Raw genomic sequence first — 72,089 nt, 5'->3', positions numbered from 1 at the left:
ATATATTTGTTTAGATTTTGCTTGTACATTCTACACATTACAATATTACAGTTATTCAAATGATGTAAATTACTTTTTGATTTAATCATCATTTAAGTAGAGTTATTATTATCATTATTATCATTATTTTGGTGATGTCGTTTTATTATACAACAGCTGGTAGGACAACTCTAGTTACACTAGTTTAGTTCATGTATTATCATAGGCATTTTGTGAAAATCAAACATCGGACTAGTCTTGATAAAGGGAAATTTATTCCTTCAAGGCATCATGTGAATGACCAAAAAAATCTCTCTTTTTCTCAAGCATAAATTAGTACCCACTTATGTTTTGATAATTAACCAACTGCTGATCAACCAACTGTAATTAGTACAGCGTTATCACTGAATAGGCAGTAGTAGTGACACAAGGAGAAGCAGTGACAAGGACAAAGGAAAGAACAAAGAAAAAAGATGAAGAAACATGCTGAGAAAATTCAACAAGGAGAGCATGTTGACATTGTTCCCTTTGGGGGCTCGGATGTCTCCAGAGTCACTTCATGTCTCTGAAATTGTGTAACCTCAGACATCACCATGAAGACCATGGTTTTGCAGCAAATAGCGGAAGACTGAGGATGTGCCAGAGATGTGTTGAGAAGCTCATTCTGGTTTTAATTAATACCAGTAAGAAGTCATGGATGATGGGTGCTCATTCAACCAGAGAGTACTAATGGTTTGCTCACACCAGCCAAGTGTTGTGATGCTTTGGTAGAATGTACTTTATATGTTTGTGTGAATATACTGTATTGATGTTTGGGTATTAGAACAAGATTGTTATTGTTGTTGGTCTTAGCATTATTACACTGCCCTTTGTCAAACACCCACTGGTTATCTTTTGATGAGTTGCATGATTGAACACTCGTAGTTCAGTAATTACTGCTGAGCCCAAACCATTTAGCAGTTGAGCTCTGCCTTTGGTCCTTGTTGGTTCCATGTGGTTTCTTAACTGACAAATGTGCTGTTTACAGCACGGTCAGCCATTCCATTAGCCTACTGTTATTGAGATTAATGTTGTTGTGATTGTTATTACCTGTTCCATTGTTATGGGCTGAGAGTGGACCAGGGTGGAGGGGCAGTCTGGAGAGGAATGCTGGAATTTATTGCAAAGCCTGCGGGAGGTGTTGTAAGATTGGGACTGTTCACTTGTTAACCCCGATGGCCGACCCTGACACCCACGCTGCATCTTCTAACATGCCAGCCACGTTTCTACATCTCTACATCAATGAAAAACCCAGCGGCAGAAGGAAAAATTCGTTAAATTGCTACTTTGTGTCCAGCTGTGCAATATTGTCTCGGCTGACTTTAGCCTAGATCAGCTTTGCTAGAGGAAAATGTTGTAATGACTGTCTGATCAGTTTTTCTTTTTCTCTCCTTCTACAGTTGGACACCCAAATTGTACTTCTAATTAGGATTTTTTCAGTGACTGATTAGAAACAAGATCATTTAATTGCCACTGTGTTAGAAGGCTACGTACTGCTTCTCTATACAGGAAAGTGATTCTTTGGATCCCTTGAAAGCAACTCTTTGAATTCTTGTATTTAAAACTTTCTTGCTGAAGCTACATATAACCAACCCAGCAGAAATCGTGGATAAACATCTATTCTCAGCCTACAGAGAGCAGTAAGGCCTGGGGGGTGAGCATGTGCCTTAATAGATGGGTGGTGATATACATAATATTTTAGTTTTGACAGCAAATCTGTTCTTAAGTTGCCGTGACAGCCACTCAAATTCATGCCAGAAAGCCATCAGAGGGAATGGATTATTCCCTACGTTCCCTGTCTACAAACCAAACTGTGCGGGGCATGACACAGTTCCTCTGGCAGTGGTTTGTGGGGTGGCATGCTGCCAAGGAACAAAGGCCCCATCTTGGCAGGGCCATGTGATGGAACAACAGAAACATCTTCATACTCAACCTTCAAACTTGTGCAGGTAAAGAAAAACAGCTGTGCACAGCCGCAGTCTCACTCTGATGTGAAAACAGCTGCTTATTGAAGCTGAAATGAATCATACCAATTAATGTCGTCATGATCCTTCCTTCCTGGCAAAGTCAGATGAATGCCACCACTGGTTCTCTCTCAGAATCTCTCACAGTACATCTCTGAATATCAGTGTATCAACATCTGCAGAGAAGACCATGTGTGATCACTGAGAGGCTCTCAGCTTCATGCACTATTGATGTTTCCCCCTAAGAGGTCTCTGCTCTTATATTACCATTCATGGAAATAAACATTCATTTCATGTTATGTTTTTCTGGGTTGTAGTCATAATTAAACATGTTCTATTATCATTGCCTGTACAAGACAGTTCAATTAACATATAAAAAGGCTTTGCACCTACGAAAAGGCTTCTATTTCAATTCAATTTAATCTTAATTTCCTGCAAAAGAAATCTAGTTGGCAGACAGGATTTTCAGCACACATGAACAGAAAAAACACAATATAAACAATAAAACAATTACCAAATGTGAATTGACAGGGCGAAACAAAAACAAACGTGCTCATCATTCATCAGTGTGAAATGCCACATACTTAAAACAAGCACAGGAATCCACATCCTTGTATATTAAAGTAAGGCAGCTTACAAGCTTCTTTAAGTCCTGTATTAACACCTAAATTGACACTCAGGGGCTGTCGGTGCAGAGAAAATAGCATTAGCTTTCCTCATCACCACCATGCTCCTTGAAGACTTACCCACAGCAGTAAACATGTCCGCTATTTTCACCAAGTTTCCCAATCTGTTTATTAGTGCCTCTAAGAGAAAGCAGCCAAAACAAAAGACACTATCGAATTCAGATAAAACTAATTTCTCGATGTCGACGAGTGCAGGAATGAAAACATTAGCCACAGATGTGATAAAATGTCTGTCTAAATATTAAAGGTTGCATATTGTAGAAAGATAAGAAAGATTTCCATGTCTTTTTTGATTATAAAGCTGGTCTAGGTGCTATGTACTGTATATATAATGTGAAAGTATCTAGACACTCAATACACAGAGAAATACACACAGACTGTATTCAGAAACCGTGCCTTTAAACGAGCCTTCATGACTTCTGTAACCTTGTAATGTAATGCTAAACTAAACTCAAGTTTATCGGTAATTTACAATTAAAATGGTTACGTAGCTACAATGTTATTGACTTACTGCTATCAGTGTTATAGTTGCTAGCTATTATAAAGCAAGTTTCATTGCTTCAAATCAAAGCATATAGTAACTAAGGCTATTGTTACTTTAACTTTAACGTTACTCTGTTACGTTACTCTCTTACAAAAATTTGAAAAAAACATCAATTAACCTTCTGAAACATACTCTTGAAGGCGCGTTTGAGGAGGTGGTTGGTTGTCTCCTGCCGGCTCCGATTTGGGGTCTGTCTCCAGCTCAAACATGTTGGGTCAGATAACATCTTCAGCGGTGGCCATCGCCATTTGCAATTACCAGTGAGTTTCACCAAGGTACAGTAGCATACAATCCGTTACCTGTGGTTGGCCTAGCTATGCGTCACTCAGAAAACAGACAACCAAACAGAAGAGAGGCTCATTAATATTAATCAGACGGACACAAAACGCCCTGTTCTTGCTAGAGCTCCAGATAGAAGCTTGAGAAAAGAGATGTAAAACTACACCGATCAACAATAACATTAAAACTGGTAACTGGTTTTAATGTTGGGGTTGACCAGTGTATATTGAGATGGTTTTTGGTACTTAAAACCACATATATATATATATTCTTATGGATATCAAAACTTCAAATAAAAACACTGGAAAAATGGAAAATATGGGACCTTTTAAAAAATGCAAGAGTGTGGAAAAAGCATAACCCAGGGGAGTGGTAGTAGATGAAACGAGCTGCTATGAGAGGGCACCACTGACCCAGATAAAGTGGAACCTGTCTGTAAGGAAGTTCAGTGATAATGGTCATGTCTAATTTGACATGTCTGATTTATTATTGTAAGTAACATGTGACACAGGCATCTGATTTCTTATATACTGTAACTTAAAACACTTTATGTATCCCTCAGAATTTTCTTAGCTCTGCATAAAGTCGAAGGCTGCATGGAGGTGTATAATGGCTAATGTTTTCCAGCGAGTCTAATTTGTTCACTTTTTATCTCCATCTTTATGCCTCCCTAACCTCCCTATATAACCTCCCAGCCCCTTTCTTCCTACTTTTTGCTGTTTTTGCATTTAATGGAGATGCAGCTTTTGATAGGCAGGACTCTGCAGCACTTCATAAGTTCGCCGGTCATAAAATGTTACTGAAGTTCATCTACAGGTCAGTGAAAGCAGCAATATTACTGAATCAAAGTTGTTCACAACTGTATTTTGGTCTAAAAGTTTCGATCGAGAATACACTCAACTTGTCTCTGCTATACTTATTGTACAGCACTATTGTTGTAACAGCTTTTTAAGGAAACGTAAAATATCATAAGTTCATAAGAAAAGTGCAGTTACATATTTGGTCTGGTTAAGTTTCAACTTTTTTTTATATCTGTGTTGCCCTATAAGAAATGTGATGAATCGGAAATGTATATTTTTTTGAGAAAATACCTTGTAAAGTTTGCAGTGACTACAAAAAAGAGCTAAAAACCAAGCCAAGCCGCAGTAGGTTCACACATGCTTGGTAGGCTCCACTATATTTACTGGAAAACTTTGTAGATTCTGATTAATACAAAATATAGTCAACAAAAAAAATGACGCATCATCATAGGTTAAGATACAGTAAGACAAGATAAAACTTTGATCCCACTTTCAACACCTGTGAAATTAAAGATTAAAGTGATGTACATATTTATATTTAATAATGAGCGGGCTTGCTTTTACTTTTGACACTTTAAGAACGTATGCAAGAACACATTTGCCATGCCCCCCCCCATGGTTTCCGAAATATTGCAATAAAAAATAATTTGTATTTTTAATATGCAATCAAAATAATTAATATATCTACTTCCTGGGGGCATCAAAGAGATAAATTCACTCTGTGCAGCTTCAAGAAGGCTAATCCCTGAGTGCAGCCATATCAGCCAATCAATTTAGATGTTCCGTTGACAGAAGGTGTGTCTAGCTTCACAGAGCTTGATTCACTTTCTCGATCTATTGTATGTAGATGTTCAGAATTCCTAAAGCTAACTACTGCATTGTGCGTGTTAGTGTATTAAATTTACATGACTTGTACACGACATGTTCCAGCATCTATTATGGGTGATTGGTGGCTTAGTAGTGATGAATAAATAATGACAATTCAGCGGTTTGTACAGTGTAGGGTAATTTTACGCATTGTCAGCGCCTGTTTTTCAAAATGATGGAAATGCTTGTCACACATGCCTCATGTTGTTTTGAATTGGTCTCATTTTTTACAGAGGTCACAAGTTTGGTACAATTACCACAGTGGCATAGTGGTGTCTCGGTAGGTGGGTATCCTGTAGCTTCAATAGTGAGACCCCCCCCACCACCACCCCTGATGGCCCCTCACTGGCCACCCTTAAGCTACATGACTCTTGCGATTAATTTGAAAGTAATGTAAGTAGCTATATTCACTCAGGTACTGTAAAGTAAAGGTGTTTGTAGTTTATTTCAGTATTTCCAAATTTAGCCAACTCGAGACTTTGGCTTCATCATGATCCAGAGTGAAAATATTATAATTTGCACTCCACTATTTGATATTTTATTTATTATTTGATAGGTAGTTTTTACAAACAAAAGAAATGATGAGTTGACAAAATATGATGTGATCTTATAGATTACACTGTTCAACGGTATATAAAATAATTAAAACTAGCTCCACCTCAACCACCTACATTTATACAATGCTGCCTCCACATTAATGCATCAGCAGTATTAACCTAATAACATGACATATAATAGTAGGGAACTCACAGGGCCATCCCTAAATTAGGGGATATTTTAAGTAGATTTGGCTGACAATTTCAATGTTTAACACTTACATATAATGGAGTGTATTTGTATTGCAGTGTTGCTGCCTGGCGTATGCCTTTTCTCTTGTGGTGCTGTGGCTGCCAGAGAAATGTCTCTTTCTGGAGATGCGTCTCCCTGTAGCTCGCGACAACTGTCGTGTGATTGGTTTTACCTGCTGACAAAATTTATAAGTGCCTTGACATGTTCGATTTCATAAGAAAGGGACATTAACTCACTGAATTTGCGCTTTTCCCCAGACCTGGTGCAGTTTTGTTGGGGTACTCATGTTCAGGGAACAGTCAGGGAACATGAAAGACTGTAAAATGACTACCCTGTCTAGGTAGTATTTGGCAAATCCCCCTGCCCAGAGGTGGGTATATGCTGTATACCTGCGCATACACAGTCGATTCTCCTTCTTTTTGTGATTCAATTTAACACTTTGTCTTAAATTCACGTGCATCTAATGTCGATATTTTAAATATCTCACCATTTTATTTAATTGAAAAACTACTTGCAGACTCATCATTTATTATCACATATTAATTATCATAGTGGGTAAAACTATTACAAATAGGTACTAATATTAGCTAAAGCCAGCCTATTTCTTAGGATGTTAAAGTATAGACCTTTAGCCAAATAGGTCTTACATTATGTTTGTATTCCATGTGCAATTTTAGTATGGTTGTATAAACAGTATGTTGTGATTACATTTATTTTTTTTCACTTTAACTATTGTACCTTTCTACATTTGTAATTGTATATATTAAATTTTCTTTTGCGTTGCCTGGGAAACACCATACAGTATGTACCAGTGTTGGTTTCTTTTTCTTTGTTTTTAATTTTTTCTAATATTTCCACTTGTTTCACCTTTGACAAGTTCACACTGAGAGATGTGGGTAACACCTCAGTGTTACCCACATCTCTCGGTTTGTCTTTGCAGCGCAAACCCAAAGTGCGCCAATAAAACATAAACTGTTATTCTCGCCAGTGGATGACGTTATACCCCCAAATTTAGAGAACTGGTAGTAACAACAATGAGCGCAGTACTGTATGCTGCCAAGCCTGGAGCTTAAAGAACTCGCAAGTCTCTCGGTCAAAGCTGTATATCACACTCGGAAGCACTGTACACCTTCAGGTGCATTTCACCTTCCTGATGACTCTCCACTTATCTTCTTTTACTCTAACTTCTCTTCGTTTACAGTGTCCTTCCAGAAGAGCACGTTCAACCCTAAGTATGAAAAGAGTGAGAAAGTGCAAAGTAGCACAAGTCTTTAATTATTAGACAATTTCTTTCTGTGTGCACTCCCTGCTCAGTGGGGATCAAAGAAGCCAGTCAGCTACAGAACAGCACAACATTCAGAGTTCTGGTAAAAAGCTTTAAGCCTCACGACCTCTTTATATGAGTTTTTTTTAAAAACTGATTTGCATATGTTGATGCCAACATATGGCTTCTTAAAGAATCCCCAAATTTGGTGCAACAGCCCTTATCAACCCAACAGCAGTTAGAAACACATAGGAGAAATCTTGGCACCACAGTGCATAGACACCGGATTGAAGGAATGTGTGTCAAAAATCACACCCCCTCTTCTCAGAGTCACAACTCAGGCAAACTAGAACACACGTCATAGTCATACTACTGGAATCAGTAATCTCCAGTGATCCCTGTTTCTCCAAAGCCTATTGAGGATAAACATCTGTTATCCTCTTAGAAATCATTTAAAAAAGATGCTACTTATGACTTCCAGTGAAGCCTCATAATCATCAAACGTAGACTTTGTTGTAATTCTAGATGATATAGTATGATTCATCGTTAGGGTAAAAAATGGTAGTCTGATATTGCCTACAATACCCACGCGCTGTATTTGCCAGTAATCAAGCCTGACTTCTGTAATGTATGCCCAGTTATTGTCAACAGTACCCAAGAGGTTTATTGAAGTACACTGGGTTAATGAGGACATCCTGTCAATGACTCACTCAAGCTTTGATGCTGTGCTGGTTTAATGTAGTTCAACACAGAAAAAAAATAAGTTGAATGGACCACAATTACAGCTGACGACAATGAAAAAACAAAAGCACATTCAGGAGCTGGGAGGAGTAACACATTAACTAAGCAATTAAATTAGGTAATCTAGAAGCACATACTGTAGGTCTATTGTACATATAAGAGATATTGCATGATATTATTTTGAATGGTTCCTGCCCTAAAAAATCTCTGGGAAACGAGTTTATTTTTCATAATAAAGAACATAAAAAATGTTGTTCTTATCAGTCTTGTCAAGAACGACAGAGGGATGAAACAATCCATGCATTCTAGCTTCTTTTGTTTTACACTCTCAATACATTTCTGTAACCGTACAGAGTAATACAATGTCCTATTAGAATGGTTCTTATTACCCTGGAACACTGAAGGCCCATCCACACAGAAAGCATTTTTTGAAGCGTTTTTTATGCCCCTCACTCGCCCGACACACAAAAAAGATACGCTTCCATTTTATCAAAAGCAGCAATCCACGCTGACTCCACGACCCTCCTTTTTTTTTATGCTGCGAGTCTATTTTCTTTTTCCCCTCTGGCATGTTGAGCAAAATCTTAACAGTCAAGTCACACAAATCTCCTGTTGTTTACACTGTATGTTGTGAACGTGTTAACAGTATCTACACTTTATAATGATTGATCACGGCCTCAAGTGAGGCTATAAGCTTTCGGAACACGCTATAGGTTTCCCCACCTGCTATGAAGGGCAGGGAAAATAAAATAATTGAATTAGTAAATAAAAGCCATGCACTTTTCTTCCTGTATACTTCTCATGAAGCCTAATTATAAAATATTTATGTCATGTAAATTTGTGACATTAGTCCATCTGGTGAACATAGTTTTGTCCTCACAGCTTCTCAGGATTTGTCCTGGTGAAAGGACAGCTCCTGAGGACAGTGGCTGCAGAACGGAGGTCAGATTCAGTGTGGAATGGACGGATTGGACGCTTCAGTATTCACCGTGAAGTATTCACTGTCCCAGATCCTGTATTCTGTAGGAGCAACTGATGACATTTTTGAGTAGCCCAGCCTATAGTATTCTGAAAATAATAATACATGGCATGCGAAATTATGCCATAAGCCTGTAAAGAATGGAGTGAAAAACAAGCATAAACAGCCTAGGGTTCAAAAGGTGAATAACAAGTCAGACTCTTTTTCTGTCATCATTGATAGGTGAAATTTGATTCAGGGCCAAATACAGCCATACTCTGTAAAATGTGGCAATATGCAGACCATATGGAGAAGTTGCGATGTCTGTTTTGTAAAGTCTAGTAAGTGTACAGTTGGTCTAGCAACTTTACAGTTGAGATGCAATGGAATATTGCTTTAAAAACAAATGTCAACATTTAATTGTATAGGAGCAGTCTTTTTCTTCATTCAGCTATAAAGGAGCTCTAGACCTGGTTGACCTACAGAGTCTTGCTCCAGGATACTTTAGCAGGACATGTGTGTAACAGTTAGTAAATAGGGTGGTGAAATAAGTAATGTAACTATTTACCTGTGGATGGAAATATTTTCTGCAGTGGTAATATATGTACTGGCCTCATATCTCCGCTGACCTTCAACTGTCATTTTTCCAAACACAAACCCCCACTCCTACACACCTCTCTTCCCCCAATAACATTCCAAATGACCTTAATTAATGGCATCTCACCTCCTCTGGATTTTCTATCAGTCTGTCTGAAAACCCCCTGGAGTTCTCCTGTACCCAGAGACATTAAATATTCATATTGCCATCATTTTAATATTTAAGTCAATCAAATGGACTGCACCAGATAAAACTAACAGCAATTATCTATGCAATGATAGGGAGATTTATTTACTGTGATGAGTGACAATTGGTGAAACATGAGGCTGAATGTATGCCGCTCTCTCTCTTCTAGGCCTATTTTTCTTTTTTCTTTTTTTTTGACAACAGTTCGTCTTTCAAGGCTTCCTTTAATTTGAAAGCAATCGCTGGCACAACTTATGAGAGTTTTGAAAACGAGATAACCACTTTTAACAAAAAGTAAGATAGACCCTTTCACACTGTAATTTTAATATGAAAATTATGACCTGCTGGGCCATCCAGTAGATAATTGTGGATAAAATGGCTAAAAGAGCTAAAGTTTCAGCATTGTTTGATGATAGTGAGCCTCACATGTTTGATTCCACTATTGTTCAGGCTACGTGGATACAGACTGCACTACATCAGCCTAAACCAAGGCTGTAATATGGCATTATCACTGAATTTCTTCTAATTTTTTTCAGTATAATGATGAATTATTTTAGTTATCAGTATCAGATGTGTCTCAATATCTGTACTGATGGACAAAAGTCTTCATCACTTCCTTACGCTTATATTAACAATATACACAACATATCATCTTGGATTAAATAAGGAACCTATTAGATGGTTCTTCATTTCTAGATAAACGTTAAGCAGCAGTAAATATTTTTGGCCACATGGGGGCATCAGAACAGGCTGTAAACATGATACTGATATGTTATCATCTCACAAAGTTGATAGAACGTAAGTGTTTGAAAACAGTTGCCCACATCTAGCAGTTACGGACTAATGTTATCTTTCATTTGGAGTCATGTCTCTGGACAGCTAATAAATGTAAATCCAATATTCACGGTCCTTTTAGCTCCATTTTGGTCTCTACCGTCTCCCGATGAAAATCTCATGCTCTTCATCTGTTAAATGTTCCGCTATATACACCAGCCAGTTGCTGGACAGGTATTGTACAGTAAGTTTATCAAAACTGGCTGAAAACCACCATATGCTGCTGGTGGAAACAGCATGTATGAGAGCAGTGAGCAGTGGTGAAGCAGAAAAATCTTGGCCCTGTACATATGCGGCCTCAATGAGTCCCCTTTCCCTTTTAATATATCCATTGGTAAGCATATGACATATGTAGTGGTTAATAAGGTAATAAGTACAGTTTTTCAGGCCTTCATTTTTCGGACAATGGTGGAAATCCATCCCACTCTGTCAACTACACTGAGAAAGGGTTACAGTATTACTGAATTTCAGATTAGAAAAGTCAACCAAGTAAGATTTGACTGGAATCATGTTTTATTTGCATAATTAAGTACTGGCCTAGGCTGTTCCAACACAAAAGTAACCAAGACACCTTAGAAACCTAAAGGTACAAACCCCATATTTACAAAAAAGGTTTTCAAACTGATGGTAATGCTGCCACATTTATCAGCAAGCTGTCTATTGTAATATAAGCAAGTAAGCCAGGGTACATACCATATTAAACTATTCCAACACGGCTAGCAAGTTGTGCTCACCAAATTCTTTTGTCAACAGCTGCTTTCCCTACTGTCTTTTCTTCTCTCTTTTCGTAGCATGATTTTACTTATTTTGTAATGGCATTGACAATGACATTGTAATGACTGGTTCAAAATACATCTCAATTCCTCAGCATCAGGATCAGCCCATTTATCACTTTTGGAAACAAAGTATTTTTTCCTGGAGTGGACTAAACCATGTGCACCTTTTTTTTTTTTTTTTTTAAATATTGTTTTAATTAAAAGTGTCTGTCATACTATTTATTCAGCCCACGCAAACAGTTTACCTATAATGCTATTAACGTAAAATTTAAAATTGCAGATGAGGATCTCTAAGATCTTCATCTTAGAGACCCGCTCTAAGCCGGTTTAAGTTCTATTTATCAGATCGATTTCAGTTTGGGTATGTTAATGATAAATCCTCCATATACTCAAAAGTTAGTCACGAGTTCCACAAGGTTCTGTGCTTGGACCAGTTCTCTTCACCTTATATATGCTTCCTTTAGGAAATATTATTAGGAAACACTCCACAAACTTCCATTGTTATGAAGATGATACCCAATTGTTTTTGTCAATGAAGCCTGGTGAAACCAATCAGTTACCTAAATTTCAAGCATGCCTTATGGACATAAACAGCTGGATGACCAGCAACTTTCTGCTGTTACACTCAGACAAAACTGAAGTTATTGTGCTTTGCCCCCAACACCTCAGAAAAACATTATCTAATGATATAGTTACTCTAGATGGCATTGCCTTGGCCTCCAGCACTACTGTTAGGAATACGTGAGTTATCTTTGATTAGGATTTGTCCACATAAAACAAACTTCAAGGACTGCCTGTTTTCACCTATGTAACATCAGGCACATCCTGTCTCAGAAAGATGCAGGGAAACTAGTCCTTGCTTTTGTTATGTCCAGGCTGGACTATTGCAACTCCTTAATATCAGGCTGTCCCAACAAATCTTTAAATACCCTCCAGCTGATCCAGAATTCTGCAGCGCAAGTACTGACAGGAACTAGAAAAAGAGATCATATTTCTCCTGGCTCCCTGTAAAATTCAGAATAGAATTTAAAATCCTCCTCCTCACCTACAAAGCCCCTTAATGGTAAGGCACCATCATATTTTAAAGAGCTCATAGAACCCTATTACCCTACTAGGACACTGTGCTCCCAGAAGGAAGGCTTGCTTGTGGTTCCTAGAGTCTCCAAAAGTAGAATGGGAGGCAGAGCGTTCAGTTATCATGCTCCTCTACTGTGGAAACATCTTCCAGTTTTGGTCCAGGAGTCAGACACCCTCTCCATGTTTAGGAGTAAGCTTAAAAACCTTCATTTTTGATAATTCTTACAGTTAGGGCTGGCTTAGGCTTGGCTTGAACAACCCCCTAGTTATGCTGCTATAGGCCTAGACTGCCTGGGGACTTCCCATTATGTACCAAGCTCCTCTCCCCTCCTCTTCCTCTCCATCTGCACACATTCATATCGCATCAGTGCTCGTTACTAACTTGACACATCTCCCGTAGTTTTGTGCTTTCTTGTCTCTCTCCTCTCTCCTCCATTCGCTTTCTGCAGGTATGCCTTCCCCTGGTGCCTCTAGAGTCTGGATCTGTGACTGCAAACCACCTACTGCCCCAATGATCCTGCTCAGCACCCACTGCTTCAATTATTATGATTACCATTACTATTATTATATTTAGTTTTATTAGTATTATTATTCACCCAATTATTATTATTATTATTAGTTTAATTATTAGTCTCATTATTATTATACATCTTTATGTTATACCTGTACTGTGCTATGCCCCCCCTCCCCTTTCTCTCTCAACCCAGCTGGTCCAGGCAGACGGCAGCCCACCATGAGCTGGGTTCTATTCAAGGTTTCTACCTGTTAAAAGGGAGTTTTTCCTTGCTGTTGTCACCAAGTGCTTGCTCATTTGGGAATGTTGGGTCTCTGTAAATATAACTATAAAGAGTCCAGTCTAGACTGCTCTGCATGAAAAGTGCCCTGAGATAACCTCTGTCATGATTCGGTGCTATATAAATAAAATCGAATTGAATTGAATGAAAACTAACTTTTTACTCCACACTCACTACTACACCCCTGCTGGTGAGTGAACCAAACAGAGAAGTTGCAGTCCAAAAACCCAAAACAATGAACTGAAAAATGTTAAAAGAAACTACAGAGTCACGTTTGGCCACTACAGTCATCTTTCCACATATCAATTTATTTTAATCCACTGTTAATAGCCTATGAAAATATCGATTAGTGCACCTTTAAACAAAGAGGAACTATAAACAGTTTTAAGATTACAGAGCATATTCTTGGAACGTGTGTTTCCATGTGCTTGGCCAAAAAAAACATAATTTAGTTTCCCAGGTGTGTATAGTAACAAGAATCCCGGTCTATTCGCTCGTGTGTTTATAATAAGCATGTGATGGCAAGCCCTTCCAGAGCTAAGACTTTGGAAAGAGCTGTGGGGTTGAAAAAAAAGCCCCCCCAAAAACACTGTATGATTTCGGATGGTTGCATCATGGAAACAATGAAATTTAAATTAGGTGACACCATATTTATAGACCAAAAGGCACTAAAGCACCTGTCTGTGTGGTCCTCTACCGCACGTCTAGTTTGTACCGTGCCCCTAAGTGCAATTCTCTTTCAGGATGAAATCCTCTCACACTCTATAAAGGCTCTGTCCGGAAAATACTGTCTGTGGGCTCATTCCACGCCTAATAAAGATGATTCTTGATTTTTGGATTCGATAGGTAAGCTTCAGAAAAACCTCTTTGGGGTCCGTTTCACTAATGCACATCACTTTAAATTAAAATTTGAAAAAAAAAAAAAAAAAAAAAAAGTGATGTGCTCTCTTTTCTAGTTGTTTATCAGCAGCGGTTGGTCAGCAGAAGCCGCGATTCACCGAGTCTACTGCGAGATCCCTGCGCCAATTCACCACAAATACTCTATAAAAAACGGTTTGCGAAGATCAGATATGAGGCAGTTAGGTTATGGCGACAAAATGACCCAATTTAGTTCGTTTTCTTAATCTGCTCAACCGGAGTGCTTTTTACGCTTTTTAAACCAAATAGCGTTTACTTCCCCCCCAAAATATTTCACCACATTTCTGCTTGATCTCTGCTCATCCTGACGACAATAAATGTACCGAGATTAAATATGCACGCACTTCAGCAGAGGAATGGCAGGTGCCTATAGGCTGGTGGCGCATTACTGTGCTGCTATGGGTGTTTTCACGCGTCACCAGTGGGCGCCTCTTCCTGCGCACAAAGAGAGCAGAGCCCGGGGATGCGCACGATGTGAGTCTCCGCTCAGAGGCACCGCTGTCCTCTCTGCTTCTTGGCAGCATCTTGTGGAGTGTAATCTGAGGAGGTCGAGGAACGTGCCTGTGTAGCGCGTCTCATCCTCAGCCAGCACATTCACTCAGTGATTTTGGAATTTACCGAGGTAGAGGCTACTCTTAAGTCCCATCCTCACAGACCGAGAGACGCACTTAGACGGAGCAGAATTGAGTGCAGAGCGCAAACGCTGCTGGAGCAGAGAGAAGCGTCTCCTTTGGCTTCTGAAGAGACAAGAGTTGCTGTGAGAAATGTTCCCTTCTCACTAGATCCAGAGATAACGTACCTGACGGACAGTGGAATTACAATCAAAGCAGTTTAATGGAGGGGAAGAAAACTGCATCCTAGAACAAGTAAGTGTCCGGTCAGAAATCATCATCCATCAATCAGGTTATTTTCTTGCCTTTTAATTGGAATATAGAAGGAACTGTGTTCTGCTAAGTTTGCTGCCTTTGCTTTGCAGAAGAGACAAAAAACTGTAGCAAGCACAACTAAATTGGACACAGAAGAAAATGAAATAACCTAAAAAGCCTTGTCCGTGTGGCGAGATGTCTTTATCCTATTTTCTCAAAGGGGCACTGAGAGCGTGCGTGCTGACACTGGTCACACATGCATGATGCTGATGGTTGCATTTCTAAACGAACCTCTGATGTTCCGGATGGTCCTACTGGGATTGCTGCTGTTCGGGCTCATTTCCCTCATCTAGGGCAAAGTCCAAGTGCTGCTCTGCTCAGTCACACAGAGCAACAGCATCAGGACTGTCCGCCTGGAGACAAGCTCTCCCTCTAACTTGTTTAAGGCAATTATTTCAGTCTCTGCAGAGGGAAAAGAGCCTGAGCTCATGTGGATTTTCTAAATGGTCATTTAACTGTATCCGAATGTCCTCTGACATCATAATATTGTGGGTTTTTTTTTAATCATTTCTATCTAAAAGAAAAAAAAATCTCACGGGATTATGATAGTTGCAGCCTACTGCAGAGTGTTATTAAAGAAATTAATTAACAGTTCAGCCTTACTCTCATTTTTTTATGGAAAACCAAATATTGGGCCACCAGTGGTCTGCTCTTTCTTTCCATTCAGACTGGAAAAGGACAGACCCAACAGTGAGAGAAAAATGCTCAGCCCCGCTTCATCTTCAAAGTATTCTAGTATTCAGCAGGGATTGCAATCATTCTCCCCTCTATTCATGTTTATTTATAAATCCTTTGCACATATTTTCAGAATAACAAACAGTAGCCTAATGAGAGGTGAAACACGTCTTTGAAGCCATGCAGTGAATTATTCTATAACGCAGCAATATCCAGCATGGCAGTGCAGGGATGAGTTTGGACTGTAGCACCATTTGCTTTGAAAACCCCTTTTGATTGAACCAGAGTGGCAATTACACTGTGCAGCCAGCTTCTTTTCCAGAAAGGCTGTGAGATAGTTTGAATGGCATAGAAAAAATAAATATGTAAAGAGCGTGCCTGAGTGTCTCCTGCTCCTCATCCTTGACCTCCAGTCATGTATTTTGCAGCTGTATCTAGGATGATGGTCTGGGGATGTGCCTGGCTGATGATGGGGTTGAGAAATGGATCGCTGCTCCCCTCTCTTTTAAGTGCACTTACTCTCCTTGTCCCTGTGTTAGGCAGCAGCTGAGGGATGCAGCCGTGTTTAACATTGGAAGGAGTCACTGGGGGCGTCCTGCTGTCTTCCAGGGATTCAATGATTTTTCGCATGAAAATACACAGCTGTATAATGGCTGCAGCGTGTCCTGCCCAGATGTTTAGTTATACGGTGGTAAACAGATATTTCATATGTGAAAAAAAAGGTCAGACGAGGTGAATATAAAATTACAGTTTTTATGTATTTTATGGAAATACCTTCATATTAGGTGTGAAGTGCTATGATGTCTATTCTCTTTGCTGGAGTGACATTTCAGAAGTGGAGATATTTATTCACATGGTGTACCCTCCTATATAAATTGCTGTATGTTCTCCTCCAGCATTCAAACGTGACCTTAGCCACCCGGTTCTAATCATACTGTCTTATTCATACATGCACAGTGTGACACGTCATTCAAACGTGTGAAGTGGCTACTTTATTTCTTTATTTCTTTATTTTTTCGCCTGAAAGGCTGTTCTGGATATGAAATGTAAGAAACATTTCAGGAGGGAATATGCTTTAAACCAATTCTTTCACGAAGTTAATGTAATATAACAGCTGTTGAGTTTGGGTTTAAAGAGGCAATTACATTTTTTACTTTAAACCTTAATGCATAATTTGCCATGGGAAGTATTACTCACTCACCTTAGATAATGCAGTATTATGGCACAGTCAGCACCAAACAATTACTCCTTCTTTGCTTGTTCCCCTTTTCGCTTCGCAAGTATTTCGCTGCAGCCTAAGCCGTGAAATACAGACATTAAGCTCTGCATTTATTCGTTAATCACCTCAGTTATTCATTTATTTATTTTTTTATTTTTTTATCCTCCCCGGCTCATGTGAAATAGACTCGTGCATGTCTTCAGTCAGTCAGAGTAAATTAGGAGGCATCAGTGCACAGTTGATTGTGAATTCCTCGTTCATTGGCAAAAGCACAGAGCAGCTGTGCATTCAGATTGAGTCCGTCCCTGGTGGCGGATCCTTGTCTCCCAGGTTCTCTTGCTGAATGATTTAATGGGGATGGCAGTAGATAGTCATAAAGACAATAACTACACGGAAATGAATACATCACCGACTGTAGTGAACTCATACCCGTTGTGCCACTGGTCTTCAATTTTGACAGTGTTTTTTTTTGTTTAGATTTTTTTTTTTTGTATGATCTAATATATGTGGATCTCCTAGCTCTGTGTTGCTTATGTACCGTATGTGATCTGAATACAGACCATGAGTGTGCATACCCTTATGATGGAAACTCTCTCCTTTCCCCCCTCCCTTATTAGATCCTTTCGCAATTATGCTGCCCTCGGGGGGGGAGAGAAAATGGATGCCTTTAACCACCTCTCCTATCAATTACGTGCCCAACAACAGCCCCACTAACCAAGAAGTCATCTCATTTACTCTGGAATGTGTTTAGCCAATGACTTCCATTAGGTTTAGCTTCTGTGGAGGTGAGGTGAGTGCGATGCCTCATTACATTTCACGGAGCAATCTTTTGCTCATCATTTCAGTTGAGAAAGTCCAAGACAGAAAATTCCACCTCACTTTGATCACCGCAAAGCCCATAAGGAGTTGTTTTCAGTTTTCTCTTTGTCCTGAGTTTGTGTTACTCTTTTTCTTTAGGATCTGCTGAAGCTTCAGCTGCTATTCAGCTCTGCAAGGTTTGAAAATGGCAGCTTTTGAAGGTCAAAAGTGAAACAATTCTTCCTTCTTTTCAATTTTAGCATTTCAGTTTTTAAAATAGACAAGCGCTCAGTGTATTCCCTCTTATTATAGGTTTTAACTTTATAAAAGGATCTGAAATGGCTATGGGAGCACCATGAGATTCTTAAGCTCTCCACAGAGTGCCACTGAAAAGCAGTCCACTGGAAATGAGCTTCTTTAAGGCAGGGTGACACACTCTTCTTACAGAATGGCTGGAAATACTGGCACATACTGTGCCTTTTAATGAACCATTAATTCAGAAATAGATACGCAAATAAAATGCTCAAAAATGAAAATGTCAGTGCAGGTTTTTCAGGCTGCACAATGAAGCTCAGGGACAAACATCCATCATATCAGCAGAGACACTGTGCCAAGAACTGTGTAACATCCAACTTGCAAAGAAAGTCTTTTCGAGGAGATTTTCCTCTCACGATCTTGAAGCTTTTTGGACTGATGGGCTGGGATGATGAAGGCGGATCCTCCAGAAAGTGGATGGCAGTTAATGCCACACTCAAAGTGAAAAATGCAGGACACATTTTTTTTTTTTTTTTTTTTCTGCTCCAGTAGAATCTCACACCGTGTAATCCAATGTGATGTGTTTTTAGAGTGGCAAAATGCTTCCTGAATTTTGAAAGACACAAGGAAATCCACTCTGAATCTCACTGTGCCTGCAATTACACCAGATGAGGAACAATTACTGGCACCAGGGCAGTCCAGCTAAGCCGCCACTGGCCTTTAAATTATGATCAGGCAAATGGGATGATTTCCCCCCTGTAGATTCTGCTGTGCTCCATACTCCTCCGGAAGATTATGTAGCCATGCTTTTCACGTCAAACTAGAACCACAATCCTACAGTTACAAGTTAGTGAAACAAGGGAGTGGTTAGTATTTGGGTCTGTTTCAAGAATTCCAAAGATAGCCCTGGGTTAATCCGCACAACAGGGTTGTGTTGTAAGGATGAGGGGCTGGGTTGAATTCTTAATCCTGAGAGGCGTATCAGTTTCCACTTACTGTGATGTAGGTCAGAGCTCGAGCAAAGCTCCTCCTGTGCCCCTGATACTACAGTTACAGTCTTAAAGCTCTCAGTTCCACTTCCCCATTAGAAAAGTTTGAACGGACATTTAGGTCATTGATCACCAGTTAGATGAGATGTCTGATTGACCTATTATCATCCATCCTTGTGATAATAGTAGGTGATATGGGTGAGTAATATGGATAAAATCTTTCATCAGAGTATAGTTTTTTATCATGATATATTATCATGATATACTTTTCTCTAATGTCAATGAGTTAAATGCCAATCAAAATGTCTCCTACTCTCATAAACCATTGCTTCACATTTCTTTGCAGCATTTCCTATATGGCCCATGATAACCAGATATACTAAAGGGATCGGAGGCAATTTAATATCATGTTTCAGTAAAGTTGGAGGACTCACAAGAGACGGATTTTAAAAGAGAATGGTCACAATCAATGCAGCAGAGGCTGAGGTTTCCTGACTTTTTTGTTCCTTGTGATGGTCACACTCCAAACCCAATGGATTCTACAATTCCCATAATGCTTTTTGACTCCACACCTGCAGTTTCCCTGCACACTTGCAGGCAAAGTTATGTAATATTCTTAGGAAAAAAAGTAATTATATTACTAATAACTCATCCGCAAAAGTAATTAGACCCTTTAACTTGTTACATGACCCCAGCTCAGTCAACAGCTCTGTGCCTCTGAGCAGCTCCAAAGCCTCCACATCTCCACACTTTCTGTATTTTCTAAATAGAAAAAGAAAGCGAGACTAAAGACAAAAAGCCAGTCTCTAGTTTGGAAGTAGGCTGTCACTTTTTCAACACATAATTCGTTTGACATAATTTGAAGGCAACCAGCGTAGCCTAAGAGTATACGTTTTTCTTAATTTTATGTTGTTCTAGGCATTTGTGGTTCCTTGCTGCCTCACGTTGGTGACAAGCTAGCATTACAACTAACATCCTTATCATTATCCACAATTATTCTGTTTACCGGTAATTAAACCTCTACCGGTAATTAAAAGAAGAAGAAATCAGGACAATACAGACTGGGTCTATTCCATGGCGTGTTCCAGGCAAACCAAATGGCCCAAGATGTTTGATGCACTCATAATACATCTCTATGGGCTTTTTGACATTTTCAGACGTTGTGGACAATGCCGGCTTACGCAATTTGTATGATTGCATTTGTTTGCAAAAAAGTATTTGCATCCGCTTATGCAGAGGACGTCATTTGAGTAGGCGGTCCTTCAACGCTTTGCGTTGACACTGCTAAAAGAACGTGGCCACATGCGGCCCAGACCACCTCCGAGTGTGGTCTGAGCTATCCGATCTCAGTTCGTCCTCAATGTGTCCTCGATGCATTCACACCATTCACACTCAGAGCTGTCCTCTTGGGATTAGATCACCCAAGACGCATGCTAATGTCAGGTCCTGACAGGGACAGAGTCGTTGTCTCAGGTTTGAACGAGCTTCTCCTGAGCCACAAAAGACATACAACTGTTTTCACAGGTTCTGTGTTACTTCCCATGGCAAGTACACTGATCTTGATGTGTAAAATTGTTGTGCCCCTTTAAAGGGATAACAACCTCATTATAAATATTAGTTGGCAAATTTCTGTCCTCTTGTTATTGCTGTCAGTCAAGGCTAATAGCTGACACTAAAATGTGCCATTTGTATTGTTTTAGTGTGTGGCCTTCTTGTATTTCCTGTGGATCTAAGGGAATATGATTAATGTACTGTATATAAAAAGGAAAACAGTCTTTCTCTGTATAGTCTGAAGTAGCATTTTGTAGAGTGCTGGTACACAGTCTGCCAGCTCCTATTAATAGTCAAATAGGGAGAGAGAAGTATCTTTTGAGGTCAATCATTTCCGTCCTCACTTCTCTTTAAAGCTGCAGAATTGAGCTTGTTAGGCGGGATGAGAAACATGCACAGTACCCATTTAGCAGCTGTTTCTTCTTCTGTGCCACCTGAATATCATACTGCCGGGGTTGCATCCTCAGGATTTTGTCTGCTTCTGTTTTTCCCCCGTCGCTATTCACTTCCTCAAAATTCACTTTCTCTTCACTTGCAGTATCTCCAAAATTATAAGAACCAATTATGTAACTTAGCAGTGCTATAATCATGTTTTTTCTATTGAATGCTTGTCGTGTTTGGACCAAAATGTCATATTTTAATCACATTCATAATTACTTTCCCTTCAGATTAAAATTCTTGTATTCAAGGGAGAGCATTCCATTCACAAGCAATTGGATGAGAGTCTTATTAGCCCTCGACAACTAAAGATGATGTTACCATGGAAACAAATTGTTCTGCTATCAATCGCTGGATGCCTTGTAGGTAAGATATTTTAACACATATTACATTTGATTTTTATTGCACTTGTTGTCATGGTTTATGTCACAACAACATCTCTCCTAATAAATTTGTGTATATTAATTACAGAAGAATGTGTTATTCAGCATTCTCGGACTTAATGCATGTCGCTAAGGTTAGAGGTTAGAAATAGCATCTTATTCTTAGGAAGCAGTGTTTATATATAAAATACAGTTTCATCTATTAGTGAGGGAGAGACAGAATCAGAACAGTTGTAAATAACCTCTTGACTAAAAAAGTTACACTGATTAAGTTTCAGTCATTACATGTACAGTGTTCCAGCGTGGTGTCCTTCACCGTTCCCTTGAGCAGTGTCCTCCGTCCCATTTACAGTAGACTGCCCGGGACAACTGGGAGTCCAATCCTATTCCTGTTTATGGCCTGACCAGATCATTATCAGGATCCATGCAATGAATCCAGCCCCACAGTTTTCTACAATCTACTTGCCACCGTGCCTCATTCTGCCCTTGTGTGGCCACCTGGGATTTGAGCAAGAGAAGCACAGACACTCCACCAGAATGTCAACCCTTGTTCAAATGACATTGTAAATCCCAATGAATGCTATTCAAATTGGCTCATGGGTAATTCACAGCTAGTGCTCATGGGAGGGAGATGCAAGCAGTCTCACCTTCCTAGCGGACAAGTGTTTTTAGCAGGGCTTCGGTTGCTGCCTATAGGTGCAAGTTCTTATTCAGTGTTGTATTCGTATGCCTAGAAACCCTCCAAAATCAGTAAAGCTGATAACAATCATTATGACACCCAAAGTGTCGTGTTGTCTGGCTCTATATTCTGGGACTTCACAAAATAAACTGACACCTTAGATGTTAGCCCGGATGACATTTTATTCGAATTAACATTAGGGAGAGGCTGTTAAACCACAGTGTAAGGTGAACGAATTTGATGCAATAGCAGTTGTTTGATCATTTATTAATAGATCATTCTACAGCCCTCTTTTGAAATGTCACTATATTTCTCCTAAATTTAACAGTTTTCTTCCATAGTTTGGTTTTAAGCAAATTCCACTTTCTCCATATCCCTAAACAACCATTCAAAGTTGCTGTGATTAACTCCTATCTTTTTTCTCAACCTGTCACAGAGTGAAATAAGAGGATTCCTTGACATATTATTACTGATTAAAACCGCATGTAGAACTGCTAGCCACATGCTGCAATCTGTTAGCAGTAGGATATTAATTAGGCCTACTCTGGCCGTCTGTTGACTCTGCTTTCATTTAGTACCAGATTGTGAAAACATCCTTTCCTTTTAAGCCACTGGCAGATGAGTACATCCATATGGCCTCAATTAACTGGTGCATGTGTAGTATGACATAGATGTTCTGAAAATAGATCCCACAATATTTATTTATCAAACCTGTCACTTATTGGGAATCATTAATCACTGAGGAAATACATGGCTTTCTACATCAGGAGTCAACTTTAGTCCTCAAATATTAATATTGGATCTTGGCAAGTAATTAATACTGAACACGTCAGTTTTGTTGCATCTCAGTACATCAGCTCTGTGCAACTGCATTAAAGCATCTCAGACACGTGACCTTGCTGAATATTTCCACAATAATCAAAGCATTATATGACTTATTCACTTGTAGTTTTCCATAGGAGTTTTCAAGGAGAGAGATTAATCATATCTAAAATATGATAATTTATCATTATGATAAAGTGCAGGACCTGTATGCAAAATTGAAGTCAATACACACAGCTGCCATGGCCAGTGGTTTTTCTCTAGTTTTTTAAGCGTTAGGTTCATCAGAAAACAGCAGTAGCATACAGTGAAATAGATACCAAATATGTCAGCATTAGTAGTTTAGCAGTAAGCAGCCTAACAATGGAAAATGGAATTCACTTTCACCATAGAAAGATAAGCAAATACACAAGTGTTAGAAAGCTGTTGTATTTCAGCAAGATTAAGTATTTTTCCTCAAAGTGTCTATGCTTTTGACAAATACTTCCAGTATTTTCTCTTAAGGTCAAAGAGAACATTTTTCTGGCTTCTTCTACTATAGACTCTCTCCCCTTTTCCCAGCCTGTACAGAGGATGTCATATTTCAAGGGCCAACATGGAGGATGGAGCCCAGTGACCTCATTTTACCCGTCAACTCCCCAGACCAGCAGGCTACCATCACGTGCGAGGCAGAAGGAAGCCCTCCTCCGGAGTATAGGTAAATTACCACATCAAAGTTACATTCCCCCCCAAGCATAAGCTCAACCTTCTACCTGCTTTGGCTCCACAGCCACATCACGTGGTGAAAATCCATTGCTGCTTAATTGCTTGTCAATCTTCATTGCTGCTTGCACAGAAATCAAAGAGGGTACTGATAACGTTGATTGTTGCTGATTTGTTAAAGAACAGCTTTTTCTGGACATCAATGCTCGAGAGAGATTACGCACCATTCAACAAAAAGGCGGGCTTCAAAGAGTAACTGCTTAATTGAGCATCCATTTCTAATTGAAAAAAGCCTATCTATTTTCAGCCTGAGCTATGATGTAGAGTTAGAGTCAGGGAGCCGCTACTGCGGTTGATGAATATGCCAACACCTCAGATATGAGCGAGGTTAACTTTATTAATGATAAGATTTAAGCCACTGTATGGATGAAGGTGATGATTTATAATATGGTGCACGGCTTAAGAAATCATTAGGAGAGAAAAGGAGATTCCAGCAACTCATTTGCCCCACAGATCCTTTGATATCTCCCTGGCACTTCCTATTCGGTGCAGGGAGCCTGCCTGAAAATGGCAGCTGGTGGTGTTTTTTGTGGTAGATTGTGTTTCGGAGCTTGGTCAGCACCATGCAGATGCACAGCAAGCAGGGGAGAGAGGCAGTAACCTTGTGAGTGACATTCCACTAAATGCTTACATTTCCTATAATGTGTCTGCACTGAAAACATGGTGCAGGCACAGCAACGGGGGGTATCATTATACTTGTTGTGCGACATGAGCTATCCCGGGATGAAGCTGAAACCATCATTTGTGTTCTTTTACCAGCAACTTAGGGCATTCTGGCAATAAATCGTGTTGTGGAAGAGGTTTTCTCTTTTGGGTTCTTTGTGGTATTAATACAATACTGAGAAATGTTGTTGTCAGCAGGATCTGCAACTTCTTCCTGAGCTGAGTAAGCACAGGTCTGATGTAATTTTATAAGAGTAGCTATGCAGAGATTATCACCGTTAGAGTGTAAAATGTTATCCTCATATTAAAGCTGCACTAATCAATAGGGCTCACAACCCACAAACCCACAGAGATTTATGGCCAGCTCTGCAGCTCCTATTAGCTTTACAGAGTGTTTTCATGTTTTCCATCTTACTGTTTCAATTTTATCCCTGCAATTTTACTGTTTTGGTTTAGTTTCATTGCTTCCATCAATTGTGTGTCCAGCGGTAGAAGGCAGTTGTTTTCAGCAAGAAAAAAAAAAAAAAAAAAATAAATAAATGGACTTGCTACTTACCAAGCACCAAACAGCAGACAGACAACCTAGTGACTAGCTAGTGAACACAGCGGGGGCAATTAGCAGCTAACGTGCCGGATGTATTTGTCAGGACTAGGTGGAGACCTAAATAAAGCTAAAAGGAGGGGGAATTTTGGATTTACATTTGTCAGGGTGGTTGAAAGATGACTCCAAATAAATGCTAATGTTGCTCCCTGTCAGCTGGGTGTGTAAATAAGCAATAGTTTGCTAATACGTTCACCATATCGAACTTTACAAGGCAATAATTTGTGAAATGTGTGATTAAAAAAAAAACAACAGCTTTAAATTCTTTGATTTCTGAATTTCAAACAACATAATGCAGTGTTCGTTTATTACAACCGTAATATAATAATAAAATACACTACAAAATATACACCACCCACATCTTTAAGAGACCTAGTGAAAAATTACTGACCGTTCCATTGCTCTGATTTCATATAAAATCTATTGAAATGTCATCCTGCTTTTTCTAGTGAGCCTTGTGTGGCTGCTCTCTTATTTTTCATGTTTTCAGTGCATTTCTCAGAGCTGTATTGTAGTACGTGGAGTTCTGGAGCACTCAGCTTCAAAACAACACACACATCTCACACTGGTGATATTCATCTAGGTTGGTGGTTCCACTGCTTGGAGTCAGTGCCCTCAGTTATGAATAAAAAAATCTGAAACCAGGTTTAAAAGGAGGAATTGATGTTTGAGTGAGTAATCGCTCAACACTGTTGACTGACTTTTCTCCCAATGCTTTTAGAGAAACTAGATTTTTGCCCCTAATTTTATTTTGAGGAAGGAGATATTTTTTGAGCTTTATTTGGGTTCTATCAGTTTTTCTGACACTGATTGTCCTTGACTTTTTTCCCTTCGGGCAAGGAGAGCACTCTATTTGCCCTGGTGATAAAATAGAAAGCATAAATTCTTGCCAACTTATTTCACTAACACTGAAATTAGAACCCCAAAATGTCCTGAGCAGACCGAAAAAAGAAAAAGGCCTTTAGGAAGTGGTCGTGCTGTGACTTTCACCAGATTCTGCAAACTATGCACGGGCCTACACCCTGCAAACGAACAGTATTTGTATAATTGGATATGCCAAAGAGAGGGTATTACATTCATAGCTGCAAACCAAATTTCCTCAGTTACTGCAGCTATTAAGAAAAATTCATTCATTTGGTTTAATATCCATACAGAGAATTGGGCCACTCAATATTGAATTTGTCAGAAATGACGTTTACCCTTGTTGGGGAGCCACAAATGGGCTTGTAGCATTGAGTATGTCAGTACACTTAGAACTAGGTGTTTCAGCTTTCCTTTATATCCTACGCTGTTGAAATCACAACTCTGTTTAAATTATTAGATATGATATTACCTGGATCCATTACATTTTCTGGTGCAGTTTTCTGAACCCATTCCAGTGCTGCCAAATATAAACAATGTCATAGATTTCCAGTGCAGCTGCAATAAAGTATAGCATAGTACGTTCTGTAGCAATACCAAATACAATATAGTATGCTGTAGTTTTTTTGTGTCATAAACATACAACTGACCTGTCCACATGGACATAGTTTTTGTTGTTTAGACAACATGTTTGTAATATAGACTACTATACATTAACAGACCCGTCCCTCTTTACATATACAGAAGAAATGCTGAGCATCATTACACTATTCTACTTTTTAAACAAAATAAAGATTTCACCTCAGTAGTCCAGGGATGCCCATGACAAAAATCCAAATTAAAGATCTTTACAGTAGTATTATGTACAGTGCACAGCATTTCTTTATAGTGTTTTATATATTAATAGCAAAAAGAAAAAAAGATCTTAAAGGATAAGGCTGTTGTTATTTTATATTTTTCCCAGTCAGCAAATTTGACCGAAACCAATAATGCACCAGTCCTTCCCTGAATACGATCTGATTCTCCTGTCCTGTGCATCTCTCAGCGCCAGTCCATTGGTTTTTACTGAAGACGTTAATCTATAAAACCTGTACCCAAATATATTGGTTCATTTTTTCAAAAAAGGCTCAGTAATTTCCCGAAACGGTGGAGCACTGCAGTTTTTATTAAACGTTACTCAAACAGGAGAAAAATAGTGCATTTATTAACGACTATTTTCTGCTCTGAAATAATACACATTTGGTGAGCTAGTGGGTATTTGCAGCAGCAGGAAGGAACATGTCACCTGATGCAACAGTGTGGCTCACTGATATGTTTTTAATAGGTTTTGGACAAAAATGGAGCTCAGTGACTCAGGAATAAGATATAGCAGACTTTGGCTACACTGAATATAATTGTTGGTAGGATCAATTCCTTGTTGGTGTTGGTTTTTGTTGGTGTTGGAATGGATTGACAGTATAAAGTATCACCAGCCTTATCCTTTAATGGCGATAAATCATTTACAGTAGGTGTGTCAGTGTTGAATTGTCAGTCAAAGAGGAAGTGCTTTACAGGCGTTACAGACTCATCAGTTTGCAGTGATGCCCAGCAATCACACATTGAAAAATCTATCTTACAAAGAGACCTAGAAAACCAGAATGCAATGCAATTTGGCAATTGTGCCTGTAATATAGTGAAAATTACAGATTGGTGATATTAACAGTGATATGAAGATGGATAAGTTCTTTAATAGGCTGTTTGACCGGTTTGTGTTTATGTTCATAACCCTTGCGGGTTACAGTTGCCTCTAAGCTTGACACTGATTTTGTTTTCAACACTCCGATGCTCCACTCCACCTTCACCTCGCCCACTCTGTGACACAGCGAATATACGAACGGGAACCCTGACAGTTCTTCAGTTGACAAATAGTCCAGTGTTGCACCAGAGCACACTCCAGGGCTCAGAGCTGTGCTTTATGAATACACCTGTCACTGTGTTTACTATGAATCTGCTGTAACACAGGATCAAGGGCACAGCAGTGATTGGAAAGGGGGAATAAAAAAGTACTCTGGATGGTGTCTGCTTTCATGTAATGTGACTTCAGGCAGATGTATGACTCTACCTCTGTTTACGGGTTGGTACAGGCTAACAAGGACATAAATAGACCTGGGAGGGTATGATTAGAAGTTTTTTGGGGGGTTTTTTGTTATGATTTCAGTTGCAGCATAAAGCCAGATAATGCAGCTGGATGTAGAAACTGTTTCAAATTGAATCGATTTTTTATCTTTTGGAGGGTTACTTGTCCTTTTATAAGGGGAGAAAAATCTGTGACCCTTGGGCTTATGAGATCATTTCAGAACCAACCAGATAAAGTTGAAAAATGCAGGACTAGGGTCTGAAATAACAGTTATATTTTTTAATCTCTAGAAGGCAGATATATGGACGTTGTTTTTTTTTTTATTATTCTGTTGGTTCTTGATGAATATACATGTATTTTCTTCCGATACTTTTAATCATACTTACTTAGACTATAAATTGTAATAGTAAATTACTGTATGTCTGCTGACAAATGCTTGTGTATACTTTTGTGCACAAATACTGTGTTATCTGTTTATATTTCACTAATTCCATAGGATTTTTTAAGCTGATACTCACACACAGATACACAAACCCACTCACTGAGGGGTGGTTTTAAGAATTTTTATTGTGCTACATTTGTCTTTCAAGCCAACTGAACATCAATTTATTAAAAAGCAGCAATAATAACCTACTAAACATGATTGTAGAAAGTACCCTGGTCAGCAGTCGAATTTCCATTATCAGCTCTAAAGCTCATCATGTGTGCGTGTGTGTGTGCGTGCGTGCGTGCGTGCGTGTGTGTGTGTGTGTGAGCAGTATGTGGTCTGTGTGGTCACTGCCGTCTCTGTGGGTGTCTGGCCTCAAGGAAAGCCAGGTGAGCCAGTGGTGCAGTACAATCCCCAGTCTATTTGATGAGGAGGACTCATGCAAAATTGATGTGAACCTCAAGGTCACGGGGAGTTCATTCAGAGCATGCTCAGATCAGCCCATGCCTGCAGCACACCGCAGCAAATAGGACTTTTCTCCTGGACTCTCTTGGACTTAATGTAAGCTGCTCTACGACTGATGTGGTGTTATATCCAGTGTGTTTCAGTCTGGGCTGTGCTAACATTAAGACCTCTGCTGTGCCTGATTCACCTGTTTTACTGAAATAGTTTGAGTTTGAGAAAGAATTATAATGGGAAAAAAAAATGAAAAACTTATTTTGTGTAACAGGAATATATTTTTGTGTTTTCTTATTCTTTCAATTATTGTTTCACCTCTCAGATTTGTCTTGGGACCCCTTTGGGCTTTCCCAACCTGCTGGATTTGAACCACTGGCTTATACAACAGGAAAGAACACACAGTACCATACAGCTGGTGGTTGTTTTACTATAAATATGTTAATTTTAAGAAGAGAGAAAAATATAATATCCTGCTCACCATTTCGTAGTGTCCAAATACCTATCAAGAATTATTATAGTCTATGTAGTAGAGACAAATCATCCCAAAAAGTGGTGTACAATCAATAGTCATGTAAAAATATTTATTGTTGCAACTTTCCAATAAGGTACATGTTGTAAATGGTTTATACATTGTAACCAATCTGTTTTTTATCATTTGCTAGTGTTCTATTTATCAGTTGTTAGTCACGAATAAGCAAAAATTTTGAGTTGCCAGCTTGTGGAAAATCTTTTGACACAGGCTTTGTTTTTTTTTTTAGCTATTTAATTCATAAGAATCCTCTGTCTTCACTTACAACATCTTATTAAGATTTACAACTGCCGACTTACATTATTGTAAGAAACCTTTATGAATGACTTACTAACATTTGTAACAGCTTACTTGATCAGCTTTACCACTGGTAATAATAATCATGTCATGGTAACAATAATGCGAGCTGCAGGAGCGTACAAGCAGCAGGCGTACCAGACCTTCATCTTCCTGGACAATAATAAGCAAACAGTTGAGGTTGTAGAACAGTTACGATTTGGTTAGGTTTAGAAACAAAAACTACTTGGTTAGGTTTAGGGGAAGATTGTGGTTTGGGTTAAAAAAAGTACATCCTTAAGGTTAGAAGACCATCATCATCAGGGTTACAACAATAAGCACACAGTTAAGGATGTGGAACGATCCTGGATAATAGAAAAAACGCTGGTTTTACATGGGAAATGAACAATGTATCATAGTATCAAAGTACTGACTTTAAAGGTTCGAACATTGAGTATCAAGTTACATTTCTCACTAGTGTTTTCTGTCTTGTCCCTTCGGTATAAAGAGATCATAAGATGCTATTTAGAGTGTGTTGTGCTGATGTTTCTTCACGTGAAGGTTCTCCTTTTTTGCCCACCTCTCACTGTCACCACGTGAGAAGTTGCCAGTGCAGGTTTATTATTTGGTTCACAACTGGTCATTCATGGCAAAGACAGCTGCATTTCTCTTTCAAAATTATGATTGATACAGTTGAAACAGTTGACTGCATCACTGTTAAGTATCAGGCTATGTACTTTACCTCTTATGTCAAAGCAACAGCAGCCTATTCGCTCCTGTTGATCTTTCTGAACCTTTAAATCACAGCCACTTTCTCTGGATTTACATGAAAAAGGCAAACAGGAGCTCTGTGGTAACTGGTTCCCCATGTCTTCTAATATATAGGTGGCTTTACTGATTGTGTTGATGGGGCAGAGACACCATTACAGCCAGCCAGCCGTCTGCTCCAGGGTTGTGTGATCTGTCCAGGCTGCCCACCTTCCTCTCACTTAAGTTCAATCATGCTGCGTGGCTGGAAGTCTAACCAGCTTCTCATCCTATCCCATTTAACCTCCTCCCCTCTTGCACATACAATAGTCCTTCCATTGGCACAAACAGAGAGGGAAAAGGACAGGGGAGAATTCAAATGGAGAAATACAGGGACTTCATCAGAAAACACTTCAGTAATATGTGTGTTTTATTTGAAGTGATCATATTATGTGTTATAGTGTGTGTTTTCTTATATATATTATATACTGTATATACTTGTCAACAAGTATAGAGTGTTTAAAAGTTATATTGTTGGAACAGTGATAAAATCAGTCAGATTAAGTGACTGGCACAGACTGTTAGATGAATAATGCAGGCTACCAGATGAAAGACAGCTTTGTCTTTTGTAGTCTGTCAGGCAGGAAACCACGGAGAGCCACAACTGGCTTTACGACTGCATGAAGCATCATTCGAACTGCCTATTAGTTTGCCTGGGAGGGGAAAAAATTATATTGATTTTTTTTTTCTCCTTATCATTGGAATTGTCATTTCACGGTCCTGTTGCTGAGGCACACTTACACACAGCATTCCAACAACGCCTTGTTTTTTAGATTCATATAAGGAAAGGTAATTTTTCATCTGTGTTAATATTCTGAGATAAAGTCCTGTTTCCCTGCTCCTGTAGGCATCATTCACATTGTATCTCCTTCAAATATGTCGCCACCAGACCGACATGTAGATTTCAGTGAATGAGATATAAAGTGTTTTCATTGTGCAGCATGAACATTATTAAGTGTTTTGTCTCTGTTGGTAGTTATGATTAATAGCTGTCTCTTCCTGAACTCAGCTTGCATGACAGAGTATCTTGTGACCTTTCCTTGAGGGAAATGGTCTGTAGACAATGCAATATGAAGGTGTCAAAGCAATAATTCAGAAACAAAAAAGCACAAACATAAACTAATTAGAAATCACTCAGAGAGAGCACTACTTGGCCAAGGCTGCAAAATCCTTTAGATCTGTAATTATAATAACTCAAAATGTTAAGACATTTTTAATTTGCATTGGGATTCAAATTCACATCAAATTGCACATACAGAAGAGATGCAGTCATGGAATTCATTCAAGTGTGTGCACACACTTGAATGAATGATGAACGAATGGAAACAAGATGGTGAGTCGACACCAGCACAGCACAGTGGCGCTTTGAGCTAAATGCTAACATGCTCATAGTGACAGTGCTAACATGCTAATGTTTAGCATGTTCACCATCTTAGTTTAGTGTGTTAGCAGTGGTGGAAAGTGACACATACTCAAGCACTGTACTTAGTACAGTTCTAAGTTAGTTGTACTCTACTTGAGTCTTTTAATTTTATGATGTTTTATACATCTACTCCACTACATTTCAGAGGGAAATGTTGCACTTTTTACTCCACTGCATTTATCTGACGGCTTACTATTACTCACCAGATGAAGATTTTATAAATCTATAGCGAGCATAAAAAATAAAATGCATTTTTATACAGTACATTTAAAAACCCGACATTATATAAAATGAGTAAAATTAGCTCAGACAGCTACAAAATTAAAATGCAGCTTAAATGTTACTGCATCCATAATAATAATACAGTAGTATAATAAATAATAATGTAACACTGAAAGGACCCATTTTGGATGCAAAGTGACTACTATATGCTTTAAGTACATTTTTCCGATAATACTTGTGTTCTTTGAATACAAAACTTTTACTTTTAACTATTTTTAAATTGTGGTATTACTACTTTTACTTGAGTAAAGGATCTCATTATGTTTTCCACTGCTCTGTGTTAGCATGAAACATGATTTCATGTATTCTTATCTGCACAAAACACTTGCTCCTGGCCCATGGCCTAAATTCCCTCCAAACTGAATTGAAATCTGTCAGCACGTTTTTTTGAGATATCCTATTATTTTCACCAAATGTTGGTGATATCTGTTATTTCAGATATCCTGCTAGCAGGCGTACAATCTGGTCCAAAAACATAACCTCCTTGGTTAAGGTATCAAAACTAAGATGAAATAAAATCCAATTCACCATGCAAGTAGGGGAAAAAAAGTATTCACCACAGCAGATTTGCTGTTAAGGGCAAAAAAAAAAAAATACTTAAATAAAGTCAAACTGATGAAAACAGGGAACTATAACTGTTCACAGTGTCAAGAAATGTTTTCTTTCCTCCTAATTTGCTGTAAGGTACTTTAAGAAAATTCACATTTCTCTGTTAATAACACTGAATCATACTCTTATTACTCACCTTTTCTCTTCTCAACATGATGTGGGCAGACCAATCAAATTGATCAATTGATCGCGTCTCCAGGGGGCTCAGCTACTGATTGTGTTTGCATTTTTCCAGATGGTCACTAAACGGAACACTCATTGATCTGGGGAATGACTACCGGCGTCACATGTCTGGGGGCAGCCTGATCATTAGCAACCTGGACAAGGACCAAGACACCGGGGTGTACCAGTGCACGGCCTTCAACACATGGGGCTCCATCCTCAGCCGCAGAGCCAGCCTCCAATTTGCATGTAAGTGATACTACAATTGCTAACACGTTTCTGGCATGGCTCTGACACAGTTATGACATTCTGGCATCTCTTTGTATCTGCTGTATCTCATCCTGACGTCTGTAATATGCTTGTGGCCCAGGCCCCATTTTTTTTTTTTTTTTTTTACATTTATTATTTCGATTTCTCATCTAAATTGCCTGGGAATAGATTTTCGAGAGGGGAAATGGTAATCGAATGAAATGTCAGATGCAACAAACACAGTGGGCGAGGCAGCTTCTGACTGCCTCACAACTCCATTGATTCTCATTAGTGGTTCCAACTCTGACAGCAACTATGCTCAGTCCGAATTGACTCATATTTTGCCGAGTGATACGCCAGCCCCTGTGATCCAGACTTTAAAGCAGATGAGCACAAATAATGCTTAAGAAGTGTTTGTATCTTTGTAATCACCAGTCACTTCTTTATGGTTAATAGATGCAGCAGACTGTGAGCTGATCAGACAGTGACAGGCTGTCTGCTGCTCTGCCAGCCTACTGCTTAAAAGACAAAAGATGGGTTGGAAAATGATGCTGTGGAATGGGGTCCTACCTTCCAGACAGGCACTGTGGAGGCACCTCTCCTCTCTTGATCAAGCCTGCTGACTATTGATCATGTCCCAAGGATAGACAGCCTTTCACTTCCTCTCAGGAGATGTGCTGCCATTATCCCTATAGCTCAGTAATGAATCTCACTTGTGGGCACTGGGTGAAGAGCAGAGCTGTTTGACATTTATTGTCTTGCCTAATGCACAGTGAGGGAGGTCTAGAAGATCAGCATCTCTGTTTTTTTGTGTAATGAGGCCACTGCCCTAAGAAAGCAATGTCGTGCCTTCTTTGCTGCTCTGCTTGCCTTCACAATTCAGCTACACCCACTATAAGCTAACATGTCGTCCCACAACTCACATTTGCAATAAAGGTAATTTAAATAATGTGTAGAATTAAACACAAACGTGCAATGTACAGCATCAATACACACTCACCGAGCACTTTATTAGGAACACTTGTACATCTGCTCATTCTTGCTCTTATCCAATCAGCCAACCAGGTGGCAGCGCTGAAAGGAAAAAATGCTTCAGATTCAGGTCAGGAGCCTCAGTTAATGTTCACATCAAACATCAGAAAGGGGAAAAATGTTATCTTAGTGACTTTGACCATGGCATGATTGTTGGCACCAGATGGACTGGTTTGAGTATTTCTGAAACTAATGTTTTCCTGGGATTTTCACGCACAACAGTCTCTAGTGTTTACTCAGAATGGTGCGGAAAAAGAAAAAAAAACATCCAGTCAACGGCAGTTCTGCAGACAGACACGCCTTGTTAATGATAGAGGTCAGAGGAGAATGGCCAGACTAGTTGGAGCTGACAGAAAGGTTACGGTAACTCAGATAACCGCTTTTTTACAACTGTTGCAAGCAGTGAAGCATCTCAGAATGCATACCACGTCGAAACCTTGAGGTGGATGGGTTGCAACAGCAGAAGACTGCATCTGGTTCCACTGAGGCTGTATTGGGCACAGGCTCAACAACACCCGCACGTTGAAGACTGGAAACAGATAGCCTGGCCTGATGAATCTGGATTTCTGCTGAGGTATCAGATGGTAGGGTCAGAACTGGGCATGGACAGCATGAATCCATGGACCCAACCTGTCTTGTGTCAAAAGTCCAGGATGGGGGATGTGTAATGGTGTGGGGAATGCTTTCTTGGCACACTTTGGGCCCCTCAATACCAATCAATCATGGTTTGAATGCCACAGCCTATCAAAGTACTGTTGCTGACCATGTTCATCCCTTTATGGCCACTTCCAGCATGATAATGCACCATGTCACAAAGCAAATGTCGTCTCAAACTGGTTTCATGAACATGTAGGGGGAATTCATTGGACTTCAGTGGTCTCACCAGTTACCAGATCTGAACCCAGTAGAACACCTTTGGGAAGTGGTAAAATAGGAGATTGGTAGCATGAATGTGCTGCCGAAAAAGTTGCAGAAATGATGTGATGCAGTCATGTCCACATGGACCAGAATCTCAAAGGAAAGTTTCCAATGTTTTGTGGAATCTGTGCCACGAAGAACTGAGGCTGTTTTGAGAGCAAAGGGAGGCCCTACCCAGTAATAGTATAGTGTTCCTAATAAAGCAAGTGTATATACTGTATTAATGATGAATTCATCTTTTTCATACTGCCTTAAAGAGAAATTCTGGTTTCATACAACCTGGGTCTTTTTTCATAGTTATGATAACATTTTACTCACAAAGTTAACCGCTGAGAGCTGGGAACATGGCGACATTGCTAAAAGCAAATCTAACAGGTTACAAACAAGCGCTCGTAAACTAGCCAAACTTATTTGGAAATAAAACAGAGACAATCGATTACCCAAGCTGTCTGTTGTAAACACCCACCATGGTTTGCCAAGGATGCATTATAGGAATACTGACTCCAAAATGGCACTGATTCATTTGAATGGAAAGGGCTTGTCACAAGTGAAAAAAGTTCTCTAGCTTCTTGGTTTGCTACCAAGATGTGCAACCCACTCAGCATGCGCATCAATGTTTCTTTCCATGACCCTGTCCACTTGGTCCTGCTCAGCCCAAAGTCTTTCAAATACAAAACTTTCAATGTTTGAAAACTCCTGATACAAAGAGTAAAATGTACCATGTTTGCAGTTGGAGGTATCCTGTCAACAGTTTTATGAAGATGACTATTTTATAAATGGTGGTCTATGGGAGAAATGCTTTCTGGGCCGCAGATGATTTTCTGTTGCAGTACTATGAGTGGCCACGAGGGATTAGCTGTAAAGCTGCCATATCCAGCTCTCTTAATACATCAATGACATTTACAGACCAACTGCCTGGTTCAGCTTTGATACACCGTAGTTACTGTAGTTTTGCATGTGATGAGTTAGTAACACCATTTTGGGTGGGCTCACCAAATTAAGCGATTTAGATTTGCCATTTGTTACTCTACTCTGCAGTTCCCTATGGTTCTATGGAGCGCTTTACATCTTTCAACTCTTTGTTTTGGTTTTACAGTCCATCACTTTAATGTTTTGTTCACTCCCACCACTTTCATCAGCCTTGTTTCCAGCTGCAGCAGGCATCTGTTTTCAGTATAAAAAGACTGATAACCCCACTGTGCACTACCTGCCCAGCGTGAAACATCCGAGAGACAAAGTTAGCTATTAGCTGGTGAATATAGTGGATCATTTTAAAAGAGTTGGTAGATGCTGGAACAGAACTAAAGGGAGAAATTGAGTATTGGACTTGAAACATGATTAATTGAATACTTATGTTGCTACATGTCAATAACCAACTATTTGTAAATACCATATCACTTTGTTGACTACTTTGTTGTATTCATGTTTTCTTGTTCTCCATTCTGAGCTTATGGTGATCACAGAGTTATCATAAGTGATAGAAACAAGGGACAAAGCTGCAAAAATAAGACTGACGTTTTATCAAATCAGATTGTTTGTTTAACATAGCAAACATTTATTGAGAGGGCTGTGTTGTGATCTGTCTGCAGCGGGTAAAAGTAGCTTTAATCTGGAACTCTGTTGGACACAATATATAACAGGAAATGTCTCTACAGCGGCGCCACTGCCCAGACCAATCATCCTCGAGCTGTAATGGTCACTCTCTGTAATCTCTAGGCCAGCCATTCTTATATGGCAGAGACTGATTCTGCTTACAAAGGAATCACTGCAGCTACAGTGAGTTTGGCCTCTAGCACTCAGAGTTACAGTGTGTGGTCAGTTCACTCCAGTGAAGCCCATTATTCTTCTGCACAGAGGCCAGAGAAAAGAGAAGTGTATCCCCTCCAGTACTGAGCCCAGCTATATCTCTAACCTTCCCTGTGCTATTTTGCATGATCTGGATGAAGGAGTCATCCTTTCCTCATCCACTAATAATTATGAGTAGCTCCCTGATTCACCTCCCGCTGTTTCCAAAGCGTTGCTGTTATAATTATCAACTGCTGTCATGCAAGGCTTTTTCAATCAGCCGGGTATGTGAATCTCACTCCTCAGAATCGTAAATGTCTGTAGGAGATGGACTCTGTATTTACTAGGGCAGCCTGGTGAGATCAGAAGGACATGGCCTCTGTCTGTATTTCAAGTCAGCCATCTCCTCCTGTGGCATCCTCGGTGTCCTGCCATGACTTGGCTCTGTTTGATTCCACTGCGGTCATCAGAGAGCTGCTCATTAATCTTACCAACACTGTGTCCCACTTCTCTCCATAATCTTCCTTCTTCTAATTTCCCTTATCGGTCACACTGACTTTCTTTTGTTTGTGTTTGGAAGGCTTACTCTAGGCTGTTAGCCAGAGGGTGCAGACAGAGTACAGAGTGGACTGCGGCAGCTTCCTTCCATCAAGCCATGAATGGTTTATCATCCCAGGTTTAGGTTTTTTCTGCCAGCAACTGTCCATTCATTTGTAGGGGATAGATTCTGCTGAGAGTATTGGTGGGGAAGCTAATGCTTTTAAGTGCAAGATTACACCACATTTAATAATGATGTTACTTATTGCTGCTGGCACTGCAAATAGTCATTTGTCATGCAAACTCCCCCGTGTTCTTTCAGTCCATGAAGTGTCGTCGCTGCCCCCCCCCCCCCCCCAACACACACACACACTCATTTTATCCCATTTCAGCCTAATCTTGTCCATGTTCTAAAGTGTAGTGTTGCAGGGTATACGTCACCAAGTCAGGTCCATCTATTTCACTAGCTCCCCAGATGCCTTTGAAAGTGTCGAGGGCTCTCTGGAGGTGTCCCAGGGCAATCAATGATACCCTATTAAAGTCCCAGTGCTCAAAGTGTAACATCAAAAACATGCCTCTGTGAATCAGTAAAGGGAATTTAGGTTAACTTATGTCCCCTGTTTTCAGAACTATCCTGTTCAAAGAAACCATTGAGAATATAGATTATATAAAAATACAATTTTTGGCTGTCTGATATCCAGTTGTATTCTGTTGATGATTTTGCTTTTTTGAGCTGCAGTCTAATTCCATTTGGATCTTATCTGACTCATCAGATCTTGATAACTTCAAAACCCAAACAGTGAGGAGTGCTGTCAACGTCCGTGAGGGCCAAGGAGTTGTTCTGTTATGCGGACCACCTGCACATTCTGGAGGTAAGTTTAACAAATGCTACTTTTGTGCCTTTGCCTGATGTTTCTTATTTAGACATGACTCATTGGAATTACCTCCACACATTCCACATGGCAACCTTTGATAAAGGATTAATCCCTTACCCAAAACTTAATCTGTTTTTACACCCATTTATGTGTACACATGGTCATAATAATCCTCGTTTTATATTATTTATACAGAATGCTACTAAGTCACTTCTTCACTTGGGTGTTTTTTCACTTATTCTGATCATTTTTATAATGAATGCACTGTATTTCTCACATAAATCTTAAAGGAATAGTCCAATATTTTGGGAAATATGCTTATTAGCTTTTTTGCTGACAGTAAGATGAGTAGATCGGCTTGCTTGGCTTTGTCCAAAGGTGACAATATTTGCATACCAGTGCCTCTAAAGCTCACTTATTAACATGGTATAGGTCATTAGCTCATTCTGTAGAAAAAAAGGTAAAAAGTGTAAAAGCAACATGTTGTGTTTTTTTCGGGGGCGTTATGTGACTTACTCTAATACGCTGATTTTGTTACATTCGGACAGAGCAAGGCTAGCTGTTTCTGGTCTTTATGCTACAGCAGCTGACTGTAGCCGTATATTTATACCACACATTCAAAAAAAAAAAAAAAAAAGGTTCAATTGTTCAACTGAAAAAATAGTATTTTATAAATGGTAAGCTAGAAATAGGAGATAAAGATGCGGACTGCTCAGGCTCACTACCCTGCAGAAAACTGAGAACATGGACAATGGCTGCTGCCTAGCTTGTCTCCCTCTTGATACAGTAGCTTGCACATTGGAACAACCAATTTCCTTCACAAGAGAACAGTTTGTAGCACAGTGCATTGTACAGCTGGTCTATGGGATAATGGGTCAGAGTACTCTGTGTGAAATACAGTTTGACAGCTTTCTTCTCTGACAGGCTTATACGCGGTTGGCTGCTGGAACTGTAGCACTATTGTGTTTTTTCACATTTTCTGAAGTGAATGAAAGTAAAGCAGTGTGAGCCTGCTGTCCCTTTCTTCCTTTCTCACCCTGTTGCTCCCTTTCTGTTTCTCCCTCTTTCTCTCTTTTTCTCTCCTTTCCTCTCCCTCTTTTTCTTTTTCACTCTTGAATCTTGAAAGTATTGATGTGGTACATAACCTTGAACTCAGCGAAACTTTATCTAACACTTATAAGGCATCCCTTCTGGTTGTCACTGGGCTTCTTCTTTGTATTTTCTTCCACTGCCATATTCACTGACACATCTCTCAGATATGACAAATGAAACATAATATTGTCACAATAAAATGTTACTGTGTTACATTTCTACTCCAACATAAACATTTCTTTACTCAAAGGGCTAACTCCTCTTTTCTGTTGCATAAAAGCACATGCATTGTTTTCTTATTCCATCTTTGACTTACAATTGCTCTGCAAAATCCATTCACTTCTCATTACAATAGTTCAGATGGAGGTTATGCTGACTCTGAAGCTCGTGGCTTCTTCTTGCCTTATCAGAAGATGCTTTGCAACTTTGTTGCTGCACAAAACTGGGCTTGATCCCATCCACAGCCAAGAGGCTTGCTCCCTTGGAGATCATCGGTTATGCTTGACAATCAATGCATACACCTTTTGACTCGGAGCCCCTGACCTCCAAAGTGGTAGATTATACAGATTATCTCCTCAGTTTTGCAGGTCTGTTCAGTGTGTACTTCTCAAAATGATACAGTAATTCATCATGGCAGGTCTCTCCTTTCTTATGGTAGACCTGCATCTTGTGAAAGGGCTGACAATATATTCCTACTTCTCTACATCAGTCTGTCCATCCCTTCCTTTGTTTGTGCCTCCTATGAACTAAGTCACTCAGGGACCTGGGGAATGGAGGCCATGTGTCAGGGGAGGGCCACTGACGCACTATAATCCATTTTGTTTCGCTCCCTTTCCTTAGGTCTCCCATTTCTTCTGCACTGATAGCTATTACATTTTCCATGTCTCGGTATCTCTTCCCAAGGAAACTGAGATAAGAGGAGGAAAATGACATGCTAAAGATTTTAGGCCACAGTGGAGTATATTAGTTTCACTTCAGCTGTTCCAGCCACAGTCATGACAGACATAGCCATGTATCTAATATATGCTGAATCAGACAGGCTTTGAACAGGTAGTGATAGTTGATCAATGCTGCAATAATAATTGTTTTGTATAACTTTCCAGAGCTGGCATTTGCATGGATCTTCAATGAATACCCGTACTTTGTCAAACAAGACAGTCGTCGATTCGTCTCTCAAGAGACTGGGAGTCTGTACATCGCTAAAGTGGAGCCCTCAGATGTTGGAAACTACACCTGTGTGGTGAACAACACGGTGACAAGAGAGAAAGTGCTCAGCTCTCCAACACCACTGGTCCTCAGAAGTGATGGTAAATGGCAAAGACTACAGGGAACCTTTACTTTCTAACCCATTGGCTCTTCCTACTGTCCACTAATGTTCTCTCAATTACTCATGGTATTTTTGGCTTTGTTCAAGTTTCATATAGACTCAACAGTAATCAATGCTGAGCTTTACCTTGATATCATAATCACTCCACATTCAAGTAAATGTTATAATGGTATTGTAAGTAATCCATGTTTATTAAATCTTCATGTCAGCATATTTCCATCTGTGACTGTAAGGAAGCATCAGTTGGTGTTTCATCTCGATTAAAACTGGGCTAAATTTGGTTAAAAATAATGTTTTTCTCAGACCTCCATGGTTATTTATTATTACAATAATAATAATTTAGAATAATTTTCTATAAATTAAACTACCGGCCTGTGTTTGCAGTCTGTTAAACAAGATATGATTGTACCAAGCATAATCACAATCTTATCTTGTTTCTGCATGGATAGAAAAAAAAATGCAGATGCTTGTTGTTGAGAGTTCAAACCAGTCAGTCAGTGAAAAGTACAATCTTAAGTAAACATATTTAGTCTCCCAGAGAAACACTGACCACTTTAGCTCACACTATTTGAACTATTACATGAGTGGTATACTTGAGATTATTCAGTAATATTCAAATATGATTGTGATGAAAAGGAAAAATGTGTGTTACATTCAATGGAAAAAGCTACATAGTTTCCCTTTTGTGGTGGCAGTAATGAATAGCAATGTTTGATGACCCCCGAATGCCTGTGTTGACAGCTATGTACTTAAGCTGATTGAGCTAATGTTAATGTTAGCTTCACAGACAGACAGGACAGACTGCTTCATATTGGAAGTTTTAGTTTGGAGCTTTTGTGGTGTGAAACTTAAAACAGTTACATCCTGACAACTCTCTTCACCAGCTGTCTGCCACTCACATTTTACAGCTGCTGAGATAACTGCTACCTACCTGCTGGAGACTGACATGAGCCAATGACCTAGATTGTTTATGCAGAAACACTCTGCCACTCTGTTTATCTTTTATGAACAGAGAAGCGTACTTCTATGGAGAGAAATTAGACTCAAAATGGTCACAAATGTGTATTACATGATCTACGAATGAAAAATAAGATTTACAAATATGTACAATGATTTGTGAGGAATTTGGGGTACTCACAAATGCATGTTCCAGTCTACACACAAATCCCAAGCAATTTGAACACATAATACACACATCACAACCTGAATAAATATTAATATTTTATGTACGTATTTTTAACCTCAACTTCACAGATCTGATCATTTTCACTTTCGTAAAGCTTCCTGTGTATGCAAATGTCTAAAAATATTTTGGACATTATTTTGTATTTATTTACAGTTGGTTAATTTACGTGTGGAGTTTTGAGACTGTTTTCATGCTCCCCGGCTCCACAAAGATCCACAAATGTATGCTTTGTTTAAGTGCTGGTGGAAAACTGGGACATCTTGGCTGTCCGTGAATCCATGTGTAATTTCAACGTGGGAAAGATATTTTCCTTGATAGACAGAATAGCATACACATACATTTACCACCCGTAGACTCTATACATTAGCTTATAAATGTAAATATATGGTTTAAATAAGCTGCTGTTAGGTGGTGTACAGCCAATTCAGTCCAACAGGTGTTGTGTCGAAGTCGGCTCCCACGTAGAAATATGTTTACCTCCTGTTAAAATTGTGTTTCCCGTAGCGCCCGGCATCCACTTTTTGCCTGGACTGGCTGTTTTCCCAGCCAAATAACATTTTCCCAAATGTTGTTCAACACTTACGGAAACTTTATCGATTGGTTACATCCTATTCTTCAGAGCACCTTTGGGGTTACCAGGTTGTGAATAATCCCTTTTGGCTCTCCTCCTCCTTGGCAGCATAAAACCCAAAAATGTCAAAGCTTTCATGAGCTGAGTTATTGCTTGAATCATTCTTGTGTTGTATCAATCAGAGACATTTCTATACAAGAAAATGTCACGGATCATTACTAACTAAGCATTTAGATGATTGGGATATGGATTTTGTTGGAGGAGATGCAGTTCCATATTCTGCCTGTTTTCCACACTCTGTGTTAGACGCTCTGACTTATCACAGCTTTTCAAAGTCTTCAGTGACTTTTATTCTGAAGATATACACAGGACCCCAAGGCAGCTCCTGCTGCCAGACTGTGGGGTTTTAATCGGTAATAGAAAAGGGCATACTACTGTCTCTGCGAAGAAGTCTTTGACCCTTTCTAGTGATATGAATATAAATAAAGTCATAAATGAAGTCACATTGCCACAGGTGATAAATCTCTGCTAAGCAAGACTTTTCCCTGATGTGTTATCTGAATCTTTTATAAGCCACCTCTGATTTTTTTTCCCTCCTTACCAGCCCTTCAGTGGTCACTTTTGCTCTGTACGCATAAAAACTTCTGTGATAGCTGTCCCATCGTGTTACTGCTCTCTCTTTGATCCAGTGCGTGTGTAATATGTGCTGTTAATCATTGATGTAAAAAGCTTGTCATCTATTGTCTCCTTTTTGTAGGAGTAATGGGTGAATATGAACCCAAAATAGAAGTTCATTTCCCTGATTCAGTTCCAGCTGCGAAGGAATCGGTGGTGAAACTGGAATGCTTCGCTCTTGGAAAGTAAGTCAGCCCTGTTGTGTGCGTGTGACATAAGCTGTAGGCTCATTCATGCATGAATTACTGCTACTCAAGATGATTTAAGGATGCACAAGCATGACATTACTCATTCTCAGATTCATCAATCCATAGTAGAGCAAGGGCCGCTACATGAAAAGACAAGGGAGCAGAAATCAAAGTTCTTTTAAGAGCTCTGGAAAATCTGAGCGATCATAGTTTGCTTTGTAGGGAACAATAATTCACAAGGCTTTTGCTGCAACTGCTTTCCTTCTGTGATTAATCACATTTTGATCACAGGGACTGACAGCCACCATCATGGGAACTTTTTGTTCCTCTTTTCTAGCCCTGTCCCAGAAATAAGCTGGAGGAGAACCAGCGGTGTCCCTTTCCCCAGCAAAGTCAAAATGAAGAATTCAAACGCCGTCCTTGAAATCCCCAATTTCCAGCAGGAAGATGCAGGGACGTACGAATGCATAGCGGAGAATCGGCGAGGCAAAAATGCTGCGCGGGGTCGTATTTCATTCCATGGTTAGTGAACCATTTCAAATTGAATGACAGTGAATGCATAGGGATGCAGAGATGTATGTGTGCGTGTAACAGATATTAACATTCGGACAGGAAACATGTATGTGAGCAGCAGGTTGAATCTCATTTGTTGGACAGAAAACTGTCTATAACGTGAGAAGCACTATAGATCCTGGCTGTGAAAATAAAAATTGAATATTATTTTATGGGCTTCAAATTCATTTCCTGTCAATATTCAAATCTGTTTACAAACCTGTGTTTTTCATTGTGTTTATAATGCACTTGTTAAGTTTAAACTTTGATGATTTAATGCAGGGCTGCTTTAACAGCTTCATGATTTCTGATACCATTCTTTACTAATCCACTGCTTCTATAATTAAAATGCATGTTTGAAAAGGTAATCCTCTCATTTTTTCCAAGCTAAACCTCACTGGCTCCAGACAATGACAGACACGGCTTTGTCCATCGAGGAAAATCTCTTCTGGGAGTGTAAGGCCAATGGGAAGCCTAAACCCTCCTACAGCTGGCTGAAAAATGGGGAGCAAGTGTTGGCTGAGGTATCGAGATGTCCTCAATTTCTCACTGTAATACAGGTGGTTGCCAAGTTAAAAGAAAAACCTGAATAAATGTGGGGAGAAACATAATGAATTCACACAAACATGGTTTAAAGAGTATAAAAATGGTGTGTGTCATATTCTCTGGCCCTTTACAGTCACCAGATCTCAATCTAATTGAACACTGAACAGCGCTCTTCACCACCATCATCAAAAACACCAAAAGAAGGAATATCTTTTAAAATAATGATGTTCAACTCCCCACTGGAGTTCTGCAGAGGAACCTGCGACACCGGTCCTGAAGCTGTTCTGGAAGCTCACGGTGGCCTAATGCCTTGAATAGCTCACCTCCTTTTTTTTCTGTCCCTTAATTTGTCACTCATCTGCACATTTGACTAATCTTGTTTAGCTAAATCTTGACTTGTCTCCCAATTGATGCGAATGCTCAGACTCCATCTAAAAGTTTGTGGCTACAAAGTTCTAAATAACTCCTCACATGTCTTTGTCACAGCTTTCATTTTGTCTGTAATGTTCCTTGTTTTGATGAGGTAACATAGCTAGTTCAGATCTGCTAATCGGGTAATCTGAATCAAAAATGAAAAGAAACTCTTACCTTGTCGTGGATGAATGCATAGTCTGTGTCAGAACTGGCTTTTGACGGCTAGAATCAACCTCTCATCCATGTTCCACTTGGTATTTGCCGAACTACCTTTCTTTTCGCAGACTTAACAAAACTCCCTTTAGCCGCATGGAAGATATTGTATGGCTTTTTTCACCCCTCACAGTAGAGTGTCCGTTTAAGACCATAAAGCAACAAAAAAGGTGCATACATTTAATGTGCTGTAGAAACATGCTAAACTCAAACTGGAATTGGTTCACTCTGAAGGTTAGCAGTGTTTATGTGGCGACCAATTTATTCAATTTTACTAAGACCAAACCCTTTATATTCATTTATAATTAAGAAAGCACTGTAAGAGGCCACCCCACCCAGAGCACCGAAGATCTCTAACTAGCTCAGTGGGTTAAAAATCCCTCTAAGTCATCATCTAGGATATCAATATAGTTTTTCCAACTGAACAACCACAGAAAATAAATGACTTTTTAATATGCTGCTGGTGCTATTGTCAACGTTGCGTCTTTTCTGTGTATCTAAGATGCAGATTAGCAGTTTTTGCCTCTCACACTCGTCCCTCATCTATTCCCCTGTTCCAAGCTGAACATACGCAAAACGCCACAAGGCTCTTTAGGCTTTTTTTCTTTTCCCCTCTCCTGCTGTCCTCCTCCCTTCATGGTGCCCCAGTAATTGCTGCTGTGCCTTTGGACATAATAGACTGGCCTTGCAATGGATATGCATAACTGTTTCTCTTTCCTCCTCAGGGCCGGGTACAAATCGAAAATGGGGCCCTTTCCATAGCTGTGTTAAACCTGTCAGATTCCGGGATGTATCAGTGTGTGGCTGAAAACAAACATAGCATTATTTATTCCAGTGCCCAGCTAATGGTGTTAGGTAAGATTGCCTCCCTTCCTCTGCTTTTATCCAGCTTATCTGTCTGTGTGTTTGATCATCTCCTAAGATAAAAACCAGCAGCCTGCTATAGCTCTCCTCAGCAATCAGTTTGCAGACTCATTTGATGTCACTATGGGCTCTGCTAGCAAAAATATGAATCTGATGGAGTGTCTCATTTTACTTTCAGTTGTTTCATCATATTGATTTGGATACTACAAACACATTGCTTTGTGGCGTTGCGTTTGTAGTGGTATTCTCATGTAGATGGGGTATTGATTTATTTGCAAAGCTTCCATCTCACTGACTAGATGAGAAATTCAATTCTGTCTTGATACATGTGATGACACTTGGGTCCAAATGGTGGCTGACAAAATGTGATGATGAGTGTGCATAATGGCTGCAACCTCTGCAGGTTGAATGCATGATAAGGGGTGGCTTTGTGTGTGTGTGTGTGTGTGTGTGTGTGTGTGTGTGTGTGTGTGTGTGTGTGTGTGTGTGTGTGTGTGTGTGTGTGTGTGTGTGTGTGTGTGTGTGTGTAGTTGAAGGGTGGGGTGGCAGGTGGGTCCATAGCCTTGATCCAATAGGCATTTCTGCTGAGTTCAAACCTGGGATTACACTTAATGCTGAAGTACAGTCGATCTCGACAATGCATGGCTGATCTGCATAGGTTTAGGTTGCCCACAGTATATTTTTTAATCTCACACCCTTTCTCTGCTCCCCCGCAAACAGCTTCACCTCCCAGTTTCTCCAAAAGTCCATTAAGGGCCTTGCTAAAAGCTCGCGCAGGCAGCGAAGTCACTCTTGAATGCAAGCCTCAGGCCTCCCCCCCAGCAATTAGCCTGTGGAAGAAAGGGAATGAGATCCTGCAGAGAACTGAAAGGTAGGATAAAAGTCCAAGTGCATAATCCTAGCAGCTTTCGTTCACATTCACTGCAAGCCGACTTGGCTGAATAGTATATTTGGCATTTGTGCAGATGCATAGAGGGAAAGGCTAATGAGGAGAATGAGGGCAAGTCACCCACCACGAAAATTGCACATGGCTAATATAGTGTGTGCACCTTCAAGAGCAAATAGCTTGATGTGAGGGATGAAGATGCTAGCTGGTCGTATCAACAGTGAGAGCATGAAATATTGAAGAAGATAAAAGATTAGCAAATGGAGTCACTGCTGGAGATAAAAGTCGCTCTACTTTTAGATAGAAGAAGTAAAACTGAAGCTGTTGCACTTGTATTTACCTGAGGTAAGCGGTTTATCTACTTTATCATGACATACAAATACAACTTGATTCATGAAATCACTAAAGCTGCAAGGGCAAAAGCATTGTTGTAGTTTTGAGAGTAGAGATGTCTCACTAGACTGGAAACTCCACGCACAGACATGATGCAGACAATGAGCAAACTTCAAGCACCACTTAAAGCGGCATAAAGTGGTACTCGTTTAGTTTGTTGTCCTTCTTAGTCTAATTTCTAATTGAATACACCAGAAGTTGAAATTGAACTACTCAACCGATTTCCCACAATACTAAACAACTAATTAAAGGTGGAGTCCAAAAGGAAATAAAGGGCAAGAAATGACACATTTGAGCAAACCATCGGCACACTTTTCATCATCCTGATTGTTGGGAGAAGAAAAGCGTTCATGTTGACTAAACCTTGCTACAATTCACTGCACATCACATCAAGAATTCGCAGCAAACACATACTCACAAGAGGCAGGACGGACATAAAAACAACAATAGTTGTTTTTAACAATAAAAAAAACTCCAACAAACGCACCCTAGCGCAGAACAACTCAACTTTGTGCTGTTTGAATCATTCCCATGCTGCTTATTCAAAAAGAGGTCTGAAAGAGAACAATACGAGCAAAGCATCTTGTCAAAACAGCACTGAGGCTCTTTAGTTGGCTCCAGATGAGGAGCTGCAGCTATAGCTGCAGAAAATTGGTAAAATTCCCAAGCTGAATGACATTTAGCACACTGTATGTGAAGTCCATATACCCTTTGAAGGTGCACAAGACTGGATGTATGAGGACACGGGATGGGAAATGTTTTCTCATAATAGCAGTCATGCTGTAAATTGGAGCAATGTTTAGAAAATGAACTGAGTACACATTTTTTTCACTAAATACCACATCAGTTAAAGGTAGTTTCACCCAAATTATGAAATACATTTTTTCAAAATTACCCCTTGTGTGCCTATCCATACAGAGAGCTTTAGCTTAATTTAGAGATATCAATCTCTGAAATATCTGCTTCCACCCCACTGTCCCTTGTTACCCTGGATAATCTGCAGAACACACTGTCAGCAGTTTTTTATCCAGTAAATTTCTTTGGGAGAAAGTGGCTCTAATGAAAACACTGTTTACAGTTAGGTCTATGAGTTATCCAGAAATTATTTCTGGAAAGACACTTTGCTGTTGATTTTTTTTTTCTATGTAGTTTTTCAATTCTTTGAGCACCACAAACAAAATTCTATTCACTTTCATTCCAATGGGGTTGGAAGCAGAGTGCTCAGAAGCAGATATCTTTTTCCAAAACCTGGACATGTGGCTAGATACAACATCCGGTATGTGTGAAAATATGTTTATGTGTGCGTCTGTGTGCGTGTGTATGTGTGTGTGTTTGATTTAAGGCAAGACTAAATAACTTTTGATAAAAACATAGAACATTCTCTCACAAATGAAAAGTTTGATTCATTAGCAATACAGCGCACACTTGCTCAGTTTTATCCACTCAGGCATTTTGCTGCTACAGCCTTACTTGGCCTGGTATGACCAGTAGCTTACATTGTAGCCGCTAATGTTGGAAGAGCTTAGACAGATGTTGCTGTATAACTGTAGGTGATACAGAACACAGATCTTAAAATTCAACGACATTATGACTATTCAACATTTGCACTACTGTTACAATAGGTTTTAGTATTTAGTATTATCACATAAATTGTCACTTTTTTACCGCTGTTTAGCAAAATTTACGTTGTCTCGCTTACGGTGACCCAACCTTTCAGTGTGTCAAAATCTTATGCCATTTTCAGAAAATGGCTATTTCCAAGCAAAATCATTACATTATTACATAAAAAGTAACAATGCAATACATGGTGTTATTACTCAGTTTAACTTCATTCAACCATAATTATGAAAGGACAAAAGTTTTTAATCTGTATCGTTCATGTATGATGATTTTTCGGAACACTGTTTTTTGGTTATTATAAACTTTACAGAGCACTGTTTTCAGGGGCAGTACTTGTGCTTATACAGCACTGTATTATATTATGTATTATAGGATGTCTTGGGCTTTTATTATATAGCCAGCCAGTTAGTGACCTCCCAGCATGATAAAGGTTCCTCCCTGACCTTAGCAGCATAAAGCCTGTAAAGCGCATTTTATTTATTCATTTAATTATTCAGTGATGCTGTTTGTAAAATGTTTCTTCATTTAGTAATGTGTCTGTGAGTTTAGCTTACCACTGAGTCAGGGTGATGGGTCATCCTGCCTGCTGCTAACCCACCTCAAAGAATTTCATTTTTTCTGGGCTTTAGGGGAGAGCTTTAGTAGTACCAGGGTCAAAGGACTTTTTCAGAGTCGTTTCCATTTTGACATTTTTGTATTCCATATTCCATATTTTTGTAATACCATACAGTAAACTTACTACATGGAGACTAATAACAATTACAGGGAAAAAAAGACTCACATGTGAAGATACTGAATATCACAAAAAACATAAAGACTAAAGACAGATGCACTACAAAATTCAGCACTAACTGTACTCTCTTCACATGAGTCAGTACATTAAATAACTGCTCTGCTTCCCTCAGGATAACTCTGCTTCCCAATGGAACATTAAAGATCTCCAATGTAACCAGACGCGATGCAGCCAGCTACACGTGCATCGCTAAGAACCAGTTTGGGACAGCGAGCACAACTGGGAGGCTGCTTATCACTGGTGAGTCCTGCTCTTTTGTACTCTTCTGCCTGTTATGCTAAAAAAAAAAAAGCTTTCTTTCCTGAAAAGCTTTCTATTCTACCACTGCACATACGCAGTTTAAGCTAATAATGGTGGTAGATTTGTCTCTCAAGATTTGTTTTCATTTTTGAAAGAAGGGGTTCTTGATTTCAAACAGAAGAAAACAAAAGCAGCTTCTCATTTCTAACTGGCAGCTGTTGATTTGGATGGCTGTCGTTAGCAGATTTTATTAGCTGTAGCTAGCCTGCTTACTAACATTAACTCTTCTTAATGTTTCCGGCTGATTCCTATGAAATTGAGAAACTTGCATAAGGGTCGTAAAGGAAAAGTTTGACATTTTGGGAAATATACTCATTTGCTTAGAGTCAAATGAGAAGATGGATACCACTCTCATGTCAGTATGCTAAATATGAAGCTACTACCGGCAGAAGGCTAATTTAGCTTAGCACAAAGACTGGAAACGGGGAAATGGTCAATTTACTGTCAATTCGTTCAAAATAAAGGTTAACCAATCCTCGCCAGTGTATGGCTTGTTACTAGCCTCATTTGCAGTGTTTTATATGCAAGTTATATTGCATGTGTAACATAAAAAAACAAGTTTATAGTCAATTTAACATGGCTGATATACATTATGCAAAATATCAGTTAAGCAGGCAACAAAACATAATCCTTGATTTAGTTAAAGGTCATTATTTATGAATGCAGTGACATAACCCTAACTCATGTTCATGTAGTCTTCCAGTCTAATCTGTTGAGTGTGTAGCCACCTGACTTATTTTTCTCATTAGCTTCTATTCTTCTCATACACTGACAGCTGAACCATTTAATGTCAGAAATTTAATTACTGTGACCTTTCCTCAACATACTGTGAGGCCTCCAATCCAGCACAGTCACCAGTGAGAATGTGCTCCCATCTCTAATCCTGTTTCAAACATTTTCTTCCAAATTGATCCTGGAACATAAAGTGCAAACCAGAGATGTCATTAAATGTTGCTAATGGACAGACTTGGAATTTAAGTGCTTATTAAAATCAGGAAATGCACACATCCATGGGTAATTTAATGATGGTGGCTCAATTTAGCCATGAATTGGAGTGAGATGGAAGTTGCAGAGGTCACGGTGGTGTTAAAGGTTCCCGTGGCAGAGATATTAACATGCGTATGCTGTCGTCTGTTGTCTGGCCAGAGCCCACCAGAATCACCATGAGGCCGACTAACATGGAGATTATTGTTGGCGAGAGCATCGTGTTACCCTGCCAGATTGCCTGCGATCCAGCTCTGGATGTCTCCTTCTCGTGGGCATTCAACGGCCAGCTCATCGACTTCCAGCGAGACAGCAATCATTTTGAAAGAGTGGGCGGGGTGAGTCATCTAAAACATTAAACTCAGCTACTTTCTGGCTATTCTGGGATTAATTGGGACATACTGTGTGGTGTGCAAGGGTATGCTCTACTGCCCTCCTGAGGGCTTCTTAGAAACCAATAATACCCGAGCAGCGAAATTTATGCCAAGACTCATCCATTTGAAAGTTTCCCTGTGGTCAGCGGAGGACGGAATATCAAAAAGACAGAGATATCTATTAAGAATCACTTACATTCTTTCATTTATATGCCATAAAACCCTCAATGAATGGCTCTATCAGGTCAGTAATCAGGATCCTTACCTTTTGAATTGGCTGTGTGAGCTGCCATGTGCTACACCTTTAAAAGTATGAGTGAAATGCCATTTCACTCAAACAGAGGATCCTTATTAATGAGGTCTTTATACTTTTCATCTCTTCAACTTTTGATTTCTATACCTCAAGGGAGAACATTTTCTTATCATCTCCCTCTTCCATAATTGAATTTGCATACCTATTTATGAATCTTGAGCCCCAAAATAATTAAGTAATGAGCTGGCTGGCATTCACCAAGGGCAGGCCTGGCACATGTTAATGTTCATTTGAAATCTTTATGTCTTGAAATAATGATAAGCGATGACTCTTTGTTGAATATTTGTTCCTTTTGATGAAGGGCAAGGCCAATTGTTCAGAGCTTGTCAGTATGAAATGACTTCACACAGTCTTTTTGCTTTTTATAGTATAATTTATCATCCAAGGTCAGCAGTCTGATCACTGCCATTCACATGTTAAAAGTTGGCCACATATCTGAATGCCCTCACAGTGTTGTGGACGTGCCAATTTCATTTCTTCATTAATGCAAATGGAAATGACTAATGACATTGAACTGTGTGTAGGCATACAATGAGATATAGTTTTCACAGTATCTGTTTCCCCTGTCCAGGGGGATTAACAGCCCCCTGCTCAACAGCTTCTGATGAATTAATTAACATAATTAAAGCAAACATGCCTCATCACTTCCTTCCTGCCAAGGTGGGATGCCTGGCTTTCAATTGCGAGCTCTCAGGTTGGCCAGGTGGCGGCTGACACTGGAGAGAAAATCAGACATGGCGAGTCAGGTGAAAAGAGAGGAGATGAAAGGAAGAGGGAAAGAGAAACGGGACGAAGAGAGGCAGTCTCCTTAGCCCATGGCTGCATAGAAGTGCCATTCAGCTCAGCTCTGCTTTGTCAGGTGCTTTGGAGAGACGGAGATCCACAGGCTTTCATGTCCAATTGCGGCAGATTGAAGCTACAGTATGATCACTCGCCACTGGGGGTGATGAAATCTGCTATGACTGCAACAAGTCTGACCTGGCTAACCCCCAGGTGACTTGTTTCTAAAGCTACACACGTTTTCACAGGCCGACATGCTTAGTGACAGGCCACTTCAAGAATCAACTTTCAGGAGGTAGACCCCTATACACAGTCAAAATGAGAACAGAATAATGGTGTTTGCACAAATACTGTATGTTAATACAACATTGTAAATTACTTTGTATCTTCGCATACATATGTAATTTTAATGGATAAGGCTGGTGATAGTCTATATTTTTTTCATTGTCAAAGAATCCAACCAGTAGACCAACAGCCACAATGACTTGATCCTACTGAAGCAATCTGGCAGGTTCAGTGCATTTCACACTGTGCAAGATAGGTCTAATAACATCTTGGCTGCAATCTGTGTCAGACTGTTTGATACCAATTTTTAGGCATGTAAGATTGTGTTATGAATGCTTGGTTGTTGTACTGCAACAATGTCTCGTGTTTTGAAAATTCAGCAAAATACAAGCTTTGGCTATGATGTTGGCAATGTGTACTGTTTAAAAAACTTCATTTAAAAGTTCGATTTTGGACCACCATTTTGGAATGATGACAAATTATTTTGCCAGGTTTCCCTCACAACTGTCAGGTTTGGGACTGCTCAAAATTGCAAAGGGTAGACAAGCCATTGGAATTGTCTTTGTATCCAAAGCTTGACATAACTTATTCCTCTGTGCTGTAGAGCTCAATTGTTTTCCAAAAACTATTTGATAAAACATCAGTGAGTCACACTGTTTCACTGAATGACATGTTCCTTCATTACAATGGAAATGGGCACTATAGTTTATTTTCAGTCAGTCCCCCTTATACTGTCTGTGCTGTAAATACTCACTAGCAAGCCAAATGTGTATTAATCCATGGCAGAAAATAGTCCCCAACCAATGAACATTGTAACATTTGCTTAAAACTACACTGCCCAGCTAATAGGACATTGTTTATCCTTTTTAAAAAATTAACTACATACTGTATTTGTTATTTATTTTTAAAAATGTGTGTCTTCATTAAGAACCACTGGGCTTAGGGCTGAGTGCCCCAGACAGGGTAGGGAAGATATTGGTTTTGTCCTTTTTCATGGGATTTGTTCACATTAAGAAATTTAGTAGTATGTAGTAGAAGTAGAGTAACACCACCCATATCCTTTAAAATTTGTCATTCATGCAGCCACAAAAAATACAACTGTTCTTACACAGACGAGAAAGTTAACAATATTTGATGTGATGTTTTGTTCTGTTCCCTCATGGCTACTACATGAACGCAGTTTGTGTAAAATAATATTTGCTCTTTACACTGGAAGTTTTACTCTTTTTATACTTGCTTGAGCTAATGTAATTACAGAATAATTATGATTGTCTTACCAATTAACTAGACTTTGTTTGTTTTGTGTGTCCTGTGTATAGCTAGTAGCTGTTTGTAGGGGGCGGGGGGCTGGATGGTCGGGTAGCACCTGAAGGACGGCCAATAGCATTATTTGTACAAATACATCTGCCATGTCTGTTGGTAGTGTTTGAAGAGATGCAAAAATCTGTGGCCTGGAGACGATGTGATTGTGCAAAGCGTTATAAATGTTAATTTTAAACATCCTAGAGCCAAAAGCTGAGTGATGAAACAAAGCTACATCTCTTACATACTATTATTTCAACAACAATATTCTCTTCTAGAGTATATCAGGGGATCTGATGATTCGCAACATCCAGCTGAATCATGGAGGGAAGTATGTCTGTGTTATTGACACTGATGTAGAGAGCCTGTCCACCTCTGCAATCTTAGTTGTCAAAGGTAAGAGAACCAATTTAATCGAAGAGCTTGTTTTCTACACTAGTGTATGAATACCCAAGTATATTTACTTAATATAATGTGTCACTGAAGCATCGGTAGAAGTGCTCAAGGATTAAGAAGTTTGACAGCGAAAGATGTGAAAAATCCCTGAGGCTTCTTGTAAATATACATTATACTGAAGGAAAGCAAAAATGGATGTTAGCACAGGCAGCGTTATGGCAGCTTCTGTTTACATTCCACAGTGGGGACAAGTTTCCCATTCACATGAAAGGGAAAGTTGTCTCACTTTTTTGGACCCCACTGTATATGTGTCGCTGAAATTTAAAAATGGCAAACACTCACTGGCATGTGTGAGTTGGGGCTCAGCGGAGCTAGCTTCGTTGATATGTGCTTGGTGTATCTGGTTCAGTGTGCGAGCTTATCTCTGGTGATTTACATTGGTATTCATGCCCTTAACAAACTGTTATAGCTGTCCCAGGTGCTTTGAGAAGGCAATGTTTATCACAGAAAATGGCTATAATTGCCTCATTTACACATCGGCAAAATATCATGGAAAGCATCTGAATAATGGAACAGCAGAGCAAACAACATGGTAAAGCCAGAGCCTGTAAAAAAAACTCAGACATTCACTTCTTTCTTTCTCTCTGTGTATAGACTCTTCTTTTGTTCTTATCACTGGTGTCTCCTCCCCTCTGTAACCCCTTTATGCGTTTCTCATAAAAGATCCCATCCATGTTACCTTTCCACTGTTAGTGATCCTATGTTCAGTAATCACTTCAAAGCCTCGCACATCAAACATATGTAGCATGGTGCATAAGTCTTTATGAGTTTGGCTTATGTTAACCCTCCTTGTTGCCAAACTGATTTAGGTCCTCCAGGTCCTCCGGACAAAGTAACAGTGGAGGAGATCACAGACAGCACAGCCCAACTTTCCTGGACTCCCGGAAGAGACAATGGCAGCCCCATCACTGGCTACATCATCCAGGCCCGAACGCCTTTTACTGTGGGCTGGCAGGCTGTTGATACAGGTAGCATGAAACGCTCCTCCTTGTCCTCCTTGTCCTCCTTGTAATATTCATGTGGGTCCTTATGTGGGTATTTATTTATTTATCATTCAATTTGAATCCTGTTGTGCGGTAGCCTGATTTTCTATGGGTCTCATTTCCACATTGCAGTGCCGGAGGTGGTCAATGGGAACATGCTGACAGCCACAGTGGTGGGTCTGAATGCCTGGGTAGAGTACGAGTTTAGGGTGGTGGCTCGCAATACCGTTGGCCTGGGAGAACCCAGCCCAGCCTCGGCTAAGACCAGGACAGAGGATGCCAGTATGTAAAACTAAATGCTACTGCACACATCAAACAGATAGACGATAAGGTGGAAGAATTTTTTGTTATTTAAAATTATTTCCCAGGTTTTGTGGGATTTCTTGCCATAAATTGATTTGATTTTTTACCACAGATCTGTGGATAATTAAAATAAATCTTGATGATTAGACTGGATAAACTTGGAACTTATGTGCGAAGGCTTACCTGTACCTGTACTAATTTAACTAAAGTTAAATTAATGTCAGATACTGACTGATCCCCGTGTCCAGCAGATTTAAATAATTAATGAAGTACTGTACCAGTGCTGATCCAGACGTGTAAAATACGCAGTGCGACTTTCTCAGTTTGCAGATGCACACATTCTTGCTATGATAGAACAGCCACAGGTCTTTAATGGAAGGAAAGCATGTGCATACATACAAACAGTTGTGGGCAATAAACAGAGCTCTGCCACAATTGCACTAAAAGTTGCATTTTAATGGAAATTTCAAACTGTAGATAGTCACTTTTCATTATGAAATCCCAATGAAAAGTGAAATTTAACATTTGTGAAAGGTTTTGTGATGTTGGAGAGGTCGGTGTGTGTGGGTGTGTGTGAGCTTCCACCATTACAGCAATGCAAACTGTGGTTTTTACAATTTTTTTAAGTGTTTATAGACCAATGTCAAAGCTAAGATGTGCAGTAAATCCTGATATTCAGCTGTTCTGTGTGCAGCAATAGCTTCGGCTATATTTATTACTCTTACTTGGTGCAACATTAAAGACAGAGTTTGAAAGTGTGAGAGTTAGCAGCAATGGACCGATTCTAAATAATATTTATGGCACTTCAAGGTCAGAATATAGCTACTATTGTAAAGTGCCAGGGTTAGTGCGGTTTAGCGCATTTGTTTCATTATTTAATCTACAATACACGAACACACAGCCGCATACACACATGCTACAGTCACAGGTTCCCACAGATATTTTTACTGGGAAATGAGAGCAGACTTACGTGAGAATTCTTGAGAAAAACTGGGATCTTAGTTCCCAGGATTCAACCCTGCTAGGCAAACACACATGGGCATCAGACATATGTTCTGCTTCAACCATTTGCTGATATGATACATTAAATGTGAGGCTTCACTTGCTAAAGGATACTATAAGGACATGGACAACTGCTCCTCCACCTACATTATCAGCTTTGCCATCACACTGTGGTGCACCAACAGCTGAGTGGGAGCAGGAATGGAGTGGGTTGAGTCGAATGTCATTTGCAAAAATTACAAATCTTGGCTTGAGGTTTATGTACAGTGACATTTGGGCAATATCAGTATTTCACTATTCTCTGAAAAGTTTGTGTTTGCACACAGTGTGGGATTTGTGGGGTGTAAAAAAGAAGACAGTATCTGCAGCAGACCGCCTTGTCATAAGGCTACAAGTACAGTTGAGGCTTGTCGTTGGGCTTTGTAAACTGTGTTCTAATTGCTCCCCTCTGGGCTTTACCTCTTAGTTCCCGATACAGCTCCCACTGATGTTGGAGGAGGAGGCGGCACAAAGTCTGAATTAGTGATAACATGGGAGGTAAGTCATCTGTCACATTTTACTGTTCTCTCCATCGCCGAGTAATGGTTTTGCTTAATTGTGCAGAATTGAACGGAGCAAGTTTATGACCCACATTAGAGCGAGACACGTCTCCTCCAACTCAGCCTCCAAGTGCCAGTTCTGTCTCCAAAAGCAGGGACAGAGAGCACTTCCTATGAAGAATTTTGCTCTTTAGCCACAATTACATAGTCATGCAAGAGGGAAAAGATCAGCCACAACATTAAACCGGTAACTGGTTTTAATAATGTGGCTGATTGGTGTAAGCTAAAAGGTGACTATGGAGTGTTCTGGGTGGAAACAGCAAAGAAAGAGGCTCACGGAAGCCCTTGTAGAGGTACAGTGCAGAGACGGGCCTGTCTGTGTCTTTGTCTGTATGCGTTTTAATATCACTATAGTTTTGTGTTTCGCTCCCAGCCTGTGCCCGAGGAACTGCAGAACGGAGAGGGCTTCGGCTACATCATCGCCTTCAGGCCCGTGGGCACGGTCACGTGGACGAGAGCGGTTATCTCCACAACTGGTGTGGCACGTTACATATTCCGCAACGACACCATCCCACCCTTCTCGCCTTTTGACGTGAAAGTCGGGGCATACAACAACCGAGGGGAGGGGCCCTTCAGCTCTATTGCCACTGTGTACTCAGCAGAGGAAGGTACAATACAGTGCAGACTTCACAGCCCAGCAGCAGAGAGTGATGCTTAAATAAACTATAATCTCAATCCTTACGACTATGACCTTGAATAGTAATGATGGAATGAGTTTTTTAGTTCCGCTGTTGCTACTTCCCCCACCTCTCAAGCTGGGAATGTCAACTTGATATTAGTTATCATGCTGGTAGATTACAGGAAATCCTAGCAGACACTTACCGCACCGTGCTGTCAGGGAGGTATGCTATTAATTGAATTTGTTGGGCAGATAGTCTTCCCTTATGTCAGTCACAGATCCCATTAAAAGAGAGCAGGGGAAATAGCTTTTCAGTGAAACTACAGGTCTATTCTGTGCCTTTCCTCTTATTGCTATTAGTGTGTGTGATGGTGTTGGATGAGTCTGTGGGATTCTCACCAGCACTCTATTTCTGCAGTCCCCAGTGTGGCTCCTAAGAGGGTTAGGGCTAGAAGTGTGTCTGCAGCACAAATTGAAGTGATCTGGGAAGCTCTCCCTGCCATCCCTGAAAGAGTGCTTGGATATGAGGTACGGTATGACTCACTACAAAATCATTCCTTTTTTTTTTTTTAAATAAGATGATAATTGAGCTTTTCCCCATGGCTTGTTTATCAGCTCATAACGATCCTTTCATTGTTCTTTAAATTTGTTTTTTCTCTTTTTTTAACTTATAATATCCTACCAAATCTTCTCATGTATCTCTGCTGAGACTTTGTTTTACGCGTAATGATATCATGAAATGACCTCAACATTTTGGTGCACCAACAGCAAACCCACAAGAGGAAAATAAAATCCCTCATCTTTTCGAGAATGCAAAGAGGGCTTTGCTGTTTTTTCCCCCTTGGTGCTCTTTCAAAATCTGTCACCTCTGGCACACGGCACAGAGCTCTCCAGTTGCCATAGCGCTAGCCACATTGTCCTTTCTCAAAATGCAGTTCTGAAGTGGATTTTAGCTGCTGAATCCCAGTAGGCCATCGACAGTATAGGTCCAGAGCTGTGGACTGCACATGTGTGACACTCAGCCTTTAATTAGATGTTGTTACAATTGGAAATGCAATCCAGTTTAAGTTTGATGTAATCACTTATTACTGCTTAAAAGATTACATTACTGTAAACTGAATTCTGTTGCTCATCATACACAGCTTTAATTGATAACAAATTTGAAATACAATAATTTATGGGAGATGGAGTAGCGGGAGTATCCCGAGGGCAAACTTCACATTCCAGTTTAATTATTTATTGACTTAACTCTTATGTCACTTAATACTAGATACATGAATATTGAAGATGACCCAAAGCGAGTGGCAAATTAGTCCATTTGTTTTATCAAATATCAATTCACCTGCGCCCTTAATTGGAGGTCAACAGCCTGAAGGAAAGCAGACTCTGCATCTTGTTTTATAGAGTGCAGAATCCTCTTTTGCTGTAGAAAGTTGTAATTTGTAAGTACAGAATAAGCATTTTGAAATATTTGTCACAACTTTTAATATCCTGTTTCCTCAGACAAAAGTAAGAGCTGAGGTTGTTTTCAAGAACAAAACAGGCAATAGTCATGAATTTTTCTTCCAGGGTCACTTATCATTTGACCCACTAATGTCCTGTTTATATGACCGGGTTGGTTGAGAGGATGTGCATCAGTAATTGAGACTCGACTCGTGAAAAATTTATTATTCATCATCGCTCACTCCCTTCCCTTCTTTAATACAAACAGCATTTCAGATCTCATGATGGAATATGCATTTCAATAATGCAGCGAAATGCACCACTAGGATCTGGCTGCTTGTGGCCGTGTTTATGATTTTGTTTTTTTTCCAACAGGTTGTGTACTGGGAAGACGACACCAAGCCTGACACCGTTGGCAAAGTGCGCATATCTGGAAACTACACGCTGGTTAACATCACAGGGCTGAAAGCGAACACAGCGTACTACCTCTCTGTGGCTGCTTTCAATACAGCCGGCCCTGGGCCACAGTCAGCACCCATCAACACCACCACAAAGAAACCACGTGAGTCCATCCCCCAAAGGCATTGAAATGATTTCTAGATGTGCCTTGTTCATGAACCATACCAGCCCCACTCGGATGATGTCATTCTGTCCTCAACATGATAGGCATAGTATTTCCTCAGAATTGTAGGTTGTGCTCATAAAGTATAATCTGACAAGACAGCTTTCCATTTACCTTGTAGGAAAACAAGGTGAATGTTGTGACCGTACAATACTTGACGCCACGGTTTTGTTTGAGAAAATAGTGAAAACTCTATGCACTGCAGCTTAAGAAAACACTTGCAAATAAACAAAACATCTTCCCAATTTGAAAACACATGCAGCATTTAGAAAATTTTATTTTATACTTTTATTGGGTAGCAATAATTGAGAGATGACAGGTTTCAAACCAAGGACTTTCATGCTAAGCCACGGGGGCAACCACCTGGACTAAACTTTTGTTGTTTAGTAACTCATTTTTGTTAGGTTCTGTTTTGTTAGGTGTGACTACAGTGTTTCTGTATGTGGTTTTGTTTCCTGTTTTTGCAGTGCATTTCTGTATTTGATTGTGTTTTCTTACTTTGCCACCATGGTTTCTAAATGCTGAGCCTGTGCTGTCAGATGGATTTCACTCTATTTTAATTAGTGTGGTGCTCTGCTAGAGCCATAATTTATTATTCAGACTGATAAAAACCAGGAACCTGTAAATTATTGTACACACGTGCATTCCAAAAACAGCCATAGGAAATAACTATTCATATCCTGTACTACAGTACATCTTTGCCTCTGGTTCTTTTTCTAGCTCCAGATCGGGCTCCGCTCAACATACAATGGACCATGATTGGCTCCACACTCACGCTGCACTGGGATCCTGTAGTAGCCATGGAGACAGAGTCAAAGGTCACTGGATATTCGGTAGGCCCTAATTCCCTCCAAAGTTCTGATTTATCTTCAAAAATCAAGGATGACAGTTTTTGCATTAGCTTATTTTCTGCATCCCCCCTCTCCTGCCTCAGGTGCTGCTGAAGCGACATCGTTACAGTGACATCAACACTATCTTAACCAACAAAACCACTGTGGACCTCAGCCTCTCCGCCAATGACAACTATCTCATTCAGATCAAGGCCAGGAGTGAGGGCGGCGAAGGTGTGGGCAGTGAACCCATTCACATCCACAAATTAAGTGAGTTTATAGCTCTCTGTCCTTCTTCATATCACTTCCTCTTTGACCACTGATAAAGCTTGAGTGAGGATTAAATAATTCAGAGAGAACATTTAATTTGGCTTCATTGCATCCCTTTCCAACCATGTGTAATAGACTTACTTCAATTGCGAGAAAAGCGACCTTTTTAGAAATGTGTGCGCAGTGTCATCCATCTCTGCCATTGGGTTATTATTCCTTGTTGACTGGCTGCACAGCGCTGCAGCATATAAAGCAGTACTGTGCTCCCATCCTGCTGCCGTGCAAAATTGTGAGGCGGCTCAGTTTGCCGCTCTTCTCTTGATGTGATATGAACTTTATCTTCTTGGGATACTTAAATAGCTTCTCCTGTTGAAAGTGAGTAATAATGTAGATATGTAAAAAAAATTCACAGTTGGCTTTTGATTTATGATGACTTGTCAGAAATTTAGAGGCTAGCACAGCAGAGTGCAGGTTTTCTTCTTTTCATTGGAGGGGTATTTCTGGTTCTCCACTAGCTGCTCTGCTGGTTTTGGTTGCAGGCATGGGAGCGCGGGGCTCAGGAGCCAGCCCCCTCAGCCCGTTGTACCTCTCTGCAGTCCTCATCAGTGCACTGCTCGGCTCCATCTGGTGATGTCTAATCAGAGCTTACGGAGCGCCCTCCCACCCCCTCCGTCCCTTCAGTCAGCCTGTCCTACGTTAACCCTCCACTGGACTGGCACAAGGCCCGGGCTTCAGTGGCAGGTCTGGGAAAGACTGGAAAGGACTGCGCCGAACCCTTAAAGGGATCACGCCACCTCTTTTAAAGGACCATCAGATAGAGATGTGATGATATGCGTGCATGATATCTTTCGGTATTTCCTCCAGTGTCATAAGTGCCGCCATGCTCTAGGTTTCATTTTAGAAGTTATGATGTCTATATGATCTTCTTAGTATCTCCAGAGATACTAATGCCTTAAAACCCATTTTACATATACAGTCCATACCAAAGTAGGTGACAAAGGCTGCTTGCTTTACAGTTTCTTTAACCCTGTATAAAAATGTTTTGTACTCAGAAGAATATATCTTCTCAAGATCAACTTCTCAGCAGAAAGATTACCATATAATCATTGGTTGCATCCATTTTTTATTATCTCAGATTGAATCTGATGGGTTAAACTAAACCAGTTCTATATAACATCACCATTAACTAAAAACCACACATCCTATTTTTTGCAGCTTTTGCCAAAAGAAACATCCACTGCAAACTTTTACCAGGCTTTGTCAAATATATGAAAGATGCATAGCAAATTGATCAATTGTGCCTCAAACCGACTTATCTCTGCGTTCTGAAATAAAATTAAGTCTGTTCGAGAGCCAGATGCTCCTGAGCTTTAGGCTACTCTACTATACTCTGATAGATCTGGGCATTTTGCTCTCTATCTCATGCTCCTCTAAATAATAAATGCCTATCACACTCTGCATTCTAAGCCTGGACAAAAAGCCGGGATTGCAAAGAATAGAGATGTGAGGTGTTACAATGTCAAGCAGATCCCATGTGTACTGTTCCTTCTCTACATTTAGATGACCCGTGTTCTAGATACATATATCACATCACAGAACATGTACCATCTACACCCCAGATGACCGGCTGGCCCAGTGCACAATGGACTTACAGGATAACAGTGCCTTGACTAGAGCTCACTCTGATTTTTATCTCTTCCTTTCCTTTTCAAACAGCTTAGGAGAAAGATTCATTTTGTAGAGGAGGCATTGTTTGCTTTTGTTTCTGTAGAAATTAGTTACAAAGGACAGGGAACTCAGAATGTGGAGGGAGCCCATTATTGGAAAAGGTATGTTGATTAAATTTTCATTGAGACAACTACACAGGAGCACGTAAGACAAAATGGGTTCGAAGCTTGAGGAAATGGATTGAGATATATGGAGGAAATTTTGGTCCCAGTATTTATGGTCTGCGGTATAATAAATGTATGACTTCATCCGTAGCATAATTTATGGACTATTAAGGCATCCGAATAATTGATGCCAATGCCGTGGTGACTGGAAATGGAGCAAAAGGCATAGCTGTCATTCTACACCCACCCCATCACCATCCATTGGACACATACCAGACTGAACAGTAACAACAGAACATTGCAACTCTGCTGAGGGAGCTACTTTTCACGCCCTTTTATCATGTGGATGAGACTGTCAAAAGCCACCCAAGTAAAAGCCGAGGTGTGATTACTGGGGTCCTGACAATGTTCATGTGGATGTGGAAGGATACAGTCAACTGAACTGCTACACATTACCGTGCCTTTGCCGAAAATGGGGCTGTGTACGGTCATTAGCTTGGAGGCTGTCGTAGTCTGTATTTTGCACTCTCTACCCCCAACCGCACCCCAAAGTCGAATGAAAGCACAAGGAATTGATGCAAGGTGACTGGATGTCCTCACTTAGCCATCTGAACAGGTGTGCAGACCCCAGAGGCCTCGTAAAAAGTCCAAACGGCCCGCATAATCAGGCTGTCCTATCTGCTCCTTGACTGGTTTCATAAAGCTCTGTGCTCGTTGATTAGACTGCTGCAGACCAGTCAATGGGATATTGATTTTCCAGCCCCATTATTACAGCTGTCACAATTCAGCTGCTTGATTGACTGATGGCCAAATTCTTATTGCACTCGTTCTGTTGTGTTACATTCAGTGATGTTTCAGATGCCCTCCACTACTTTACTGCCTATCAGACGACTTTAAGGCAATCTTTTTTTGTTGTGTTTCGGTTTGGTTTTAGCAGAAATCACATTTATCTATTTGCTCAGTTTTTCACAGATTTTAAAAGTATTTTGTAGTGTAGTGGTAGATTGTGACTGAATTGGAGCAGACCTGAAACTGATTGGCTGGTTGATTCTTTTTGAGTTACACGCCGAACATGACCACTGTTGGGTTGTTGTGCTCTATAGTAGTACTAATGTATCTTTCTTTCCAACTGTATAAAAGCCCAGTCACACCAGGATAAAACAGTGAAATTTTATGGCAAAAATATGGAATTGATGGTATTTGTTTCAAGTTCTACTTTGGTTAACTTTTGTGCGGTTACAGTAGCCAACTGTTATGACATAGAAGGAGAGCTGGAGAATCCAAAACGGAGGTAGCTGACGTAGCTGATCGGCTGTGCTGCTCCATCCACTTTTACGTAATGCAAGGCCTTTAGACAAGTCGTGAGACCGGTTTTGATGGTACAAATACATCTTTTGAATAAACTGTGTGAACTTAATGTCCCATTTTCAACTGAGCTAATGGGCTTGCTAACTTACAGTTTGCCACCTAGCTTTGTTTCACAAAGATGTGCGGATGAATTTTCGTTCTGCCAATTCCTGGTGTGATCGGGCCTCAAAGCAGCTTGTGTGTGCAAATACTTGATCCAAGTGGTGTTAATATTTCCGTTGATATCCAAATAAGGTAAACTCATCGCCAAATTGCAAGCTAATAGGTTATTAATTTCACAGTGCTTAAATGTGTGGCAGTTTCTCAGAGCTTTCTTATTATTTACATAGTTGTAGTTCAGCCTAATGTTTCTTTCCTCTGCTCTCGCTCACATAAAAAAGCAAAACTATTGTTTTTGGCCATTGTTTCTGTGGTTAATAAATACTACAAGTATGATCTTAAGGAAGTGAGGAAAGCGATTGGAGCCACCAGCTGAAGTAGTTGAAAGGTATTGATCACAGAACAACAACGTATCTCTATATCCACACGGTTGATTTGGTTAGATTGGTTTCTGTGGTTGCTCTTGCTACAAAGGAGTGTATCTGGTGCAGTGTAAATAGCTTGCATATATTTTTTAAATATGGCCATCAAAGACAACCTTATTGCTTTAGATAGTGTGTTTTCCGACCTTAATACTGGTGTATTAATCAATGATCTCTGTGAGATACTGACATGTAGAATGGCATTTTCATATTGAAAAGTAACTGTTTTGTCTTGTATACTAAAATTGTGCATGTTAATCATTGTTTGTGAATTTGTGTTGGATTTTTTCTAAAACTATAACTTAATAAAAATGTTTATTCCAGTCACTGGTCTATTGGTCTGTCAAATGATATTGGTGACTTTTTTCTTTGCAAATTCTTCATAGAATTTGCACCTTTAAAGTACAATAGCGGCTATTGCAGGTTTGCATTAGCCTAACCTTAGGCTCTTGGCTTTTACTTAGACCCTGTGTCAAAATCTACTTTTAAGAGTTTTATTATTTTTTGTTCATATTCTTCTCATTGTTCATATATTCTAAATAAAGTTTTGTTTAATCAAATCTACCACAAACTGCCTGGCACTACCACAAAACCTTCACTCCAGGTACTTTTATTCCAGCTAGGAAGCTGGTTAGTTTCTGGATCTCTGGGCAAATAAATTGCAGGTTGCTGTGTGCACCATACTAATTGGGAATTTGCAGGCAACAGGGTACATACTGTACACACTGCAAGGTGCAAGGGGCTCAACTGGGATCTCAACAGGGGCACAGCAGCATATATTTCTCGGGGCCTCCTAGCAGGTCAGTCCTGAGTGATATAATGATTGAGTGAAATAATTATTCATGTATTATATATGGATATTTTCCAATATAAATTCGTGTCTCTGTATGGCAGATTTATGCTAAATCCTAAACTGTAGAAAAAAATCATCAAATGTATGTACAAAGCATAAACTGTGATTCACTGTTATGCATTTCATGAGACAAAACTCTATATGTGTAATACAATTTTTTTTTTTAAACGGCTTGTTTGGAATAATTTATTTGGACAATGAAAATTTTTAAAACAATGAGATTATGAGACAATTTAGTCAAAATAATAAGAACATTTTGTTGCTAGAGATAAATGGTAACATTGAATTATCATCGAGCCATAATCCCAGGTCAAGTAAAGTCCAAACCAGCCCCAAGACTGGGTCCAAGTGAACCTGGAGACAAGACCATGTCCTAAGGGCATTTGATGATTAAAGGGTTTCTTAAGGATAAATCAAGACACAGATCTATTTGCAGGAACTCTGTGTCTTCTAAACTTCCCATCATGCATAAAAATTGAGCAATTAATGCATACAAGCATGAGTGTGACGACATACATTACATGGTTTTCTACAGGTCAAATCCCTGTTTGTGGTTCTGGGTAGAAATTACACCTAACATCAATAAAATGACCTATTTTAACCACTACATACTACATTTTAAAGAAAAAGAAGGCATATAGATTAACAGACTGTGTAGCTAAATATTTCATAATACTTAATTGTTGGGACTTCACAGATATCAAATGAAATCTGATGTGTAAATGAACTGCATTAACTTTGACATAAATTGTGACATCATAGCAACGCTTGATTCAACTACAGGTGCCGCCTATAATCTGAAGTAAGAATTTCAGAAAGCCTCTGCATGTGGGATCCACACATCAATGGCAAACAGGCCTGTTTAGTCAGTTAGATCTAAACAGGATTACTTCATGCCACAGAAGTTTGTAAAGCAGAGGAGTGTTTCAGAATATAATCACCCGATTTTATCAAAGCACAGCTTTGCCCTGTCTGCTCCACAGCACTGCATTTTACCCATCATTAGCCCCACACAGACACAGTATCTGTGAAGAATAGATGTTTCTTTATGCCTGACCAGAGGCCGTCTTTAAGTAATACACAAGCTGTATGGTTTGAACTCTGGCTTATACTATGTCAGAAAAGGTTGCTCATTTGCTTTCACCCCTTGTTGACCTCCTTGTTTGGTTTTTACAGGATCTGTGAAGAGATGCAATCAATTATTCATGCAAATGATTGCCTCTTAACGTCCTGTTTTAATAAGAAATATATGAAAGCTTCTCTTTAAAGGAATACTGTTTATGCTCTTGTGGTCTATTCTAGTATTTCAAAGTGATTTTTCCCTCAGTTTGGGGAAATTATTTTTAAAATATGGTGATAAACACAGCGGGGGAGCTGTACATATTTTCTTTCATTCTCAAGTTACCACAAAATACTCATTTAAAGGATTTCAAAATTAAAGTTCACTTAACTTTTTTCCTACAAAAAGAAGCAGCAGTAAGCTCTGCAGTAGTAGTGTAAAGACACATGTAATCTACGTACTGCAAGTTGTTTGCTGAGTACATTTATTACATTTGAGATGTTTATGAATAACCTAACCTCACTTCATTGTAGTTCACTCTCAAACCAGTCTGTGTATCAGAGTTTTGTAATTAAGGTCTTCTGGTCTTTTCACACAGACCCACTGATGTACTAGCAAACTGATTACAAAATACAATGTAAATGTGCATTTAAGTGGCAAAAAGACAGCTATTTTAATTCGTAGGTTATCTCAAGTTTAATTTCCACACAAATGCTTCATTTCGATTCACAAGAATCATGAGTCCCACCTTCCTTCCATATAACCTCTGCTTTATTTAAAAGGATGAGAAAGATTGGAGGAAAAATATCAAAGCAAAAACAACATGCTTTGACAGAAACTGTGAAGACCATCAGCCCTCCTATTTCCTAGAAAAAAGTCAGTTAAATGGGAATTTACATTTAATTCAAAAATTATATTAATTGGAGGTAGTTCAGCGTTGTGGGAAATATGTTTTTCCACTTAGATGAGTCAGATGAAAAGAGCAATCTCACTCTCATGTCTGTCCAGTAAATGAGAAGGAGACGGTTAGCTTAGTTTAGCACAGAGACTGGAAGCAAAGCCGAAAAACAGTGGAGCAGTTACACCTTAGTTTTTAGACAAATCAAACAAGCAAGCTTTAAAGTGTTAAAGCTCACTAGCTTTAGAGATGTCAGGGAGGTTTTGTTAGCTTTATGCTAGGCTAAGCTAACTGTCTGCTGGCTTCAGCTGCATATTTAATAGGAAGACATATGAGTGGTATAAATCTTCTCTTCTAACTCTTAGCAAGAAAACAAATAGGGGTATTTCTCCAAATGTGAAACCATTACTTTAATACCTGATCCTAAACCTCCCTGTGTTTCATGTCTTTCAACTGAAATGTGCTGTAGGGTAGCCTAGGGTAAGCTTGATATTTTACTTATCAATCAAATGGTGTAAAAGTCATTATTTGCTAAATCATAATAATAATTAAGGAGAAAATATACATTCAGGAAGCTGAATACAATGTCACAGCATGATTGGTCTTTGTCGTGGTAGGTTACACAGCTGTGACAGTGCTACAGTTCTCCACAGGAAGTAAATTAGTGGCTATATTTAGCAATTGTACACAACCGTTGACGGAGAATATTATCAGTGCTTTTGAACCTCAGGCCAGGATCAGGTCATTCTTATCATAAGGCTGTTGGTGTTTGGTGCCACTTGCACCAAATGGCACGTGTCTATGGAAGGACATTTTTTGCTTCATCACACAGTGCTCTATGTGAACGTACAGATTTTAAGAGAAATAATCATGTATATAGTCTCATAAGGTGCTATTATGATACTTACATGTGATACACACTGTAATCTTTGTTAAGTCAAAAGGCAAATAAAATCTAAAATTCTGAAGAAAAAATGAGATGTATATCTTTTGGCAACATCCACTACACTTGAGGTACAGATGAAGGGATCTGCCACAGTGAGTATTCATAGATTTCTTTTCAACAGCAGCACTGCTCCTTAACTTTGTCCCTGGGCATTATAGATGCTCCATCAATGTTCACTAATTAGGAGGGCGAATTTTTTACAGTTGACAAGGGAAGAGACGCAGGAGGGAGGTTTGGAAATTACTCACTGAGGTTTATTAATGAGGGGGTATCTGGCCTGTGTGGCCGGAGAACAATATGAGAAGGAGCGATCAGAGGCGAGCGCCATCCATTACTCTGGAACTGTGTGGCGACTCCAACAGAGCAAAGCTTTTGGAAGCAATCTTTAATGTGGGCACATGTGAAGAAAAGAACATCATCGTCTCAAATAACATACAAATATCTAGACCTGTGATGGGCCTCTAATACTAATGTTTGTTATTGTTCAAAAGGCAAATCTACCGTATACATTCAGTTTGTGGGGGCCTGGATGAATTTCTGTTTAAAGAGCTCATGAGTGTCTACCTGTGACTATACTGGTGCTATTTTCATCCCCACTGATGGAAATGTTGAGAAAAAAAAAGTGAAAGACAAAAAAGTGTGGGACTATTGTAACGAGACTAAGAGTCTGTAGTCATGCTAGTAGATATGTGAGTCTGTACTTATGGCGCAGTAGTGCTATTTGCTAAATGCTAACATCAGTGTGCTAGCATTCTCACAATGACAATGTTAACATGCTGAATTTAGCAGGTAATGTTTACCATATTCACCAAATTTGTGTAGCCTTTTAGCTTGCATTTGCTAATTAGCAGTAAGCACACAGTAGCCCCAATCGAACTTGCTGGTGGCACTAAATAAAAAGTTGCCAAAATCATTAGGATTCGTCCTCTGGAAACAGAACATCTATACGAAATTTCATAATCTAATATTTGCAAAGTTTGGACTGACTAGATAACACCGATATATCCCCAAAGTACTGTTCTAGCATGGCTAAAAATAGTCAAAAACCTTAAACATGTCCTTGGCTGATCCCAAACACAAAGCTTTGTTAAACAATTGTCATTATCTATTCTTACGCAGGCTATTCTTTAGAGAAAATGGAAATATATAGTAAACCTAATTGTGGTGCAAGGCAAGGAATATGTGGACATGCTTTTATACTATTTGTAATAGTGCAATCAATCCCGATAAAAAAAGAAAAAAGAAAAAGTGTTAGTAGTAGTGATTCATTGCACAAGCAAGTGTGGCTGAGAGAATAGAGTTGCACCATGTGAAAGTGGTAAAACCTACATACTTTACTGTGCCATGGGCTGAAGATTTTTTGTTACGGAGAGAAGAGTCTTCGAGGAGTCTGAAAACAAAGTCAATAAATATGGGCTGTCAAAAAAGACCTGCTGAGTTTTTCAAATTTCAGATATTTGAGAAGTGGCTTATATCTCAGATGTGAACATGGCGTGTGAAGAGTCTTTATATAAAAACGATGATGACACCAGAGGCACAGACTGGGACAAGGTCCTCCCTTCCATTTCAGTGAGGTCAAAGGAAGCCTACAAGGGAGCTTTGACTCACAGGGGTCTCCAGCCAAACAACGTCAGCCAGTTCTCAGATCTTGCTGATCTTTGGAGGATAAATTCAAGGCTCCAACCAGGAAGCGTGAAGGGCCATGAGACAGTGGCTGTGCACTGCAGGTTTCTATGGGTGACTTCATAACCACTGGCAGGTCCATCAGAGGAACACAGGGCTACCTTGGTGAAGAAATAAGAGATTAGTTATCGTCTTCAAAACCAGAGCTTTAGGATGAAAAGATTCAGAGATCAAGATTGATTAAAAAGACTGAATTTCAATACTGATCTTTCTCTAGCAGGGTCAGGTTAGACAAGCAGGTCTCTAGGTTTCCATTTCAGTTGTTTTTTTTTTCCTCCTCATTCAACGTCTACCATTGAACTGCCCTCGATATAAGCGCTTAACCTCCATTTGCCCTTGTGGCCCTGCTCTGTGGCCAACAGCAGAGGAATGTGACTGTGCTGGGCATCTCCCAGCTGTGAATGTAACTGTGGGAGTTGGAAGCATGGCATCTTTTTCTACAAAGATAATAGATATCAAATTAGAAAAAAAAAACAAGGTTAGCATATGTTTCTGAATGCTAACAGCATTTTAATTTCAAAGGATGTCCTAGATCCGATAAATCAGGTTTCTCTAGCTCAAAATGTGAACAAAGGCTTGAATGTTAAAGGGATGAAAAAACAGTCTCTGTGACCTTCTTCTTATTCTACAAGTGCAGCAAGTTTAAGAAAAGGCAGAAAATAACTTTTGACCTCAACTATTACTTTAAAAGATATTTCCACTTATTGAGTGAGTGAAGGTCATTCTCTACCTGGAAACAGAGGTTCATATACTAATCTCAACACATGATCCACCTTTATTAAAGGGGAACCGTGCCAATTTTACACATCAAAGTCTCTGTTTACAGGTGTTTGAGGGTACTACTGTATCACAATGAAAAGGGGTAGATAGTGGATTTAGAAGCGGTTGAAATGCATTGTGGGGAAAAAAAAGAGAAGAAATATATATATACATGGTTCTGCTGCATAGGTCTTGTTTTTTTTTTAAACTGTCCATCAGTTTTACAGCCAAACTAGTGGAGTAGTCTTTTATGAGGCGAAACTGAAACTTAATGCACCTGAGCAAATGTTGGTAATAACCTCTCATTGCACAGAAACTCTGTGTGAGCACAACAACGGTGAGTACATTCGGTCAGTACCAATGTGGACTGTTAGGAGGCAGGATGCAAACAGAGGACTTAAATGTCAAGGTTACATTGACTGTTGTCTCCAACCACCCACCTGACCTTCACCTTATGAGGTTTTGTGGCACTACAATGTCACTTGAACAGCCACAAGAGATCCCAGTCAGGGATGCATAAACATCCTTTGCTCTGTCTTTGTTCGAAACTGTTCTCGCATTATGTGTTGTCTGCAATTACCTGCTTCATCCTAACTTGGCGTCTCTTGTCACTTTCCCTGCTCTCTGAATGGCATTTTCATCTTTTCTCCCTTTGTGTGAATGGCGTCCTTGAGTGTTGCCTCTTGTGTGTAGTCTGTCGTTATTTTCAGGTCTTTGTGGTAGAGTGGAGGATGTGCTGCTTATCCTATAATGTATTGCTTCTCGAGTTTACTTTATAAACATCTTTTGCATGTCTAATGTTAGAGGGTATTTTTGTGAAGTTTTTCCTTTTCTGAATCAAGGGTCTAGGATAGATAAAGGGAGTCATGTTGTAGACATTGTGAGGATTTTTCAGTCAAATTTGGGATTTTGGGGTATATATATAAAATTGACCTGACTCAACTACGAAAAATAAAACCCAGGTTGTTATAAACTTGAATTAAGCTCTAACTCTATTGTGTGACTTTAGAATTTGATCAGTCTGGAACTGTATTTTCTATCAGGACCTACCTTTGAAAAATAATTAAATAAATCCGTTTCATGAGCAGTAGATGGTCTGAGTGTTAAGCCTCTGAGTATGGATTCATTATCGCTCTAAAGTGGATGAACACAAGCCGCTGTCATCTACAACTGTTCATATAGT

General features: G+C 39.6%; 1 protein-coding gene across 1 annotated transcript; it reads left to right on the top strand.

Annotated features, from left to right (window-relative positions):
• The first annotated feature begins 21,255 nt into the window (after positions 1-21,255).
• cntn3b (contactin 3b) lies at positions 21,256-61,617 on the top strand. The gene is made up of 22 exons (XM_040115453.1): positions 21,256-21,310; positions 23,390-23,525; positions 32,879-33,054; positions 38,100-38,198; positions 40,397-40,600; positions 43,135-43,237; positions 43,578-43,762; positions 44,180-44,316; positions 45,691-45,820; positions 46,550-46,700; positions 49,634-49,761; positions 50,968-51,143; positions 54,138-54,255; positions 55,125-55,283; positions 55,431-55,580; positions 57,070-57,140; positions 57,576-57,810; positions 58,240-58,349; positions 59,640-59,826; positions 60,607-60,719; positions 60,821-60,986; positions 61,526-61,617. The coding sequence occupies exons 1-22, from the start codon at positions 21,256-21,258 to the stop codon at positions 61,615-61,617; spliced, it is 3,081 nt and encodes a 1,026-aa protein (XP_039971387.1).
• The last annotated feature ends 10,472 nt before the right edge of the window (positions 61,618-72,089 follow it).

Source organism: Xiphias gladius, chromosome 21 (assembly GCF_016859285.1).
Source record: "Xiphias gladius isolate SHS-SW01 ecotype Sanya breed wild chromosome 21, ASM1685928v1, whole genome shotgun sequence".
Lineage (NCBI taxonomy): Eukaryota > Metazoa > Chordata > Actinopteri > Istiophoriformes > Xiphiidae > Xiphias > Xiphias gladius.
Note: the sequence above shows the minus strand (reverse complement) of the source record. Positions and strands in the feature narration are given on the sequence as shown.

Coding starts and splice junctions, on each gene's coding strand:
- cntn3b (XM_040115453.1), top strand. CDS start 21,256: ATGATGTTACCATGGAAACAAATTGTTCTGCTATCAATCGCTGGATGC. Junction 44,317..45,690: donor GGGAGCAAGTGTTGGCTGAG/GTATCGAGATGT, acceptor TTTCCTCCTCAG/GGCCGGGTACAAATCGAAAA. Junction 60,987..61,525: donor CATTCACATCCACAAATTAA/GTGAGTTTATAG, acceptor TTTTGGTTGCAG/GCATGGGAGCGCGGGGCTCA.